At 36.0% G+C, this 72,089-nt stretch overlaps 3 protein-coding genes and 1 pseudogene across 3 annotated transcripts; 2 read left to right on the top strand and 2 right to left on the bottom strand.

Annotated features, from left to right (window-relative positions):
- Positions 1-22,738: 22,738 nt before the first annotated feature.
- LOC130745839 (root phototropism protein 3-like) lies at positions 22,739-26,187 on the bottom strand. Its single transcript, XM_057598245.1, has 3 exons — positions 25,249-26,187; positions 24,739-25,065; positions 22,739-23,419 (listed from the first exon to the last, which is right to left on the bottom strand). The coding sequence occupies exons 1-3, from the start codon at positions 25,705-25,707 to the stop codon at positions 22,868-22,870; spliced, it is 1,338 nt and encodes a 445-aa protein (XP_057454228.1). The 5' UTR covers positions 25,708-26,187; the 3' UTR covers positions 22,739-22,867.
- A 1,194-nt stretch (positions 26,188-27,381) lies between these two features.
- Positions 27,382-31,921, bottom strand: LOC130745838 (plastidic ATP/ADP-transporter). The gene is made up of 5 exons (XM_057598244.1): positions 30,901-31,921; positions 29,417-29,671; positions 29,011-29,154; positions 28,560-28,907; positions 27,382-28,040 (listed from the first exon to the last, which is right to left on the bottom strand). Exons 1-5 carry the CDS (start codon positions 31,666-31,668, stop codon positions 27,672-27,674), a joined length of 1,884 nt encoding a protein of 627 aa, XP_057454227.1. The 5' UTR covers positions 31,669-31,921; the 3' UTR covers positions 27,382-27,671.
- Positions 31,922-50,203: 18,282 nt separating this feature from the next.
- Positions 50,204-55,984, top strand: LOC130744705 (uncharacterized; annotated as a pseudogene).
- Positions 55,985-59,052: 3,068 nt separating this feature from the next.
- Positions 59,053-64,064, top strand: LOC130745837 (uncharacterized). Its single transcript, XM_057598243.1, has 7 exons — positions 59,053-59,725; positions 59,825-60,132; positions 60,417-61,142; positions 61,734-61,862; positions 61,956-62,159; positions 62,620-62,820; positions 63,592-64,064. The coding sequence occupies exons 1-7, from the start codon at positions 59,458-59,460 to the stop codon at positions 63,712-63,714; spliced, it is 1,959 nt and encodes a 652-aa protein (XP_057454226.1). The 5' UTR covers positions 59,053-59,457; the 3' UTR covers positions 63,715-64,064.
- Positions 64,065-72,089: the final 8,025 nt, after the last annotated feature.

Here is a 72,089-nt window from a genome sequence, read left to right as displayed (position 1 = left end):
AAGAGACCAGCAGGAGCATAAGCAACATAAGCAAGAGCTTGAGCAGGTCAAGCTAGAGGATCCAAACAACAATGCCTATTGTAGAACAATTCAGTAAATAAACACTTTTAAGCAGAAGAGTTGAAGAACACACATGTAGATGAAGAAGAGGTATAAAAGGAAAAGAATAAATTACTCACACAACATCTCAAAAGTCTAACTCAAGTTCAAGATCTAAATCATGTTCAGGATCGCAGCTCCTCAAAATTACCATTGTTTGCAATGCAAACAGGTTCAATGAGTCATCTGTAAGTTATGCAATATACATGAACTCCAAAAAGCCACAAAATCATATCTACATGAAAAGTAACAGATGATTGGTTAACTTAAAAACTATATGATAGAATATTATCTTTGTGTCATTTGTTAACTCAAAAAAATCAGATCTTACACTTCAATAAGTCATTCAAATCACAGCGCATTGGTTGTGATTGAGATGGTTGACCATTATCTCCAGTTGTAGTACCTGCACCAGCTACTGTTCCATCATTCTTTCTCAATTCTTGGAAACAAGACACAGCATAAAACACAAAAGTGAGTCCAAAGTGATTTGCAAAAAATGATAAACAATGAATTATAATGTAAAACGCTACCAGCCACAATTTGTTCAGATTTTTCTAATTCGTCACTCAAGTTGAGGTGTTAGAATTGGAAGCAACAAGGCCTCAACCAATTCTGAGTACAAATTAGTCATATGGTCATTTCTGCGGAAAGACAACTCTGAAACATGTCAAGAACCCTACCCTCAGTGCTAAAAGCATTCTCTGATGCCACAATGGAAACAAGTGTGGCTAAAACATCCTTGGCCATCAAGGATAATATGGAGAATCGAGGGCTATTTTGTTTCCACCACACAAGTAAATTAAAATCGTCATTTGGGGTTCAATAGGACCAGCCAAGTACTTTTCCAACTCATTTCTTTGCTCTATTGAATTTTTTTTCCTTCAAATGTTTCATAAAAGCTACCCTCCTTGCCAAATATGACGACATTTGAGCAGGAACAAATCTGTCTACACCTAAATTCCCCTCATGAGCTTGCTCACCGACCATACTAGACTGCTCATTAGCTGCCTTGTACCGAAAGTAAATTATGTCCAGATTTTGCTCGACATTTTGGGACACGGTACTCAACAAGGTTGAGTCACCGGGATACATTTCTTTAAAAGACCACTCCACATATGAAAACTTGAAACGTGTGTCAAGAATCACCCTAAAATATAGAAGCTGATTAATATTTCCGACACTACCCCAATATTTATCATACTTTTTCTTCATTACAACACCCATTTTAGTCAACAAATGATTTTGACTCACAATACACTTTAATTAGGATTTCAATGTAAATGAAAGCAAGTTAATGGAAGGCGGTGTGGATACTTAATTTAACAGATGTAGAAAATATTTTGGCGGCCTCAAAGAAAATCTTAAGAAACTTGACAAATGCCCTAGCACTTTCCCAATCTCCACTAGTAGGTGAGGGGACTATCCTCAAAGTACCCCGAATAGTTAGGGTCCTCAAACTCTATCTTTTCAAATGCAAATTGAAACTTTTCAGCAGCATCCAACATAAGGTATGTAGAGTTCCATCTAGTTGGAACATCAAGGCACAACGATTTTTTGGATGAAATATTTGAAAACTGAATGCACTCTTTAAACTTAGCTTTTCTTTGAGATGAAAACCTCACAAACCTAATAGCATCGCGGATGCTAGCTATGGAGGAACTAAGATCCTTCAACCCATCATTTACTACTAAGTTCAATATATGAGCACAACATCTCATATGAAGAAAATGCCCATCTAGAACCAACCCTTGAAATCTTTTGAATTTCTCTTTTAAATGAGTCACAACACCGTCATTTGATGAGGCATTATCAACTGTGATTGTGGAAATGTTACTTAGTCCTCACTCCCTCAAAACCACCTCTACTTGTTTACCTGTGGTCTCCCCTTTATGGTTTTCAACTTCACAAAAGCTAATTATTCTCTTTTGATATTTCCACTCATTGTCAATAAAATGAGCTATTAGAGTCATATAATCAGTGTTTTGACACGAAGTCCACCAATCAATGGTTAGGGAAACTCTTCTACAATCACATCTAAAGCAGTTTCTTAACTTGATTTTTTGATCGAGATAATGTTGAAGCAGTCCCTAGCAATTGTTTGCCTTGAAGGGACCGTAAATTGTGGTATTGTTGTTCTCATTAAATTTCTAAGCTCATCACCCTCAACTGAAGAAAATGGCTAATCATATAAGACACAGAAAATGGTCACTGCCTTCTTACATGCTTCTTTACTGTACTTATGACTCGCAACAACCATGTCACTACTCCCTCCCGGCATAAAAGTTAGGACTATTTGACTACGGTCATTGTTACCAACATACGAGTATTTATGACGTAATGAGATATGAGCCCTAAGGTTTGAAGTACTAAACAACTTACTATCACAAAGATACTTCTTACCACAATGGTTACATACAACAGTGGTATACTCAACTTCATTGTCAGGCAATCTAGTGAAATTGTTCCATGCAATTGATGATTTCTTAGGTCCACTTGCATTTGGTTTCCTCTTCTTCCTTTTTTTCGAAAAAGGAGGAGGAAGTTCAACTCTAGCAGCTTCGGTTGCAATGGTTGGCTGGTTAATTGGCTAATCTCCATCACCTCTTGGTATTGCAGCTTCAAATTGCTCCATGATTGTTTCATTAAAAGAGTCAATTATTAGCAAACACAAAAAGAGAACTAAAATATTAAATAAAAATTATTTCCCATATACATTCTCAATCTTGACCATGTACACATTTAACAAAGCCCAAAAAGTAAAGAACAAAAATCCAAAGGGGAAAAACTACATAGAGTACAACAACAAAGGAGAGCACATGGTTTGAAGTGAAGTAATTGTCCTCGTATCGTAATTTACAAGATACGTTGTAGAATCCTATATGAAGGAATCAATAGCTATTTCGTAATTCTTTTGGCTTGAGGTAAGGCAAGTAGTGTGTAGGAAATTTGTATGTCCAAAATCGGAATGGAGCTCATGCCGATGTAGCTTTGCATAGGGCTGTCCAGGGTGAACCAACCCGAATCAGACACGATAAAATCGAGATTTTTTTGCACAAACAGGCTGTTCGGGTCGAAAAACAGGTTTTAGGGGTGTTAAAATCGGTTTTTGGTGGTTTGGTTCAGTTGGTTCCCAAATTGAGCTATGGTCCAACCGAACTGACCAAGGCAGATTTAGAAAGAAAAAAAAGCCCAATTTATGTCTGTATGAGAAAGAGTGAGAGCATAGCCCATTAAAGTGAGACTTTGATTTTTCTAACCCAAGCAGCCTCCACTCTTGTCTCTCAATCTTCTTTCTCATTCACCACTCACCAGCGCCGCATCTCCTTTTCCAACCCTAGCCTCGCCTGCTTTATTGCAACTGTCTCTTCTCTCCCTCTCTATCACCCTTTCTAACCCGAACATGCTGTTGAGATAGTGTTTCCTTCCTTTTTCACTCCCTCACGTGTTGTTTCATTCGATGATTATAGGGTCCATCCACCGAACGGATCGTAGAGGGAGTTGAAATCTCAAAGGATTAAGTAACATATGACATATTTTATAAACAAATTCAATATTTGTGCCTCTTTCATGCCAAAAATGTTATTTTCTCTCCCAATTGTTCTTCCTTTTCGTTTTTTCTTTGAAATTAATCCAGATTTTTTACTCATTTGCATCTTCTCTTGTACCTGATGCATGTATCGAAGGCCATCATTTTAAGAATGTGAGAAAATTGTCGAGGGAAGCCGAAGACGTCAACGATTGAGAGCGAATGATGAATTGGAATATGAGCAATTTTTATTTTTTTTTCTTGATTCTCACTCTCATCTCTTTATTATGTTGCTTAATTTCTAGATCTATTATGTTGCTTAATTTCTAGATCTGTAAGTTGTAATTTTATTTTCAAATATCCAAATTTTCTAGATCTATGTATCGGAATGGATGGTTCCTATTTTACTTCACATCTCTTTTTGCAATTTTTTTTGGATAAACAACCTAGGTAACCGACCAATTGGAATTGTCACCACACTAACCGAACCCGAGCAACCCGTTGCCTCTGAACGGTCGGTGTTGGGCCTGTTTGGTGTTTTTCACCCGACGAAAACGATATTCTTGGCCTGAAACCAACTGTAGTTGTCCAATGGATAGCCCTAGCTTTTCTTGTCTTTCTACGTTTATGAATATAATTAATTTGCCATTTGATTGTGATGGAAGAGACTAGTTGATTTCTACTACTTCACATTAGTAGTCTCCACTTGTTAGAATAGCTAGTTACTCTCTCCGTTCCACAAAGATTGTTGTTTAAAGTTTTGGCACAAAGAGTAAGATGACAATTATAGATAGTATAATGTTACTAAAGTGCCCTTATTTAATTTTACTGGTACCATGTGCAACTATTAATTATACTTAGATAGAGAAAAATGTAGTTTATAGAGAATAGTTATGGTTTGTTAATATGAAAGATGAAAAGTGAGAGAAAATGTATTAAATGAGTATAGGGGGAAAATTAGCAAAAAATGCATTGGTTTTATAAAATAACAAACATTTTGGAATATTGAAACAATGTACAAAACAAGAATCTTGGTGGAACAGTGGGAATACATGTTTATTTAACTCTATGGTAGTCAGCACGAAATAGTTTATGAACCCGCGTCCGGATCTAGCAGTTAAACACAGTCAATAACGTGTAGATGTATGATTTAACGAGGGCCTCAACATGTTCTTGTATTTTGTTGATGTATGATTTTGCTATGGTGAACTCTATGCTCAGGAGCATCTTGAGTTTTTTAGCGATCATCTTAATCATGATGATGTAAGCTTATGGTTTATATACACTAAAGGTTTGAAGGTCCCTGAAAATATATGCGTCAACATCGAACAACCTCATGATTTTGTTTTGGCACTTGTGGTTTCTGAAGCCAATTATAGGAGGCTTTTAAATGCAATGATCTTCGGTAACATTTTCTATGGAGCGATCAACAAGATCAGACATCCCAAAGCATGGTCTCCTCCAGAGTAGATGGACTCATATATATAGCTGAACTTATATTACATATGACTATTTTAGCTTGAATTTTTTTGGAATGTTGTGATGTTTGACCTCTCTGTTGTTCTTTGTGTTGCTCGATTGTGCTAGATTTATCTTGGATTAAATACCTTGCTTCAAAGGCTGAGATGAAAATCTGCTCATCCTTTTTTATGAGCTTCTAGTGAGTCACTTGGTTAATTCAAAGTTGACTTTGCAAAAAAAAAGCGTGTATAGTTTTATTTTTTAGTACAAAGAACAAAAAACAGAAAAGATCTACTTCTAAGAGTTCGCACCCTCGCGTAATCAACGAACAAAAGCAGGCCTAACCCCCGAGGAGGCTCCAGAAAAATATGCAATCCCTTTTCTGTAGAGGAACGAAGCTTAGCCATAAAATCAGCGGTCGCGTTCCCCTCTAGAATGGTGTAGATGTATGATTTAACGAGGGCCTCATCATGTTCTTGTATTTTGTTGATGTATGATTTTGCTATGGTGAGCTCTATGCTCAGGAGCATCTTGAGTTTTTTAGCGATCATCTTAATCATGATGATGTAAGCTTATGGTTTATATCATGGTCATGAAAACCGGACCGGACCGGTCGGTTTAACTGATTGAACCGGGAACCGTACTAGTGGCCGGTCCAATATGCTCATAAAACCGGATGGAAAAAGAACCGGTCAAAGACCGCAAAAACCGGTCAAAAACCGGAAAAACCTGGAAAACCGGCGGTGCTCCGGTTAAAGCCGGTTGAACAAAAACGTGAATATGGAGCCAATGGAAACCCGAAGAGATGAAGTGAAAAATTCAGAAATAGAGTGAGAGAAGACAGAGGCATCCTTCAGTGAAGGTTAGAAGAGATCAGAGATGAGCTGCAGTTGTTGGAAGAACTGTGATTGGGTCAGTTCATCACTTCATCACGTCATTGAATTGTTGGGGTGTGCTTCTCTCCATCTGAAAACAGTTGTGCGGCTACTGGTAGAAGAAAAAGTTTAGCCAAAATGTTTTGATATATGGTGAGGTGGAACCCTAAAATCAGATTTGGGCCTTCAAGCCCAAGCTTTACATGGTCATGGCCCTTTTTCATTTTACGTTATTTATGCTAAAAACAATGCCCCCTAATCTTCCGATGAGAAAAAAGATTGCCCAAAAGACAAATTGTCTTTTTTTTTTTTGAAATTCACAAATTGTCACTTACGTAAGTTTTTTTTTTGAAACTTACGTCAGTTTTATTTTTGGAACAAACTTACTAAAGAAAATTTCTCAAATTATATATATATATATATACTTTTTTTGAAAGGAATTTCTCAAATTATATTAGAACATTTAAAATATCACTTACGTATTAGGCTAAAATAGTGATGGATTTGATTTTTTTTTATACATTTACCTTCCATATATATATTTTAAAATAATCATATTTAAATTATAGCGGTAAAACCGGTTGGACCACGATTCAACTACGGTTAAACCAGTGAACCTTAAACCAGTACCTTTACCGGTTTGATCACCGGTCCGGTTTTAATAACCTTGGTTTATATACACTAAAGGTTTGAAGGTCCCTGAAAATATATGCGTCAACATCGAACAACCTCATGATTTTGTTTTGGCACTTGTGGTTTCTGAAGCCAATTATAGGAGGCTTTTAAATGCAATGATCTTCGGTAACATTTTCTATAGAGCGATCAACAAGATCAGACATCTCAGAGCATGGTCTCCTCCAGAGTAGATGGATTCATATATATAGCTGAACTTATATTACATATGACAATTTATCTTGAATTTTTTTGGAATGTTGTGATGTTTGACCTCTCTGTTGTTCTTTGTGTTGCTCGATTGTGCTAGATTTATCTTGGATTAAATACCTTGCTTCAAAGGCTGAGATGAAAACCTGCTCATCCTTTTTTATGAGCTTCTAGTGAGTCACTTGGTTAATTCAAAGTTGACTTTGTCAAAAAAAAAAACGTGTATAGTTTTATTTTTTAGTACAAAGAACAAAAAACAGAAAAGATCTACTTCTAAGAGTTCGCACCCTCGCGTAATCAACGAACAAAAGCAGGCCTAACCCCCGAGGAGGCTCCAGAAAAATATGCAATCCCTTTTCTGTAGAGGAACGAAGCCTAGCCATAAAATCAGCGGTCGCGTTCCCCTTTAGAATGGTGTAGATGTATGATTTAACGAGGGCCTCATCATGTTCTTGTATTTTGTTGATGTATGATTTTGCTATGGTGAGCTCTATGCTCAGGAGCATCTTGAGTTTTTTAGCGATCAACTTAATCATGATGATGTAAGCTTACACTAAAGGTTTGAAGGTCCCTGAAAATATATGCATCAACATCGAACAACCTCATGATTTTGATTTGGTACTTGTGGTTTCTGAAGCCAATTATAGGAGGCTTTTAAATGCAATGATCTTCGGTAACATTTTCTATGGAGCGATCAACAAGATCAGACATCCCAGAGCATGGTCTCCTCCAGAGTAGATGGATTCATATATATAGCTGAACTTATATTACATATGACAATTTATCTTGAATTTTTTTGGAATGTTGTGATGTTTGACCTCTCTGTTGTTCTTTGTGTTGCTCGATTGTGCTAGATTTATCTTGGATTAAATACCTTGCTTCAAAGGCTGAGATGAAAATCTGCTCATCCTTTTTATGAGCTTCTAGTGAGTCACTTGGTTAATTCAAAATTGACTTTGTCACAAAAAAAACGTGTATAGTTTTATTTTTTAGTACAAAGAACAAAAAACAGAAAAGATCTAATTCTAAGAGTTCGCACCCTCGCGTAATCAACGAACAAAAGCAGGCCTAACCCCCGAGGAGGCTCCAGAAAAATATGCAATCCCTTTTCTGTAGAGGAATGAAGCGTAGCCATAAAATCAGCGGTCGCGTTCCCCTCTAGAATGGTGTAGATGTTTGATTTAACGAGGGCCTCATCATGTTCTTGTATTTTGTTTATGTATGATTTTGCTATGGTGAGCTCTATGCTCAACAACATCTTGAGTTTTTAGCGATCATCTTAATCATGATGATGTAAGCTTATGGTTTATATACACTAAAGGTTTAAAGGTCCCTGAAAATATATGCGTCAACATCGAACAACCTCATGATTTTGTTTTGCCACTTGTGGTTTCTGAAGCCAATTATAGGAGGCTTTTAAATGCAATGATCTTCGGTAACATTTTCTATGAAGCGATCAACAAGATCAGACATCCCAGAGCATGGTCTCCTCCAGAGTAGATGGATTCATATATATAGCTGAACTTATATTACATATGACTATTTTAGCTTGAATTTTTTTGGAATGTTGTGATGTTTGACCTCTCTATTGTTCTTTATGTTGCTCGATTGTGCTAGATTTATCTTGGATTAAATACCTTGCTTCAAAGGCTGAGATGAAAATCTGCTCATCCTTTTTTATGAGCTTCTAGTGAGTCACTTGGTTAATTCAAAGTTGACTTTGTCAAAAAAAAACGTGTATAGTTTTATTTTTTAGTACAAAGAACAAAAAACAGAAAAGATCTACTTCTAAGAGTTCGCACCCTCGCGTAATCAACGAACAAAAGCAGGCCTAACCCCCGAGGAGGCTCCAGAAAAATATGCAATCCCTTTTCTGTAGAGGAACGAACCCTAGCCATAAAATCAGCGGTCGCGTTCCCCTCTAGAACGGTGTAGATGTATGATTTAACGAGGCCCTCATCATGTTCTTGTATTTGTTTGATTTATGATTTTGCTATGGTGAACTCTATGCTCAGGAGCATCTTGAGTTTTTTAGCGATCAACTTAATCATGATGATGTAAGCTTATGGTTTATATACACTAAAGGTTTGAAGGTCCCTGAAAATATATGCGTCAACATCGAACAACCTCATGATTTTGTTTTGACACTTGTGGTTTCTGAAGCCAATATTAGGAGGTTTTTTAATGCAATGATCTTCGGTAACATTTTCTATGGAGCGATCAACAAGATCAGACATCCCAAAGCATGGTCTCCTCCAGAGTAGATGGATTCATATATATAGCTGAACTTATATTACATATGACTATTTTAGCTTGAATTTTTTTGGAATGTTGTGATGTTTGATCTCTCTGTTGTTCTTTGTGTTGCTCGATTGTGCTAGATTTATCTTGGATTAAATACCTGGCTTCAAAGGCTGAGATGAAAATCTGCTCATCCTTTTTTATGAGCTTCTAGTGAGTCACTTGGTTAATTCAAAGTTGACTTTGTAAAAAAAAAACGTGTATAGTTTTATTTTTTAGTACAAAGAACAAATAACAGAAAAGATCTACTTCTAAGAGTTCACACCCTCGCGTAATCAACGAACAAAAGCAATCCTAACCCCCGAGGAGGCTCCAGAAAAATATGCAATCCCTTTTCTGTAGAGGAACGAAGCCTAGCCATAAAATCAGCGGTCGCGTTCCCCTCTAGAATGGTGTAGATGTATGATTTAACGAGGGCCTCATCATGTTCTTGTATTTTGTTGATGTATGATTTTGCTATGGTGAGCTCTATGCTCAGGAGCATCTTGAGTTTTTTAGCGATCAACTTAATCATGATGATGTAAGCTTATCGTTTATATACACTAAAGGTTTGAAGGTCCCTGAAAATATATGCGTCAACATCGAACAACCTCATGATTTTGTTTTGGCACTTGTGGTTTCTGAAGCCAATTATAGGAGGCTTTTAAATACAATGATCTTCGGTAACTATTTCTATGGAGCGATCAACAAGATCAGACATCCCAGAGCATGGTCTCCTCCAGAGTATATGGATTCATATATATAGCTGAACTTATATTACATATGACTATGTTAGCTTGAATTTTTTTGGAATGTTGTGATGTTTGACCTCTCTGTTGTTCTTTGTGTTGCTCGATTGTGCTAGATTTATCTTGGATTAAATACTTGGCTTCAAAGGCTGAGATGAAAATCTGCTCATCCTTTTTTATGAGCTTCTAGTGAGTCACTTGGTTAATTCAAAGTTGACTTTGTCAAAAAAAAAACGTGTATAGTTTTATTTTTTAGTACAAAGAACAAAAAACAGAAAAGATCTACTTCTAAGAGTTCACACCCTCGCGTATTCAACGAACAAAAGCAGGCCTAACCCCCGAGGAGGCTCCAGAAAAATATGTAATCCCTTTTCTGTAGAGGAACGAAGCCTAGCCTTAAAATCAGCGGTCGCGTTCCCTTCTAGAATGGTGTAGATTTATGATTTAACAAGGGCCTCATCATGTTCTTGTATTTTGTTGATGTATGATTTTGCTATGGTGAACTCTATGCTCAGAAGCATCTTGAGTTTTTTAGCGATCATCTTAATCATGATGATGTAAGCTTATGGTTTATATACACTAAAGGTGAGAAGGTCCCTGAAAATATATGCGTCAACATCGAACAACCTCATGATTTTGTTTTGGCACTTGTGGTTTCTGAAGCCAATTATAGGAGGCTTTTAAATGCAATGATCTTCGGTAACATTTTCTATGGAGCGATCAACAAGATAAGACATCCCAGAGCATGGTCTCCTCCAGAGTAGATGGATTCATATATATAGCTGAACTTATATTACATATGACTATTTTAGCTTGAATTTTTTTTGGAATGTTGTGATGTTTGACCTTTCTGTTTTTCTTTGTGTTGCTCGATTGTGCTAGATTTATCTTAGATTAAATACCTGGCTTCAAAGGCTGAGATGAAAATCTGCTCATCCTTTTTTATGAGCTTCTAGTGAGTCACTTGGTTAATTCAAAGTTGACTTTGTAAAAAAAAAAACGTGTATAGTTTTATTTTTTAGTACAAAGAACAAAAAACAGAAAAGATCTACTTCTAAGAGTTCGCACCCTCGCGTAATCAACGAACAAAAGCAGGCCTAACCCCCGAGGAGGCTCCAGAAAAATATGCAATCCCTTTTCTGTAGAGGAACGAACCCTAGCCATAAAATCAGCGGTCGCGTTCCCCTCTAGAACGGTGTAGATGTATGATTTAACGAGGCCCTCATCATGTTCTTGTATTTGTTTGATTTATGATTTTGCTATGGTGAACTCTATGCTCAGGAGCATCTTGAGTTTTTTAGCGATCAACTTAATCATGATGATGTAAGCTTATGGTTTATATACACTAAAGGTTTGAAGGTCCCTGAAAATATATGCGTCAACATCGAACAACCTCATGATTTTGTTTTGACACTTGTGGTTTCTGAAGCCAATATTAGGAGGTTTTTTAATGCAATGATCTTCGGTAACATTTTCTATGGAGCGATCAACAAGATCAGACATCCCAAAGCATGGTCTCCTCCAGAGTAGATGGATTCATATATATAGCTGAACTTATATTACATATGACTATTTTAGCTTGAATTTTTTTGGAATGTTGTGATGTTTGATCTCTCTGTTGTTCTTTGTGTTGCTCGATTGTGCTAGATTTATCTTGGATTAAATACCTGGCTTCAAAGGCTGAGATGAAAATCTGCTCATCCTTTTTTATGAGCTTCTAGTGAGTCACTTGGTTAATTCAAAGTTGACTTTGTAAAAAAAAAACGTGTATAGTTTTATTTTTTAGTACAAAGAACAAATAACAGAAAAGATCTACTTCTAAGAGTTCACACCCTCGCGTAATCAACGAACAAAAGCAATCCTAACCCCCGAGGAGGCTCCAGAAAAATATGCAATCCCTTTTCTGTAGAGGAACGAAGCCTAGCCATAAAATCAGCGGTCGCGTTCCCCTCTAGAATGGTGTAGATGTATGATTTAACGAGGGCCTCATCATGTTCTTGTATTTTGTTGATGTATGATTTTGCTATGGTGAGCTCTATGCTCAGGAGCATCTTGAGTTTTTTAGCGATCAACTTAATCATGATGATGTAAGCTTATCGTTTATATACACTAAAGGTTTGAAGGTCCCTGAAAATATATGCGTCAACATCGAACAACCTCATGATTTTGTTTTGGCACTTGTGGTTTCTGAAGCCAATTATAGGAGGCTTTTAAATACAATGATCTTCGGTAACTATTTCTATGGAGCGATCAACAAGATCAGACATCCCAGAGCATGGTCTCCTCCAGAGTATATGGATTCATATATATAGCTGAACTTATATTACATATGACTATTTTAGCTTGAATTTTTTTGGAATGTTGTGATGTTTGACCTCTCTGTTGTTCTTTGTGTTGCTCGATTGTGCTAGATTTATCTTGGATTAAATACTTGGCTTCAAAGGCTGAGATGAAAATCTGCTCATCCTTTTTTATGAGCTTCTAGTGAGTCACTTGGTTAATTCAAAGTTGACTTTGTCAAAAAAAAAACGTGTATAGTTTTATTTTTTAGTACAAAGAACAAAAAACAGAAAAGATCTACTTCTAAGAGTTCACACCCTCGCGTATTCAACGAACAAAAGCAGGCCTAACCCCCGAGGAGGCTCCAGAAAAATATGTAATCCCTTTTCTGTAGAGGAACGAAGCCTAGCCTTAAAATCAGCGGTCGCGTTCCCTTCTAGAATGGTGTAGATTTATGATTTAACAAGGGCCTCATCATGTTCTTGTATTTTGTTGATGTATGATTTTGCTATGGTGAACTCTATGCTCAGAAGCATCTTGAGTTTTTTAGCGATCATCTTAATCATGATGATGTAAGCTTATGGTTTATATACACTAAAGGTGAGAAGGTCCCTGAAAATATATGCGTCAACATCGAACAACCTCATGATTTTGTTTTGGCACTTGTGGTTTCTGAAGCCAATTATAGGAGGCTTTTAAATGCAATGATCTTCGGTAACATTTTCTATGGAGCGATCAACAAGATAAGACATCCCAGAGCATGGTCTCCTCCAGAGTAGATGGATTCATATATATAGCTGAACTTATATTACATATGACTATTTTAGCTTGAATTTTTTTTGGAATGTTGTGATGTTTGACCTTTCTGTTTTTCTTTGTGTTGCTCGATTGTGCTAGATTTATCTTAGATTAAATACCTGGCTTCAAAGGCTGAGATGAAAATCTGCTCATCCTTTTTTATGAGCTTCTAGTGAGTCACTTGGTTAATTCAAAGTTGACTTTGTAAAAAAAAAAACGTGTATAGTTTTATTTTTTAGTACAAAGAACAAAAAACAGAAAAGATCTACTTCTAAGAGTTCGCACCCTCGCGTAATCAACGAACAAAAGCAGGCCTAACCCCCGAGGAGGCTCCAGAAAAATATGCAATCCCTTTTCTGTAGAGGAACGAAGCCTAGCCATAAAATCAGCGGTCGCGTTCCCCTCTAGAATGGTGTAGATGTATGATTTAACGAGGGCCTCATCATGTTCTTGTATTTTGTTGATGTATGATTTTGCTATGGTGAACTCTATGCTCAGGAGCATCTTGAGTTTTTTAGCGATCATCTTAATCATGATGATGTAAGCTTATGGTTTATATATACTAAAGGTTTGAAGGTCCCTGAAAATATATGCGTCAACATCGAACAACCTCATGATTTTGTTTTGGCACTTGTGGTTTCTGAAGCCAATTATAGGAGGCTTTTAAATGCAATGATCTTCGGTAACATTTTCTATGGAGCGATCAACAAGATAAGACATCCCAGAGCATGGTCTCCTCCAGAGTAGATGGATTCATATATATAGCTGAACTTATATTACATATGACTATTTTAGCTTGAATTTTTTTTGGAATGTTGTGATGTTTGACCTTTCTGTTTTTCTTTGTGTTGCTCGATTGTGCTAGATTTATCTTGGATTAAATACCTTGCTTCAAAGGCTGAGATGAAAATCTGCTCATCCTTTTTTATGAGCTTCTAGTGAGTCACTTGGTTAATTCAAAGTTGACTTTGTCAACAAAAAAAAACGTGTATAGTTTTATTTTTTAGTACAACGAACAAAAAACAGAAAAGATCTACTTCTAAGAGTTCGCACCCTCGCGTAATCAACGAACAAAAGCAGGCCTAACCCCCGAGGAGGCTCCAGAAAAATATGCAATCCCTTTTCTGTAGAGGAACGAAGCCTAGCCATAAAATCAGCGGTCGCGTTCCCCTCTAGAATGGTGTGGCAAACAACAACCGACCAAGGCAACTATAGCATAGACCAGATGGAACTCACCATCGCTTCATAAACATTGATACCCGGCCCAAGACCATTTAGAAGATGCGACGCCAAGGTAGAGTCGAAAAAACAAGACAACTTGCTTGTACACAAGCTCCCAACACAACGACATACCATGAAAAATCGCCTAAAACTCAACCTGTAACACCTCTGAATGTCTAAAGAATGTTGTAAACAAATGACCCCCATCAACACAAACCATTCCACCATCCCCACTAGGGACAAGGTTGCCATGTGAGCTCCCATCAACGTTCAATGTCACCCAACCCGCCGGAGGGAACTCCCACGCAACCCACTGCTCCGGCCACACACTCAAATCACGTTGTCCCACCAGAGTCCCTAGCACTTGCAAAGGACTCAAAGAAGTCAAGCGCACTGCCACGGACGAAACACGACCTTGACCAAACAATGCCTCACACTATTGCTTCCATAACAGCCACATAATAACCAAAACCTCCACCACCTCGCCACGAGGGAAAGCCTCCAAAAACATTGTAAAAGAAACCGCTGCCAAGGCAGCCGGAGGGAGCCTACGCACACCCAATCATACCTCATAGGAAATATTGTTGTCCTGCACACAGTGCAGAATGGTCTCTGTGGCTACCCAGCAAAGACAACACCTAGGGTTGATGGGGATATAACGCGCTGCCAAAACCGCAGCACTCGGGAGGGCGTTCGACCAAGCAAGGCAAGCAAATAAATCGACATCATCTGGAACCGCGAGCCGCCAAACCCAAGCTCAGGGAATTGTAGCCAACGACGTCTTAGATGAAATCCAATCATAGGAAGATTTTGTTGAGTACACACCGTCCAAACTCCCCTTTCAAACACGAACATCAGGCACATCTGAAGCAATCACCACATGAGACGCACGAATAACTTCCTGAACCTCCGTGGGCACCATGGTATAAAGCCTCTCCAAGTCAAAATTCTCATCTTAGTCACACACGTCGCCAACTCGCAGCTCAGTGTCATGAATGTCCACAAACGGAACCACCTCACACAGCGGACCAATACCCAACCAGTGTCATACCAGAAAGATAGGGTGCCCTGACCCACCCTCCAAACAAACCCCTCCCTCAAATGATAAAGCACCTTACAAATCGACCTCCACACAAAAGAGCCCCCTAACACCGGTTGCTCAACACATCACCACCCCGCACATACTTCGCCAAGATGAGTCGCACCCAAAGCTTCCCTAGATCATGGAGGAGACTCCAAAGCAACTTACCCAAAAGAGAGGAGTTGAACCATATCGCTTGCTTGATATTCAACCCACCCTTACTTTTAGGAAGAGTAAATGTGTCCCAAGCCACATAAGAGTGACCACTCGCCTCACCACACCCCCATAAGAATTGCCAAGAATCATATCCAATCTCTTGCATGTACATTGAGGAAGACAATAAATCTTCATCGGATGCATCGATATGATTGCATTACAGACCTCACAAGCATGGCTCTCCTGGGCTTAGACAACATATTTCGCTTCCACGAAGACAGCCTCCGCATAACTCGATCAAAAAGTGGATCAAAGGCCGCCTACCATACCTATGCACAAATGGAAAGCCCAAGTAAGACTCAATCTTGGAAGTGAAATCAATCCCAGTTATAGCAGAAATGCGCCTTTGCTTGTCCCTCGGAATACAAGCAGCAAATGCCTTGGACTTCACAATATTAACCTTACGACAAGACTCTAGGAAAAAAGTAGAAATGACCTCCTGGACGACCCGAACCTGGGATAGCTTGTTTTTCGGAAAAGCAAGACATCGTCCGTGAAATACAGACGAGACACCGGAGGACCGCCAGTCACAATATACATCGGATGCAAGAGACCAGAACCCAATCGACTATGAATCATGTGGGAAAGTCTCTCTATGCAGAGGACAAAGAGATAAGGAGACAAGGGATCCCCCTGTCAGAGACCACGAGAAGGAGAAAACAACTCTAATCGGATCCCAATCGAAAGAAGGGTAAGCCGAGAAGAAGTAACGCAACTCATGATCAGGCCTCTAATCCCCGGAGGAAAGCCACAACACTGAAGGGGATCATCCAGGAAACGCCAATCAACCCATTCATAAGCCTTCTCAAGGTCCAACTTAAAGAAACATCCTTGCTTCTCCGCTTCTTCAGGTTCATGTGGTAAATGGCCTCCTGAAGAACAATGGCATTATCATTCGTACACCTACCAAGAATGAAGCTTCTCTAAAGAGGACACACGATCCTATCCATGAACAGCCGAAGACGATTCACAAGGACTTTAGGAACAACTTAAAAGAGCACATGATAAAGACTAATTGGCCAGAGGTCCTTGATGGTATGAGGGTCATCTACCTTTAGGATAAGCACAATGAGGGTCTCTGCAATAATATGGTCAATGGTCCCCTCAGCAAACGCTTGTCGAACCACGCCCCATACTGCATCTCCAACAATATGCTAGAATTTCTTGTAAAAGAAGATTTAAAAGCCATCTGGACCCAGCGACTTAAAAGATCCCATGGCTACTACCTCCCTCTACACCTTCTCCTTAGAAACCGGCGCTAGAAGGGAATTCACCGCCTCAACAGATAAGGAGGGACAGTCCACCCCACTAAGCAAGGGGGGTTTCACCTGATTAGGAGAACAGAAGAGGCCACGGAAAAAGAAAATAGCCTCACGCTGAAGAACCCCATCATCATCACAAGTGTCACCATTGGGCAAGGTGAGCCTCACAGTCTGATTCGTCTTCCTTCTCACCAAAGCCTGAGTATGAAAGAACTTCGTGTTCTGATTCCTTAGGGAAACATCCCACTCCCAAGATTTCTGGAACCAAAGCATCTCTTCCTGCTGCAAGGTAAGATCGAGGTCTCGTTGAAGCTGATTATGGAGCAAAGTTAGAACCGTCGAGTCCACCACCTCAAGCCTCAACTGGATTCCTCTGATGCGTGCCCCAAGCTCCCTCTACGAAGCAAAGATACTACCAAACACAATCCTATTAAACGAGAGAAGTTAAAAAATCGCAATTGAGAACTAATTTTGGAATGTATATATTAAAATTTCATTTCAGATTTTAGTTCCTAGTAGTTGTTTTTATAGCAATGCATATTATTGAATGTCTAAAACCTTTAGAAATGCCAATATGTCCATTGAAGATAGTTCACAACCTTGACAAAGCAGCTTATGATTGTGTACGTTGCGCATCATGGTTGATTCAGCTTCTACTTCATCAGATGCAACTACTGCCACTACAACATTTTAGTCCTACAGCAACGCCCGAAAACCGTTGCATAAAGTCAAAAAACCGTTTCCTTTTCTTTCTGAAACGCTTTTGAACGTGTGGTAGTCTAAGGCGTTGCCTTATGATTGTGCAACGCTTTTCGGTAAAATTCGCAACAGCATTCCAAAACCGTTTTTCTTGACTAAATGCGCAACGCTTTTATTGGTTTTCTTTGGCAACGGATACCCAAGGGTTTCCATATGTGACAGGAGTAAAACGTTGTATTATCACTTTAAAGGGATACAATTATAAAACCGTCTTCGTAGGATTGTCGAAAACGTTCTCGAAGGCTTTACAAAAGCCGTTGTCTAATATTTATGAGCACGGTTTCCTAACCGTTGTCAAATGTTTCCAAATAATTACACAACTGTTCGATTATGATTGAATTTCTTACAACATTTTGTGTAATTAAACAAGAAAATATCCAGCAAACTAAAATACACAACTATTACTATACTTAATCATAAAACCAGTGCACTCATTTTGTTTGTGAGTGACATGCCCAAGGAGACAACAATGCAAATAGATGATAAGGAGTTTTAAGCTTCCACCTCAGACAAACACTGAAGCTGCAAACATAATGAGATCATTTTAATCAGTTCAGAGTTGGCATATGAAAACAGTTTTTATCTTCTTCAATTCCTAGCAAATGGTATGCATGATCATAAATTTCCTTAAACATAGAGCATAAGCAACCCAGAAGGTATTTCCATTTACCAAGCATCGGTATGGACTATGGATGATCCTTTTTAAGATGTTGAAATTATTCAAACAAGAATTAGTAAAAAAAATCAAGTTTCTTTATTCATGTATACTCATTTGGCTTAAATTCCTCATCTAAGTGTTACAAATCTGACCTGAGACACCTTCCTTGCTAGAATGGTCAATGACAGGGCCTGTAGTGAAGGAATTGCGTGAATGACTGCATCATAAACAAGTCATCATAATTAATCAAGTGTAGAATGGCTTCGAGTTTGCCAACTTCCATGTTAATGGCATCTGTTACCAAGTTAAAAAGTAGCAGATCATAGCAAAGAAGCTCCTCAGCTTCAAACTGCAAATAACTAAGCACATATCTACCTCTAATGTAATTGTAAACTTCTCCAAACCAAGAAGTAGAACACCAGTACAAATGGCGAAGACACTCAATCTACAACTCCTCCAAGTAGTACTATGGAGGAAAGGATTCAGCTGAACAGAAATTAACAATAGATATAGTAAAAAAGCTATTTCTTAGTAAAAAAAGATATAGAAAGTTAAACTTTCCAGCTTATAATAGTTTTTATTTGCAAATCAAATGCAACAGAACCACTTACAATATTGGTTAAGGCCACACAAGTGACACAACAAATATGGGAGGGACAAATCAATAGCATGAATATTTTTCCTCACCAGGTTTTATGAAATCAGACAAATCAAAATCGGTAGCCTTTAAAGGTGAATCTTATCTGTTTGATTTGAAAAGAAAATTCTGCATACAAAGATATTTTCATGTATACTTGCATAACTACATATTGCTTATATATGTCAGCGGACTGGACCACACCTCTGGTTTCATGTCCTGTTGTACCAACCTTAAGCATTTGCCCTACAACCACTGCTGCATCTTTTTCAGTATAACGACTGTCCTTCCTGTTAAAAGCAAAAGTAGACAAAGTAAGTTTAGGCCAACACCAAACAGACTTACTTGGCCAATATCCAATCTAGCAGTTCTCTACGCTCACATTATCTAAGGTAAATTGTCAACAAGTTCACCTTAATAGGTATATATAAAGGAAAAATGGAAAATAAACGCAACAGAAACGATTTAATAAATTATTTCCCAAAAGGTATATACTGAGTAAATTTTAGTCAAGTGCTGCTCAAGATCACATGAACTTAGTGAAACAACCAAAGAAAAAGACTAAAAACACGAGTAACTTACTCCATAACTATGTAGACATATGAATCAGAACTACATGGAATTTGACAAAAATAATCTAAATACTTTTAGAGGCAAGCATAACAAGAAATAAGAAATCTAAACCCTCAGATGGAGAGATAAAGTGTAGCAAAATTACCTCACAAAGTATGAATGCAGCAAACTACACATGATCCTTGACAAAGGTTCTGCATAAAAGAGAAAAGTGACAACACAAAGGTTATAGAAATAAAATCAAAGAGCGAATTTCAAGTACACCACCTTCAAACTGCTGTAATGGCCTACAATGAGCAAAAAGAAAATTGAAGACATAGCATCAGCTATGAGTAATGCAAAGACAAAGGAGAAGAAGAAAATTGAAAAGCATCAGCTATGAGTAATGTAATCATGTATAAAGCCAAAATCAAATCTGACAGAACGTGAGTAGCTTCTATGCATGAGAATTTATTTTGAGAGAGAGAAACTGGTCCCAATATGCTCTTAATCATAAACCAGCAAATTCTGTAATATGGTCACTTAAAAAGAAAACTACATTGTTTAACAGAAAGTTGTCACCAGAATAATGAACCAAAAGTATATCATACTCCCTTCATTTTTCACTTAGTAAAACTTAGGCTAATGTATAAGGCTCATAAATGCCCAAGTGTTCCAAATTCAATGGTTGCTTTATATTGGACATGAGAGCAGCAAGAGAAAAAGCTGTTTCTTTCTCAGAGGGGCTTGTGTTTTTAGACATGATGTCCGTAAAATTAACAAACTGCACAGAAGGGAAACATGCTTCAAACAGATCTAGTGATGGAAAAGAAAGCATTTAAGGCATGTATGCCTCCTAAGGACTGAGTCTCCATCTTCAATGGCGACACTTCTTGTTCTAACCTTAGAAAACAAATTTATCAGAACAAGATTAAGACACATGCTGAATTACATTAAGGTGATTGATTGTCGAAAGATAGATCAGGTTAACATGTCGCAACGAACCTTTCAGACACTTCCAATCCAACAGGAACAAACCTGGAATGGGATGGTGGTGCGTTTCAGTTGACCAAATTCACTTCTTAGTTCCCAATCTTGTTCTTTGTTCGTGCACTCAAGAGACGACAGAACCGCTCTCTATCTTCCTCGTTAGCAAAATCATCAATGTGCAAGCTCCGAGGAGAAAACCATCATCAGTCGATTTCACCTAAAACCCTAGTGCGCGGAGAAGGAAATCGCGACCACACTCGCGCGCGGAGGAGGTGGTCTCATTCCAAAACATGGCAAAGTCCAATAACATAAGTTGCCATTGAACAAGATTATAGCAGTATTAAGTATTCCAGAGCTTTGAGTAGCATGATCTAACAATGTCCAAATACTCTCATTCCAAAACAACAAATTAAAATTTAAAATGAAATAACACAACTCAAGTAATCCTAATCCTTTCATCAATAGGCAATTGAAACAAAAAATCAACAATGAAGCATGACAAATTGCTGCAAAGTGTAGGAAAGCATTTCTGGATAAAGAGCAAAGAAAAAATTAACCTCATGCATGAGTTTTCATCGCCTTCATGCAATTGAACCAAAAAGCAGTTATGAATTGGAATAGAACTAGGTTGATATATGTAACAGAAATTATAGGGAATTGAAGACATAAAAAGACGAGAGAACTAGGGATTCCATTTTACCTCGAGCAATTTGCAGCAATAGTCTTCTTTGTTCCCAATCTTGTTCTTCGTTCGTGCGCTGAAGAGACGACAGAACCGCCAATGTACAAGCTCCAACGAAAAAGCCATCATCTACCGATTCACCTCGACTTCCAATCACCTAAAACCTTAGCGCAGGGAGAATCACGACCACGCTCGCACGTAGAGAAGGAAATCGCGAACACGCTTGCACGCCGAGAAGGAAATCGTGAACACGCTCGCGCGCGGAGAAGGAAATTGCGAACACGATCGCGCACAAAGAAGGAAATTGTGAACCCTAGTGATGGAGAGGGTCGAGAAATCAACGAACCCTCTGTGTTGATGGAGAAGGAAGGGGAAAGAAAATCGCGAAGATGAACGCGCGATAATGAAAATTTTAGCGGTGGAATTATGTTTTAATGAATTGTATTCAGAAACGCTTTATCGTAGGGATATTAGGAAACGGCTTTAATACGTAGGTGAAAACTAATGAGAACGTTTTCGTGATGGTTTCTAAAAGGCAGTGGGGAAAAAGCGTTTCCCATTATTTAAGATATAAGTTTTTACCAGTTCAGGTAACAGTACAGTAAACCGTTGTCTTAGATCCTCTACAGATACAGTTATTCAGCCGTAACAGTGCCAGGTGTTGCGAAATGACCAAAATGTTGTAGTGTGCTATTGATAGTGGTTTTTATTCCTCTTTCATGTTTTCCCAGATGACTACGACGATAATGATAATGTATAGGGTGTTAGAGATATCGTGTATTTTATTTATAATTTAGAAATTTTAAAATTTACCAACATTATTTTCCATCGGTAGTATCTCAGCACATCGACGACACGAGTCATCAACAATTACTAACAGTAGGTTAGTACATTATTGATAGAAACCGCCTTCAGAAAAAATTTCGACGAGCCCACTACCGATGGATCACAAACCCGTTGTCATTACCAACGATTTTTAGTTGTCGATAAAAGACAAGTTTCTTGTAATGAAGTTGGGTCATAATTACTTGGGGTCCATATGAGCTACTTTTTTATCGACCCACTGGTGAGCCTTAATAGGTCAGGTTAGCTTACCGGTTATGACCGATATTGACAGCTCTAGTAGAAAGTTCCATGAAAAAAATTGTTTTGGTCCATGAAATAACTCATTCGACAAAAAATTAATTGTCCAATCCTTTCTCAAAAACCCTAGCACGGTTGCAACTCCCCCCCCCCCCCCGAACGATGTCACGAAGACTTCTCCTCAGTGGAAGCTTTCATACTCACTCTATGATGGGGAAGTGAGGGTTCTTCTATCCTCTATAGGCAAGACCTCTCCTCCACCGGGAATTACCCCTTCTTGTGTCTTGCTTTCTCATTTTAGATGAGGAGAGAGAAGATAAAAGGAGAAGTTTGATAAATTAGATAAGAAAATGATAGGGAAAAAAGTTGGATTAGGTTTTCACACTCCATTGGAGAGGAGGTGAAGAGAAGAGAGAGAAAATAAGAAATGTGATTGTTTTAATTTCAGTTGAACTCAACGAGAGGCCCACATTAATTGGACATGACAAAGTGGGGCTTCTCTTATCCACAAAAATCTTAACATGACAAATTATGATTTCTCTGTTGATATTTGAGATAAGTGAAATCACATTTGTGTTTAAATCAACGTCAAATCAAACCTACATGAATAAAAATAATAGGTAAAAATGAGATTGAAGACAAAATTGATTAATATTGTTATTTTATTTCTTATTCCTCACACTTATAATTTGCTCAATATAACAAACACAAACAAGGAAACTAGGTGAACTACCTATGTAATCTTGATTTCATCAGTTGTTGTTGCTGCTGTTTCAGGACATGGATTTCCTCCACTTCTGAGGAGTCTTCCCTTTGACAGTCACTAACCTGGTTTTCATGTCCACATTAGTGGCAGCACCAGGTGTTTGCCTTTCAAACTCAACTCCATCTTGTTCCGTTTTCTCCAACACTGCACTCTCCCCTTTGCTGAATGGGAACTTCTTCCACTTGAAGAAACCTTTCTTCTTCTCCACCATCTTCTCCATCTGCACCTGCATGGCGCTGCACTGCCCTTGCAGCCTCTGCACGTCCTCCTTCAGCTTCCTTATCTCCACATGCTGAGCGTTTATCTCGCGCTTCGACAGGCACCGCGCCGTGTCAAACCAGCCGCCACCATTTGGGCTCGGGCCGCCACTCATGATGGAGCCGCTCCACTCCGTGTGGCGGTTCAGTTTGGTTTGCTCGGAGAGGAGAACCTGAATCACCGCCCTCACAGGGAAGCGTTCGTTTTGAGCTGCGTGAAGTGAAGCCTCTTGTGTCAGTTTCCGGCAATCAATAAGCCTGCACAGACCCTTCCTTTCTTGCTTTGACACACTTGGATGTGCCTACAAAGCCAGAGTTAAATTTTCAACATGCCCAAATTAACATACTACTTTAGTGCTTAATCGCATTTCCATACATTCCTCTATTTTTTTTTTGCCTGTTATGTCATGGTAGTTCTATCATGCACATAAAGATAATTTAAGATAATCTGACACCTAATAATTTTAGATCGTATCATGTCAATTAAAAATAACTCATATAAGATTATGAATATCATATGTCATGACTTCTAATTAACAAGACATAATATCACTGGATGAAAGGATAATGAATCTGGATCCCTCTCATTCTTAATCACTAAAATGTTAATTTTAAAATTTATTATTATTTATCATAACATTATCTATGAGTTGGACATGAAAAAGTTTTCCAAATCACATTTCTTTATACAAATCATAGGCGGTACTTATAATACGTAGACACTAAACAGTACAAACATTTTACATACACCACATTTTTTCATCTATTTTTCACTTTTTATCACATTATATTACATATCACATCTATTACTTATCACTTGTCTACCCACATGACTATCATATATCAGTTATGTTTGGGTGTCTATAATTTTCCAAACATAACTCTCTTTTCAGAAGAATATTCTCATGCTGGTGACAAGTGACAACACAGGAAAATTCTCCATATATCCAAATGAGCCTATTGATTCACATGCAGTCCACTGTTTGTTTCTCTCATCATCAATTGAGTTAGTGTATATAGAACCCTGAAGGTGTAAGTCAATATCACCATGCCACTTGCAGAATTGAAAGTCAAGAAAATTGGCATGGGTAAAAAAGGACGGTGCAGCACTTGTTGAAAATGATGGTATGCATACACACATAATGCATATGCATTGGCTTGGCATCAGCTCCTATAAATGTCATAGCAACCTGTAGGAAATTATCAATCCCAGCAATTGTGTCCCATGGTAGAGAGCAAATCCAGCAAGATGTAGTTTCTCAAGCTTTAAGCTTTTATCTGTTGTTTTTCCTATACTCTTGTTTTAGAGTGTTGTGATATGTTATTCAGATAATAGCTTTGGAGAGTGTTGAGTGTACTAGGAGATTGAGGGGTGGTTGAGAGAAAGAGTCTATGTGTTGTAACAATTTTCACATAGTGTTTATTCTCTGGTTGTCGGTTTTAACAACGGTCGTGGTTTTTCTCCGGTTTTGGAGTTTCCACGTTAAATCCTTGTGTTGTGATTGTGTCACCGTTTTTATTTCTCTATTACGATTTCCTAACAGAAGGCCTGAGCTAAAAAAAGTTTAACTCTAGTAACCAATTTGAAACTAATTCCAAGATAAAAAAAAGACATACATACTTTTAGATAAGTGTCAATGGCTCTGTACAATCCATCATCTATTGCTCTTGCATGACTTGGAAGAGCACCCGCAAGAGTAACAAACTCAGACAAGCTCAAATTGGCATCCATAGCAGCTTCAGCAAGATACGAATCAACCAACTTCGCCACTTTAAGCAAAGCAGCACCGCTCTTAGCCCCTTCACTATCCAAGCTCACGAACCTCTTCACCAGCCTAATCACCAATTCAACATCCAACAGAGTCCCACAAGTGTGACTGAAAGAAGGTATCACAAGCTCCTTCAACGAAGCCTGGTCTAACTGCCACGAAATGCGCTTCTCCAGCTCCTGCCTGTAACGAATAATACTTATTCACACTCTTATTTCCCTCACAGGTCACAGCAAGTGACATAGGAAGAGAAGAAAGAAATGAATGATATGCATGCGATGTGATAGGAAATGCAGAGAAATATATGAAGAAAAAGTTAGTGGAATGAGATGGAAAAGAAGTTGGTGTGAATGAATCATTACTCGCCTGTAACTGCCCTCAACGCCAACCATGTTGGCGGTTCTGAGGAGGCGGAGGAGGAAGTTGCAGGGGACGGCGTCCTTCTCAGGAGGCAGAACACCAACCAAGGTTTCCATGAAGAACCTCTTCTTCATCCATGAAGTGGTGACACTCTCAGTCGATTCCTCGAACTGTGTGAGACCCTTTTCGGCCATGTCGTCGGAAGAGAGGTCAGGGAGCCATTTGGAGGCGTAGTGCGTGATGATGGAGCCGATGAGGTCTGCGCGGACGCCTTTGGCCTTGATGCCGGAGAGGGTCTTCACAAAGTAATCCATGTCGAGGATGCATGCGTCGTCGAACCAGCATTCAGAGGGGAATTGGGATGGTGATTTTGGGTGGAAAGTGAGTACTTCTGGGTAGGATTGCTTCTTCATTTCCATGAGAAGCTCAAGTAGAGTAGATGTTGTAGCTGTCTTTGACATATTTGTATTGTGGAGTATATGTTAAAAATATCACATTCTTTTTGTGGAGATGAGGTTTTACTAAGCTAGGAATGAAGAGGATGGATAAGGCTATTACTGAGATAGGAGTAGGACCTCTCATATAATAAGTGTTTATTCTCTCCCTATAGGCTATAGCAGACAACAGACTTTGCTGGTCACATACTGACATGCCTTAAATGGAGAACAAAATTAATTATGGCGCACTTAAAACTTGAAAGGCACTTGAAGGGGACCCTTCTGTTCATTCTCTATCTCATCTCATGTTTTGCGTAAGGAATTTGGACTTTGTCCCCATATACATTTGCAGAATGCCATTATAAGGAATCCAATAGGGATAAGCAGAAAAGCAGTGTAACTTGTTTGTTTTCTTTTGTACATGGCCATGATTATATTAGATACATGTAGTCATGGGTTTGTGACAGTTGTTTTGGAGAGAATGAGGACCTACACTGCATAAAATTTGGGAAGGTAGATGGCAACATATGCATCCTCTCAAGATAGTTGTAGTTGTTAATTTGGAGATTGTATTTGTAATAGTTTGTTTTAAATTACTTGTGATTTTAAGACTAACTTTATTGTCTTCTTTCTGATACATCTATTAAGTTGAATAGAAAAAGATTAATGCAATAGAGTAATATAATCATGTGGCTATTTTTTAAAACAATTCCAAGTATTTAATGATTTGTTAAAACTTCTTCATTGCCTTAAGTGATAACTGATAACCATATCGAAATAGTGTAAAAACAATCTGAAAAATAAATCTCTGCTGCATTTGTCAATGATATCAATGCCTAGAATTACATTTTTTAGGAAAAAGTATAGTAGGGCAGCAAGTACCCCACTCCGTATATGAAGAGGGTATTACTGAAAGTGTGTTTTAAATAGTCTGTTGCTGTGTGCTAACATTCTTTGTCAAATTGTTTTTACTGGCTGGACCTAACGGCACAAGTTGCAAGATTTTAAATAGTCTGTTGCTGGAGTACTTTTTTAGAAGAAGAAAAGTTTGGGTGGGTTTGCCTCCGGTCATCATAACGGGGCAGGGCATGTCTCCGGGACCATATGCCGCTTACAGAGGTTTACAAAGCACCTACCAACACAGCCCTCACATTGGTAACAGGAATCGAACACACAACATTCTAAAGGGAAGTGTTATGTTCTTAGCAACTGAGCCATTTTACCTTAAGATTAAGACAAACTATCAATTTCAATGTTGTTTTATACAAACATTACCAATAGGGTAATGATAAAAAGATCTCGAGATTTTTTTGATGCAGACTCGTACAACTGTCATGAACTGAAGGTTGAATCATGTAAACTGCCCTTATTAGCCGCACATTCCCATTTACATTGTGGAATGCGATAGAATGCCTCATGCGTCACAAAGTAGCACACAGGCTCGTGAGCAACTGAACATTTTTTTAGTTTGTCATCTTTGATTCAGACAAGTAAAGCTCTTAGCAAAACGGTCCACGGCATTTATTACTTTGTTTGATCCATTGAAGCCCATCATGGTTTAACAGACAATCAATATTTGCAAGCATGCTTTGTATTAATGTTTAATTTTGTGGCATTGTGATATTGCTTATTCATACTTGCAAGCATGCTTATTCATACTTGACCTTCTCTGGGACCAGGATCTCATGAAGCTCAAAATCGACCCGAAAGTTCTGATCAACCCATTCAAGAGAAGTAGAAATACAGATTACAAACAAGTACAAATGTGGTTCACCAAATCAGTAAACCTTGCTAGTATAAAGAAGTAAATGAACTCATCTTATCTATGGGGGCCAAAAAATTATGGGACTTGAGAAAAGCAAGTATCATACTTATTCTATCAGCTTTAGCAATAACCTAAATCAAATAGTTTCACCTAACACTGCTCTCAACAGTTGCTGTTTATTCTCTCTGTCAGGACATTGTTCACAGAAAGAAGCATGCTTCTTCTAAGTATTGCGAGGAGATGAGGCTTCTGATGGACTACTTGAGGAGTCACCTGATGATGGATTTAAGGGTGAACTGCTTGCAAGAGAACCATTTCCACCCTCGTTCTCGGACACTACTGGAATTTTAACAGCAGCTGCTTTTTCCATCTCTTTCTCGAGTTCTTCTTCCTGTCGCAATGCGGTAAACTGGGTATCCAAGGACTTCGCCGCTGCCAGCCAGGCAAGGACAATCACCAGAAGCACACCGCCCAGGTATGGGGTTGAATTAGCGAGTGAACCGAAAGTTAAGATCATAAATTGCTGAATAAGGGCACCTCCAGACTTTCCTAATGGGTTGCACACGACATCAATGGCTGCCTTCCCCTTAACCTGCACCAAGGATTTCAAAGCTAATTCAATAAAAGTGGATAAAACAGCAAGATTTCTATAGGACAAAAAGAAGTTGAAAGAAAGAGTTATAAAACAACTCCGAACAAATTTCAGGTCTTCAAAATATTCATGCCTGTTTAGTGTAAGTGTGTGTTTGGATCATCATTGTAACAATTGATTTTAGATAAAATTGATTTTGGCAAAAATTGATTGTAGTAAAAGTGAGTTGAAAATGAAGTGGTTTATACAGGGATACATTTATGAAAAACAGAAGTTTTTGTAGGGTAATGTTGTGAAATCTAATTATAAGACTCATAATTGATTATGTTCAACGCAGAGGCTACTCTTTCTAGATTCTAGCAGAATTGATTTTGGGGCTGAAATCAATTATCCAAAATGACTCTCAAACACCTATATTGTCATCCAGAATTGATTTTACTCTTCTAAAATTGATTCTCAAGTTCCCAATGGGGAACCAAACACACAAAATATGATGGAGAAGCATAAAAGAATCCAAACCTTGGTATCCTCATCCAAGGGTATGTATGCCATTTCTTTGCAAGGATCAAATAAGCTGTACTTAGCACTCTTGCTAAATATGTTCTGCAAAGCACCCACATATACGGCTGCTAGTAGAGGAGTCATTCCAATACTTGCGAGACCAGGTGCAAGTGGGCCTCCAAACAATATAAGAGAGAAGAAACCAACTCCTGTCAGAAGCAGGACCGTTGGCGTAATCTTGGCAGCAACTCCCCACCCATATTTGTCAAATATATATTGGCTCAGAAGCATCATTGTAAATGTCGCAATTCCAGTTGCAGTCGAGAAGTCGCCCATAAAAGATGAGTACTCATTAGGGCTAGGAAACTGCAGTTTGCAGAGGTTTGTGAGAAATATAAAAGGTGCAAAGTGAAAAAAGCAAGTCATTATAAAACTAAAATTAAGACTTCTTTATAGTTTGTATGTTTACCTGAGCCTTGAGCTTAGACTTCCATGTAACCTCAACAAGATTGATGCTAATTCCATAAGCAACCACTAAAGTAGCAAGATCTCTTATGTACCTTGAAGACACCAAGAACTTCAAGCTCTCCATGGTTCCCATTTTGGGCTTCTCCTGTAAAAATGTATAGCAAGGTAAAATATCAGTTTATTTAGTTTAAACACTAAAAAAAATGTTGTAGAGTTGCCATGTGTGAAATAAAAAGAGCAAAGGGAAATAGACAATGTCTTATACACATGTAAGTAAACCAACCTTACTACAGAGATTGTGCCTCATGTAAATATTAGATAAAAATCCAATCAAATCAAATTAAAACAACTTCAAAAATATATAGGCAGTAAAAAAGGACTGGTATAGCTTCCTTTCAAGAAATTACCTTCTTCTTCTTGCTACGAGTAGGAAGAGGAACATAGTTATTCACCCACCAGTACAGGAAACAGATTGCTAGCCCCATACCGACAACTATGCTCATCATTGCTTTTAGAGAGAGGGCCCAACCATCAACTCCAGGACCTAAATTCATCCTCATATTAGAAAAGTATTTCACTGTTCGACCAGAGAATATAAGGGCTACATTGGCCCCAAGTCCAAACAGTGGGTAGAACCGTTTTGCTTCATCAACAGTGGTTATCTGCAGGGGGGAAAAATAAACAGGGGTTTTAGATTTAGCAAGAAGAAGAAACTCAAAATCATGTACAACTTTCTGCTTTTCATTCATTGCAATTTCTCTACAAGAATCATTTTACCATGTTGAATGGACCAAGTAGTTTAAAACTGGAAAGCATAAAAATGGATGCAAAACATTGTACCCGACCATCACATGACGGCGTTCTAATGCAGAATTGATGTGAAGTATATAGCAAAGAAAACACGCATCTAGCAATTGTCATTAATGCTATACATCAAACAAGGACTTCACAAGTCACAACTATTGTGTCAATTCTGAATTTATTATTATTCCAGATTATTATACATCTAACATGACAACCGAATTCAAAAGAGAAAGAAAGAGTGATTAAATCACACCAGTATAATACACACTACAAACAGAATTAGCTTCCTAACCAAATTAAAATCATCTGACAACTGCTTCTCATTCAGCAAAAGAATTCATTAATTCAATAGATGTGAGTGTGACCCAATAAAAAGAGAAAACAATCATGGATTTACTCTCATCGTTCTATTTATTGATGTGCAATCAAATTAATTAATTCACCAATTATTTCAAATGGCACAACATTGGCCAATGAGTAACTATAGTACTAAGAGGAATACTAGCATCACACTCTTCAACACACCAAGAGTGTGTTGCTAGCGTTTCCCGTAGGCCTAAACACCTTGTTGAAGGGGGAAATGAATGATGCCAAAAGTAAACTAACGAGTCATTCTAAGAACATTAGTATTAATTTCCCAACAAACAAACAAAACAAAAGATTAAAAATACATACTAATAACATGACATACTCAGATTGAGTATACTATAAAGCACGAAATTAATAGAGGCCAAATTAAGCGTATGTATGTCCATGTTTTCACCCATCACTTATCCCAAGTCTCAACAATTAATGGACTTACACCGCTACGTTAGAACAGGAAGCAAGCAAATCACAAGAAAAATAAATCAAAACCAACATACAAATTACCAATAGCCGATCATCAAGATCAATAAATAACCATATCTAACTTCTATTTACCTAGGTTCAAGCAGTATATGGAATATGCTTATGTAGGAATACCAGGATATCCAAATAAGATGCTATGTTTAGGAGACCAGAATTAAAAAATCATAACCTGATACCAACATAAATTGTCACAGAATCAAACCAAAAGGCAATTAACAAAGTCAGAAAATTAAATGACCTGATTAGCAAACCCCCAGAACAGCACAGAGATGACCACACTCCCCCACAATTCAGCCATGACATAGAACAAACAGAAGCTCCATATTCTCATAATTGCCAGCGGACCAAGAAACCGAGGTCCAAGGATGCCGAGAAGCTTGTCTGCAAATGCCTCAGGGTGGATATAGTTGCTAAGAGGATACAAAACAAACCCAAAAGCCCCAAAGAAAGCAATGAAAGGAACAATCACAGAGTAAAACAAAGCTTGCTTGGACAAAACATTAGACAACTTGGTGTACCACAGCATAAACCCAACAGCCATAGGAAGATTCACCCATGTTTTGAGAAATGGTATAATCTCAGCACTGCTTCCTTTAGCTGTCACAACCAGAACATCCTTGGTGTCTCTGAGAATTGTATAGTTAAAGAGAATACAAAAAAACATCATCCCCAAAGGTATAATCTTCTTGAGTGTGTCAATCTCAATACCCAAAACCTTTGGTTTCTCAACCTCAATTTCCCCAAGTTGCCCATCAGAAGCAGCAGCAGCAGCTTCAGCCCTGCACATGAACAAAGTCTTGTCCTTTTGGCCAAAGGTGTTGGCTTTTGATGCCATGCTATGGAGTTTGGGGAATCCATTGGTGGTTAGAGAAAACCCACCAAGGGTTTGGGGTTTTAGTGAGAAAAATCTATGCTTTAAGCCATGTGATGGGTTCAAATTCAAAACCCTGTTTCTGGGGTTTGTGGGGAGAGAGAGAAGACCTCTGGTTTGGACAACAGCTTCCATGTATGTCCCTCCCTCTTTGATTCTAACCAAACAATAAAGAGGGAGAGACAGAAACAACAGAGGCAGGTGACAGAGTGATAAGGTGATTGGAGATTGGTGGAAGAACAAAGCACAATTGCACAATCAAATATCAGTCACTTCAGAGAAGCAAAATCAAAAGGGTTGAGGTTGAAGAAGACAAGACAGTATAAAATATAAGCACTATTCTTTAATGTGAAACAAAAAAACAAAAAGTGGGACTTAGAATTAATAAGAACCAAGATTTAAGGAGGTAGTTTGGAGTAGGAAGCATGTATCGCTTTAGGCCGAGTAATTGATTAGTCTCACAACTACGATAATTAATTAACTGTTGGTATTAGATTAGGTTCACAACTACGATGATTAACTAACTGTTAACATTAGAAACAATGAAATCTTACGCATCCCATGATGCGAAAGCTAGCAAGCAACACTTATAGACATGGCCGGTCTCGACATTTTGGAGACCCTGTCATTAATAACATCTTGAACATTAATTATTATAACTAAATTTTATTTTAGGAGAAAGTATAATGAGATTTTTTTTTGGGCCCCTTCTTTTTTGAGGCCCTGGGCTGTGGGCCTGCTTGCACAGGCTCAGGGCCGGCCCTACTTATAGATACGATTGTATTAGAAGTTGATTTGATTTGAAAGTCCTTTCAAGTTTCAATGCGTGCTAATGGGTTGTAATTCTATCCAAACACATTGGTTTATTTGAAAAAAAATTAATTTAATTATTTACAAAATAAATTATTTGTTGGAAATGAATTAATAATAAAATATAGAAAAAAATGGGTTGATAAAGATTCGTGATTAAACCATCCGAATCCCACAAACAAAAAGGGAGTGTGGGAATGAAATGGACAGGCAAAAGTACGGCCAAAAAGAGCATATATGTAGGATCTAAATTGTTCACACTGAAGGTAGATTGAAGTTGCTCAGTTTAAACATACCATGCATATAAAAATATGTTAGCTTAATTACTTAGTAAAGATGAATTATTTTCCCTCCGGAGATTGTATGTTCAATTCTCATTATTGATGTAAGAGATGTGTTAGTGGATAATCTGAAAATATCTCTATAAATAACATGTGGTTCTAAAAGCTGTCTAACTTGTCGTGGTGATTGAAACCGAACTTACTCAAACTTATTTTTTCTTAAAAAAAGAAAACAGAGCAAGTTTGAGTCCTATGATACAATTGTGTTAAATACTTGGGAAATCTTTGTCGCCCATAAACACGGTTTAAATATAATTGTGTTTTAGTACTGATATGTTTGTTCCAAACAAAACAATTCTTTGATTTTCCAAAATATATCTATTTTATGAATTATGAAATGACTAAAATGGCTTGAGATAATTTTCACATTGATTCATGAATCACAAGTCACAAGGCAAATGCATAGGTTTTGAAAGTTACATGTGCGGTTCAAAATTAATCTTTGAACGTGAACACTACAGTGATCAAATCAAAGAGAACAAGAATTATGAGTGGCCCGACGAAAAGGCACTTGCCAATTGCACCTGCAATCTGTGTTCTTCAAATAGCCTCCCTTGCAAGTTGTTACAAAATGAAACTATGCAATCTCCATTATGAAGTACGTACTTAATTATTAAAACATTTATCTATTTAAAACTTAATGAACAGTGGAGTTTTTGACGGTCAATAAATGGAGATTATTAAAATAAGAATTTTTATTATGGTGGGAAATTACAATTTGGTGGGTGACTCTGCATGCGTTTGTTGATAGTATTTGATAGACATAAGTCATAACCTAGTCATAGTTTGTTGTCCTTGATTGCCTCGCATGAAGAAGTTTCATCTTAGTGGCGGGTCCAACGCCACGGTAGGTACAACCTAATTGTGTTGATGATAACCACGTGCTATATGTTAATCAAAATGCGCTACTTACAATGGTATTTTTTTTTTTTTTTTGAACTAACTATCAATGGTAGTCTATTGTTGACTATTATTTATTATCAACAAAATAAATTACTACATTTGACATGACTCCAATATGTTGGGAATTTTTTCTTATCTCATGATGTTTCATTGTGTCGAGGTTTCTCACATAGAGTTGAAGACCCTCATCTTGAGGGATTCTTTGTTTGATGTTTAGTTTTTTTTTTTTTTGGTTATAACTGAAAACTTAACAAATAAAATGAAAAAGATTACGTCAAGGCATAACAACTCAGTGATAAATAAGGTGGAAGTTTCCAAACAACATGGTGTGCACCATCCCGAGACGTTTGTCGAGCTTGGCAATTTGGAATTTATTCTTTTTCCCTCGGCACATGATTTACAACAACCTTCCAATCCTAAGAAAGCATGGTTCAGAATATCCCTTTTCCAAAACGAAGAGACATCTACATTGTTTTACCCGGACCTGCACGACGTTCTCACAACTATAGAAGCATAAGATATCATGATGACCAAGATCCCAAGCAATTTAGCTAGGTAGGCACACCCATGACTGAAGCTAAGGGAAGACCCAACGAGCCACAAACCATGGATGACCTAGATAACCATACCGCTTCTCACCCCATACGGTGTGGCCCTAGCAACCAGCTTACATCCACTGCGACCATCATGTGCGATGTCAGTCGAATCAGAGCAGCTGGGGTGTAATGGTTTCAATTTTTCAATTTATAATTTTTAAAATAATTTATTAAATAAAAACGTTTTTGACTAGATTATAAATAAATTGATTTTTTTTTTGGTCGAAATAATAATAAATTGATTTTAGATTTCAAAAATCTTTTATCTTTTTATTAAAAAACAGTAGCTTTTATTTTTTCAAAAAAAAAATAGCTTTTAGTTTTAGAAAACTAAATTGATGGTATTTTTGCTTTAGTAAGTTGGGCTTTGTTGAAATAGAAGAGAGCCCAATGGATGTGCAATGACAGGACAGGAAGTGACGGCTTAGTATGCTACTCCATGTATCATCTATTTTCCTTTTGACATAAAAGAATAATAAGAGATAGTTTATTTAGGTTGTTGGGCTCGTGCCTATGTTTATTGGGCTTTTTGCCTGTCTTTCATATTAATATATGAACATTATACCCAAACAAAATGAATGAGAGATCACATAGGACTGTTATGCTGCATTTTTTCAACTTGTTTTTAATCCTTTGAAAATGTAACGATAACATTATCAAAATAAACCAAATTGCAAAGATTGAAATGAATATCCTTTCAAAAAAAAATTAATAAAGGATAAAATTTTGAAAATATCAAAGTGCATAAATTCTTTTTTTTTAATGCAATCAAAGTGCACAAATTCTTATATTGTTTTACACTTTAAAATTTTTGAATGATTGATTAAAGTAGTGTGCTCATAAATGACAAATAACAATATTGGCCCAACGTCTTATCAAGGTCTACAAGGCAGCCTCATTGTCACACTCACACCTCCCTCCATACAGCATACTCCACATTCGAGTATATGTAATCTCAGGAAATTCACATTATCTCTTGCTGACATACAACTTCGGACGATGGTAAATTCAAATAGAGATGGGGATGAAGTTTGTTAGCCAAGACGACCACTTTAGTAGATTTGAGGTAGACGAGATGTAAAGGTATGGTTGGATGAAGCTTCCCGCCTGAATAAACCTCGTTAATTGTTTTGGACTTGTGATCAATGGGGACATCCTTGCTATATGCAACAATAATCACCTTGTGGTCTCAATGCATGGACAATCACCATTAATACATATTGGACGAGAATTTATGTATCTGCTGCTTCGGGTAGAAAACTAATAATCTATATCTATATATATATATTAGAAAACAACAACTTCTAGCATGATGTGTCGCTCTCACAGGCTAAGTTAGTGACGTGTCGCTCCCAGATTAATTCTCACATAATATTTTACATGTAAACTCTTTCTTCTTGGCCCCACTTGCCACATGTGCCCTGATTTTTCCTTACCTTATTTCTCCTTAGTAAAAAAATACATTTTTAAATTTTAGATTTGATTAGGATTTAAGTTTTTTATTTCTTGATTTTATCTTAATTTATTTTTGATTTATTTTTACAGTATTATTTAATTTTTATGGTATTTTTATTGAATTTTTGGATTTTTAATTATTTCCGGATTTTATGAGTTTTTATTGTGATTTGCTAGATTTTGAAAGTTTTAATCTATTTTTATTTAGTACATTTTTAAATTTTAGATTTGATTAGGATTTATGTTGTTTATTTCTGTATTTTATCTTAATTTATATTATTATTTATCTTTAGAGTATTAATTATTTTTTATGGTATTTTTATTGAATTTTCGGATTTTTAATTAATTCCGGATTTTATGAGTTTTTATTATGATTTGCTAGATTTTGATAGTTTTTATCTATATTTATTTAGTACATTTTTAAATTTTATATATATTAGAAAAGAACAATCTATCTATATATATTAGAAAAGAACAACTTCTAGCATGATGTGTCGCTCCCACAGGCCAAGTTAGTGACGTGTCGCTCTCAGATTAATTCTCATAAAAATTATTCCACGTGTCAATTTGTTCGAGGATATAATTTTCAATTGATATATGTTTTAATTTTATATATTCTAAAATAATTGATTGATATTATTTTAAAAGATAAGATTTGGTCTTTTAATTTATTTATAGATTTTACTTCGAAGAAATATTTTATTTTATTTTACATTTATTTATAGAGTATAATAATTAATTTTTATTGAATTTTCGAATTTTTAATTAATGCAGGATTTTATGAGTTTTTATTGTGATTTGCTAGATTTTGACAGTTTTTATCTATCTTTATTTAATACCATTTTTAATATTAGATTTGATTGGGATTTAGGTTGTTAATTTCTTAATTTTATTTTAATTTATCTTATCATTTATTTTAAATCCAGAAAATACTTTATTTTATTTTAGATTCACTTTTAGAGTATATTAATTAATTAATTAAATTTTCTTAAATTTTCAGATTTTTAATTAATTCAGGATTTTATGAGTTTTTATTGTGATTTGCTAGACTTGGTAGTTTTTATCTATCTTTATTTAGTACCTTTTTAAATTTTAGATTTGATTAGAATTTATGTTGTTTATTTCTTAATTTTATCTTATTATTTATTTAATTTTACTTCCAGAAAATATTTTATTTTATTTTACATTTATTTATAGAGTATAATAATTAATTTTTATTGAATTTTCGAATTTTTAATTAATGCAGGATTTTATGAGTTTTTATTGTGATTTGCTAGATTTTGATAGTTTTTATCTATCCTTATTTATTATTTATTTAATTTTAATTTCATGAAATATTTTATTTTTGAGTTACATTTATAGTATAAATGAATTTTTATGGTATTTTTATTGAATTTTCATATTTTTATTTAATTCAGGATTTTATGAGTTTTTTATTGTGATTTGCTAGATTTTGGTAGTTTTTATCTATCTTTATTTAGTACCTTTTTAAAGTTTAGATTTGATTAAGATTTAGGTTGTTTATTTCTTGATTTTATCTTAATTTATCTTATTATTTATTTAATGCTAATTCTAAGAAAATGGAGTTGATTTGGTGTTGAGGGTCCACAAAGCTACCATGGACACGCAGAGATTTGATAGCTGCTATTTCTACCTCTGCCACATGTCACGATCACGACAGAGGTATGCCGTAAGATGATGTTACGTGAAGAAGAGTTTATCATGTTGTGATTGATGGTTTGTGCTATTTCAGTTTATCCTTTGTTCGTAATTCAATCCTGGATTCTTAAATTTCACATATTTTGTGTGTTTTGATCCAAAAGTTTACAAATTTTTGCATAGACCCTTTAACGAATCATTGTTGAAGACGTAATGTTTTTTCTATTGTTCTACTTCCGCTTTTGTATTTTTTTAAACAAGATTTTAGTATAGTTTGTAGAAATCCATGCGTTTGAAGCCATTCTAAACCAGATTTTGGTATAATTTATAGAAATTTACGAAACTTATGATAGCCTGAATTTATATTCATTTCTATCATGTTTTAGCTGTGTGTATAAGCATACTATTTGCACTGTATGTGAATGATGCACAACTTACTAATTTTTTTTTAATGATGCACAAGTCAGTCAAATTGATGAAAACATATGAAGAGCTCACATTTAATCTTCATGAGTATGGTTAGCTCATTCTTAAGGTTGGTTCATGTTTTCCTCAAACTCATTAGTTTTGCATATACTTATGTTTTAGTATGCCAATTGGGTGACTTATCTTACTTTACTCTATATATTTCCTTAAGTTCAATTTAAATTGATTGTTAGTATAAGTTTATTAGTGAAGTAACCACAATTATTTTGGGTGAGAGAATTATTTTGTTTTTTTCTTACATATATAGATATTTTGCTGGGGTGCGCACATATGGGGAAATACATCATTTTTTGTTTCTCTTTACTGAAATGTTCCTTTGATTTTTTGTTTCACAAGGGCTCTACATCAAGATTCACAAATAAACTAAATACAATTCTTTCACCACAGTCCTTTCAAATTGGTGAAAGAGGGTATTTTGTTCTTCAAGACTTCATTTTGGGTTTCTGTTTCAATCTTATTCATGAATTGATTTTGTTCTTCAACTAATTGTAAGATGTCATATGCTTTAAGGATTCCTGCTTTTATCTTCTTAATCAAAAGCAAAAGGATTGAGGAAAAGAAAATCTTCTAGGGTGTAGAATATTCACTAATTGGAAAAAAAAATAACACGTGTCATTCTCAGATTAATTATCATAAAAAAATACATTTTAAAATTTTAGATTTGATTAGGATTTATGTTGTTTATTTCTTGATTTTATCTTAATTTATTTTTTATTTATTTTTAGAGTAAAAAAATACATTTTTAAATTTTAGATTTGATTAGGATTTAGGTGGTTTATTTCTTGATTTTATCGGAATTTATTTATTATTTATTTTTAGAGTATTAATTAATATATCCCAAACTTTTTTTTTAAAAAGAGTGAGTTTGAAAGCTATAGCTTAAATTAATTTGTTAATATATTCCCAAATAATAATAATAATAATAATAATAATAATAATAATAATAATAATAATAATAATAATAATAATGATAACATGTGTGTGCGGATATGGGCCGGTTGGGTACTATAGTTCCCATACCCGCACCCATACCCTCTATTTTTTGCGGGTAATTATCTATACTCAACCTCATACCCATTTAGCGGTTTTTTACCCTACACATAGTGGATATTTTTTGCGGGTACCCTATGATTTTGAGACCCATTGTCATCCATAGATTTAGATTTTGGCAAAGATTAATAACTTCCTATAATGACATTGAATTGTCTAAAGGTGGAGAGCTTCGAGTTGCTACCCACGTGAGTATGGAGACGGGTAAATGTAATTTTTAAAAACGCGGGTATGGAGATGGTACTATAGTACCTACCCATTGTCATCCCTACTTAGTTGGAATAAACACAATAATGTTATACTTTATGATATATCTTACACAATCCTGATTTGTGCTACTATCACATTAATTTTTTTTTAAGATTAATATGTTGATAATTCCTTATATCTATGATTTGTGTTATCGTCTTCATATTTATAAAGAATGTGAAATGAGTTCCTCTTGGTCTCAATCGGGCTTAAAAGAGAAGTCTTTATGTCCACTTTACTCATCAATTCTGACTTTTCTATTTCATTTGTTGTTTAATATATTTTTAATAATCAAAGTATTAATTAATGTATCAAATACAATAGACATATTTCCCGTGCAACGCGCGGGTAAAAAACACTAGTTTCTAGCATGACGTGTCGCTCTCACAGGCCAAGTTAGTGACGTGTCGCTCCCAGATTAATTCTCACCTAATATTTTACATGTAAGCTCTTTCTCCTTGGCCCCACCTGCTACATGTGCCCTGATTTTTCCTTACCTTATTTCTCCTTAATAAAAAAATACATTTTTAAATTTAAGATTTGATTAGGATTTAGGTTTTTTATTTCTTGATTTTATCTTAATTTATTTTTGATTTATTTTTACAGTATTAATTAATTTTTATGGTATTTTTATTTAATTTTCGGATTTTTAATTAATTCCAAATTTTATGAGTTTTTATTGTGATTTGCTAGATTTTGATAGTTTTTATCTATTTTTATTTAGTACATTTTTAAATTTTAGATTTGATTAGGATTTATGTTGTTTATTTCTGTATTTTATCTTAATTTATATTATTATTTATTTTTAGAGTATTAATTATTTTTTATGGTATTTTTATTGAATTTTCGGATTTTTAATTAATTCCGGATTTTATGAGTTTTTATTGTGATTTGCTAGATTTTGATAGTTTTTATCTATATTTATTTAGTACATTTTTAAATTTTAGATTTGATTAGGATTTATGTTTTTTATTTCATGATTTTATCTTAATATAAAATCTGTGATAAGTGATTTAAATCAATAATACATCCCATCAGCAAATATCCTCTTAAAACCCTGCTTACCTCCACTATCTCCTCCATGCAATTTTCATCTCATCTCTCCACTGAATGGAACCACCCCCACAAAATCGTCTCATCTCTCAACGGAACCACTTTGCCATCGACTTGCAATCGTATCCCTCCGATTTGCTGCCTTGGACTGATTGGGAAGGTTGCATATGGAGGTTTCAAATTATTTTCTTCCTTTGCTTGCATAATATGTTTTGGTTTTTTTCAATTTTATTTTACTTTACCTTTAACTTTCATTCACTCATGTTTGACTTCAAGGTCAATTTCGTTCATCACTTGCCATGCTAATTTCAAATTATTTTCTTCAGGTTTTATTTTATAGATATTCCACCAAAAGAGATTCTTTGGAAGCCATGGATGGTGAGTCCATTTTATATTCTATATGGAATTTTGCAATATTTTGATTTCTTTTTTTATGTTTTCTGATTCTCCTTTGTATGTGATTCTATTTTATTCGTTTTTCTTAATTTGCATCTAAAATTTGTGTCCTATGTTATAGGAGGTGAAACATTGATCTGTATATGTTTTGATTAACCTAATCATTGTCAGTGAAGTGGATTGAGGGAGTGAAAGAATTAAGGGGAGAGAAAGGAGAAGTTGTAGATTTTTTTCCTTGCAACTTTTTTATTTGGTAATTTTTTCTTTTTGCCTGCTTCTTGCACCGAGGAAATTAATTATTATTGTTGGTGCTTGCCGTTACAACTACAGAACTACATATTATGGATGAGATTTTACTGCTTATCTTTATTCGCTCAAGCTATACTATTGAGGTTAGACTTTTAAAACTGGTGCTATCCTTTCTAATATGCTAAACGCCTAAACCAATGTTCTAACAATAAATTGAATTCCTTGGCTTCCCTGGAAACATTTGACATGAATTTATCCGTAGGTACAGAACGACAATGAGGTGCATACCTCTTTCTGACTACACGATTCTCAGCTAGCTGAAGATGAAACATGATTGATGACTCAAGATCTTATCTTGCTCTCATTTCAAGTAAGCCACGAAACATGTGAGACCAGTACTCATGGAGGTTTTTCTCAGTCCATTATATGTATATATTCACCAGATAAGAGATAAAGATGTGTGTTTGGTGTTGCACTACTGTGATGCATATATAGTTTTACTGACTTAGTTCATCAATTCTACATCTATCTATCATCATTACATATATTAAAAGTCACTTTTCGAAGGCAATATTAGATTTTATAATTAATCATTGTTCTACTATGGTTCAATTAATCAAACTTTAGTGTGATTGGAAGTCTTGCTTGCATGAGTGTGTAATTATCACATTACGATTTAGTATCAGCATATGTTTTTGATTTGGTTATTGTACTTTCAACAACAATGCTACATAAAGCAAAGAGTTGTTTTAGTCGTTCAACAAATATAAGGGTCTAAAATTTCTAGAGGGGTTTTCTTCCATTCATCTTCTTTAGTAGCATGTGATTAGTTTCCCCTTACAAATAGATCTGATTGGTTATGGAAACCACTAGAAGGCCATAGCCAAAAAGTGGCTTCAATTCATTCTTTGGCTTTCATATCTGTCTGCAAATTTGATTGCTATCTTTGCACTATCATAGCTAGATTGATGTTGCACATATTGCTATTATGTTTGGTGGTCTTTAGTCTATCCTACTCTAACATGTCTATCAATCTCACTTCATGAGTTCTTGATTTTCTGTTACTTAGAATGCAGATACGACTGGAAGCTGCTGATTTGGAAGCAAGTTTCATTTGAATTAGCATGAATTCATATTAATTCATGTTAAAGTTGGACAACAATCAAGAATAGCACCTAGGATTGCTGCTGATTTGGAAGCAAGTTTCATTTGATTTTTTAATTAGAAATAAATATTTTAATGATTTAAATTCAACATGTGATATCTTCTTACTTTATGAAGTGTTTTTTTATGCCAGAGAACAGACTCTGGTTGCAGTGAAAACAAAATTTGCATATGATGTTAGGTACTGTGTGGAATTTGTGAGTGTGTTTGTGGATAATTTATAAGAAAAATGGTGGTGATAGTGAGGTAGAGAAATCTGAGAGAGATTTTGATGTAAATGTAGATTTTTCTTTCTTATGAGATTGGACTTTTAACCCTTATCCACACCATTCGAAATTTCCATTACTATTATTTTCGACACTTATGTCACTGACAAATAATAATAGGTTTTGATGTAATGTATATTCTTTGTAATGGAGAATTAAGTAGTTGTTTTTAATAGTCTTTTATATATAATTCAGATGCAAACAGTATGCACTCAGCTATCACTTGAGCACTAGAGCAAGTAAAGGGAGCATACTACGACTGCTTTACTATTCTGAATTTTTTTATCGCAGAAATGCTCCGGTAAGTACAACAAGCTCAAAAGCAGAATAGCATGATGAAACTACTAGATATTATTAATGAACCAAACCTTTCAGTTCCAAACTGTCAAGACCTTCGCTAGAAATTTGTTCTAAAGTACGCCCATTAGTACTACTATAAGAGCAAAGCAACATGGTTCTTATATTGGGAGATAGACAAAAGCAGAGGTTGCCTTAGTAAGCTTTCTCACCTGGATCAACAGAAAAAGCAACTGAAACTCGATCGATGAAAGTTGGAATGACAAGATTTACTCTTAAAGTCTTCGGCAGGAGGAGGATACAAGAGATCGACCTTGAAGCAAGCAAGGTATGGTGGGTGTCATCATCTTCATCGATATTACCCACCAGATAGACTTGAGAAAAGACTTTCAGGCATCCTGAGAGTAAGGAGAAGCTGGATCTAAATGTATTAGAAAGAGCCTAAAAGCTTTTATATATAGGAAGAATATTTTACATGAAAATACTTCTACATAAAAATAAATGTTAATAAGATTTCATCGGAATTTTTTTTGTTACAAGAAAAACATAATATAATATACTTTGATGTTAATTTTTTACTACATAATAATATTGTCCACTTTAATTTTTTTGTACAAATTATTATAGGAGTTAAATTCTCCTACGGGAAGAAATATATTTTAACAAGAAAGTACCTTCATTAAGTATTAATTAATGTATCAAATATAATAACAAATTTCGCGGTACATTCTTTTTTTTTCTAAGATTAAAATGTGTTCTGAATGCTTTATTGGTGATTCTTCATATCTATAATTTGTGTTATTGTCTTTAGGCTCATGAAGAATGTGAAACGACTTCATGTTGATATGGGTCAAGCTTAGTTTATTTTATTGTGTAAAAAATAAACTCGCATAATCACGTACATAAAGAATCTTTTTTCTTTTTTTCATTGTAGATTAAATCAGTTATTGCTTATTAGCCATCATTAAACCACATCCCCTAATATGTTTTGCATAATTTGAGATTTGGTTAACCAATTTTTTTATTAGTTATTCAATTGTACGAAGTTCAATCTATGCAACAAGGGTTTTAATTTAAGATTTTTTGTCCACTTTTCTCATCATTTCATACTTTTCTATTTCATCAGTTGTTTATTATATTTTTAATGATCAAGGTATTAATTGACCTATCAAATATAATAGATGTATTCCCCGTGCAACGCGCGGGTAAAAAACACTAGCATACTATGAATTAATTTACCTAACTCATCATTTTATTTTTGGGCCAATCATAGAAAACTCATCATATTTTTTTTGGTCAATCATAGAAAACTCATCATTGTCAGAACAACCTTAAATACTACGTGACTTTAAAAAAAATCCTTAAATACTACATGCGCCTATTTGCTTTATCCAAAAATATACAATGACATATGGACAAAGCCTATGATATGAGCTCCAGTTGATCTTTTACAATATTTGATGACATTTAACCCAAACATGTTTTTTGGTCTAACTCTAACCTGGATCAATCCAGTCAGCTATAATCTAAAAGGTATCGACCTGGTAGACATTAATTTATGCAAAGTGGCCATGAGATTACAACTTGAACAATTATAAGCTCAAAATGGTGCAGGCCTTTATGACGAAGACAACGCAGAACATGCGTTGCAACATTCATTATTGTTCCATAAATCCATGCACAAACAGAGAAGCTGGACTTCTATTTGGAATTATTTTGTTGCATGTGTCTTCTTACTAAGAATAATTTCAACAATATATTCGGTCCAAAAAGCAAAATCCAAACAGGTAAGAGGAGTGCCTTAGATTGGAGACCTGTTGTGGTGGAGTGGGGATACATCATAGCAGTTGGCGGTTGTAAAGCCTGACAAAAGGGACCACGCCGGACATGGATATACCAAGAAACTGGTTGCTTTCATACCAGCTCTCCTGCATGCCTTGAGAAGAGAAGATGTAACAGATATTAATTAATGAATGGCTTAAAGTTTAGGGTCCCCATGGTTTCCACTTTTGTTTGAACACTTGAAAGGAGATTTATATATGTTTTTATCATAATCTCCATGACTAAGCGGTCTAGAATTTTATTAGTATTGCTCTCATGATTCTAATTAAAAAGTTAAGTTTTAATGCAAGATAAGTAAATTAATTTGTGCGCTGTCTAGAATTCAACCTCTCGGGCTCTTAATTAGATCGATGAGATGTTAGTGTTAGATACTTGGAAGGGACAATGTGTGTGTAAAGAACACTAAGTGTTCCAACTAATCCAATTGCCTTAAGATTTTTCGACCACACACCACACCCTCATTTATGAATCCATTACATTAACTCAAACCTATAGAAACATTTTGGGCACACACACCTCCAATTTCAACAAGTGATATTAGACGCTAAATGTCTCATGAGCAAGTATAAAAAAAAAGTCTCTAAAAAAAGATAACAAAAAATTTAAGAGAACGAAATCAATGAAAAAACTATCAATTAATATTAACGGTCAACTAGCATATATTGTGTGTAACAAGCCTCTAAAACTTAGGTAAGACGAATGAGCACAAGTTCACATCTAATAAGTGGTATTCGAGTCTATATATCCATACCTAAATAAAAATAGTCTTAAAAATTAAAAAAAAAATAGTCTCAATAAAAAAAACTATCAATTAATACCAACTAATGTGTTAATTAAGTAATGGGCCTCTAAAACTTGGGTTAAAACGAAGGTTACAACCTTCATGGCATGATGCCAACCCACAAGGGTTCAATGCAGAGATGATTCATTATTGCATAGGCATACATTTTACCCAATAGTCATATATGATATACCTACTCAGCTAACCCATAGTGTCAAGTGACCTCAATAGAGGAAAGTCACGAAAATGGTTTTTGGATTGATTGAGGGGAATTCAAATTTGTACCTTTCTTTAGGAGGTGAAGTTCCAAGTTGGCATCCTAATCTGCATTGATTACAATGTAGCCACCACTAAAACTGTATCTGTAATCAACTTTTCAAAAGGTAATTAGATTACACTTTACATGAGTGGTGGCTAGCAAAAGAACAATTTGAATTCATCAGAGTCCGTTTGGTTATCACCATAAAATTTGACCTTTCAATTTATATCGCCCAATATGGTCTAGAAAACAATAAATCCACGAGAGAATCTAAGCACTTATCATTAACCTCCGATGAATAGAAGAAGGAAACAAAATATCAACTTGTTAGAGATAAAGTTTCCACACGATTGCTGAAATGACACCATTCAATAAAATATAAGAAATTAAATGTATGTTAATCTCACACTATACCACTCCCTAATTCAATTAAATAATAAATTTAGTAATCATTCAAATTATCAATTGAAATAGTGATCTCATGTTTGAGTCTTTATAAACAGTGACGATCCAAGCGTTTCATTTTATAGAGACAGTATATACATATGAATTCAGAGAAATAAAAATAGCACATTAATTATTATTAAAATTTTAAATACATGTCATAATTGTTTTTCATGTTTGGAAACATTGCATAAATTTTTCGTACTCAGAAATTCACATAGTAAAATTTTGCTATGGAGCATATAGTAATACATAACATGTGAACATTAACAATTGACTATGAGTAATAATTCATTCACGGTTCATTTTCTATTCTATCTCATTTCTGCTTATTTTTTTTTACTTTCTATTACATCACATATCATATTACTCTTTTTTTTTCATTTATCTTATTATTTATTTCAAAAAAAAGTGGAAAAAAAAAAGTGTTAACAAAACATCAGTGTTATTAATTGATCAAGCTGTGGGGGCATTTATTAAATGTGTGGTGGCAAGTTATTATATTTTACAAGGAAAATAATGTGGGGCACGAGGTGGGGTCTCGTGCACCAAGCACGAGGCAATTTCTGGCGGTTTCAAACCGCCAGAAATGTGTACCGTATACGGTTATTAAAGCACCGCATTTTAGTAGCGGTTTTAAACCGCTAGAAATGCATTAAATTTGAATTTTTTCCTAGCACCGCAAGTTAGTGACGGTTTAAAACCGCCACTAATTGCTCCTCGTGCACTCTCGTGCCTTAGACCTTCGTACCAAATAGCACTGCTCATTTTACAATACATCAATACACTATTCTATTAATCACAAATCAAAATGATGTGGGGGCATTTGCCCTCCTCCCAACTAAGGTGCATCCGTCCCTGTTTATAAATGCAGTTCCATTAATATTTTATAGGAAATTTTTTGTTGCCGCATAAATATTGCATAGTCCTTATAGAATTGACTCACTAGAGAATTCTTGTATTTTTTTAAAATATTGGATTTATTTATAATTTGTCACAGATTTTGTTTCTGTTCTGGAAATTTAGCCTCTAATTAAGTTACCATTATGTCATTGGCTCCATTACACAACAGGAAAAAAGGTTGATTCGTTATTCCAGATTTGCAACTGTTCTGTTAATGCAGAAAGAGATTCTTCAGTTGTTGCTTGTTCCAACTGAAAAACTGTATATCATTACTCTTTAGACCATCTTGATATGCATGTACAAACAAAGATCCCTGTCACTGTCATAGAACAGTGTAAAGAAAGAAACAGAGCGGGACCCAGTGGCAGTGCTTCATCAGAACTCAGGAGCATGCCATGCAGCATGGCCTCAAATATGAAAATTATTTAATGTCAAGTGTATATTTTTTAGTATCATTACTAATTACTAACTATATAATAATAATAAAAATGTCAACATTAAAGCTAATTTACACATATTAAATAATATAAACTAATGATTTTAATTTCTTTATTTAAAGCATAAAGAATCTCAAATGTAATATCACTATCACAGTATCACTTCATCATTATCACTCTCCTTTTAACTTACTTATCTCATTCTCTTCATCATAATTAAGGCTGGAGATTTGATTCTCAACTATAAAAGTCGAACACATTTTCTAGTTAATCGTGAGTCACTTAGTGTAAAATGTTGCAATAAAGCAATCAGTTATTATTGTTGTCAATTGACAATGAAAAGAAAAACATCACCCACCTTTTTAGTTGCACAAATAATATTCACATGCAAACCAGTATAGTATAGAGCATCCCTTCTGTCTCAAACAGTGTTCTATGAGACAAGTGGGTAATTTGTTTGGACTTTGGGGGTCTTGAAAGTTCAAACAATGAGCACATGGGTGAGACATAAGGGCAGAAGAAGAAGAGTCACCCGTGATGTTGATATGGGCAAGCCAATGCCCATGTTTTCTTCCATTTCAGTGAATAGACCTAAAATTCATTATATCCAAAGGAAAAGAATTCATTGACAAGGCTGTTCTGGGAACCTTGGTACTTGCTACAGCCAATGTGATGTGCCTTTCTCAATGCATTCAATAATTCTTCTGCCAGGATCAGTTGGATATTTCTCTAAGGTTGGTATCTAAGGTGGACTAGCTAAAATAGTGGTTTATGGTGCACCACTAGGTAAAAATAAAAATTCAAATTAAATAGCACTCAAGTAATAATTGGAATGTCTCTTTCTTCCACATTTAGTTTTTAAACCCTAAATCTATGCTCACCACTGTCACAAACCAACCATCCTTAGACCCCAATGCGGTGACGTCGCCAATGCCATAACCACAACCATTATGCATTTCATAATCTAATTTTCTTCTTGGGATCTAGAGTTATAGAGGAAGACGATGATCTGAAGAACTGGTCGTCAGAAACCGAAGAGGAAGACAAAGAACTGAAGAGGAAGACGACAATTTGAGATCCAAAACTTAAGACAAAGACGGAGAATTGGTTGCCAGAAACCGCCGCATCGGCTAAGAACCACCATCACCTCCCACAACCTCTTTGAACCTACACTATCATCTTAATCCCATATATGAACCACAAAGACCCTTCTCCTCAGTCCCAAATCAACCCCCCCTTAGTCACATATCATAACCACCACCAGAACACTAAAACTAGGTAAATACTTGTAAGGATAGCCACCACGCATTGATCTATCACGTTGTCTAACTTCGAATTGGTGTTCTATGGCCAAGGCCAAACCGTGATTTTCGTATTGTACCTATTAATTTTTTCTTTTCAATGAAATAAAAAATAGAGAAGAGAATAACTTAAACTATAAAAATTGAGAATAATCATATGTCTAAAAATGAAATAAAAAGGGAAGATGTGAAATGACTTCAAATGTTTATAAGCTTATTTGGTCTCCATTTATAAATTTCATCTCAAATGAATTGCACAAGTTCCTTCAAAAGGAATACTATGTCGTTTTAGTATTTCAGGTGTATATTACATTATAAAAATGATTTTTAGGTGATATTTATCTTGTTGGAATACTAAAGCAAATTTCTACAAATCTTAAAGAACAATCCAAGAGATAAATTAGATGTCTACTAAATCATTTTCAAGTTCTTGGAAGACAAAGTCAATTAGATGTTCAACATGTTCATGAAGGAGTACAAGAACTTATATTGTAATAAAGTTAAGGTTTCGGTGCCTCTGCTATGGTAGCTACGACTCTACTTATAATTAAATAAATGTTCTAGTTTCTTACAACGATTATCGATATTTATGGAAATGCATCATGGGAGAAATGATTTCATTGTGAGAACAATAGGAGTAACTAAGTTATAATCGTCAAATTTAATTATAAATATTCAAGATTAAAGAATGTGTTTGGGAAAACTGTTAGATTCAATGAAAAAAATTGAGAAAAAAACACATTCAACTTCAATCCAACAATTAGTTGTTCTCTTTTTCGATGGAGGCTCTCTCTCCAATGGTGGCATGCAGAGGTGTTGTGTCTTCGATGGACGCTCTCTATAGCTTCAGAGTTAGATTTTCGGGCAGTCTGTTTTGAAATTGATTGTCTTCAGTTTGTTCGAGGTGGAAGAGATCTTCTCGAGGTGCTTCCTACCTATACTCTATTAGTGATTGTTGTTTGCTTTCTTTCTATTTTACATTGTTGTATTTTTATTTATTTATGAGAATATTGTTGCAAGTTTCTTGGCAAAACAATCTCTCTATGTTGGTTTCAGAGTCTAAATGGAGGAGGTCCTAGATGAGGCTCTTCATTTAGTTCACCATGATGTAATGGTCTTTGTGCCCATATCTATTTAATATTGTTGATTGTCAAAAAAACAATCAGTTGTTATATGAAACTTTGTTTTTCATATATACACATGGTAGTTAAAATCGTGCTCCTACATGTGAGATCGCACGTTCTTATGTGCCGGCCGGCCGCCGCCGTGCTCAATCTCGCCCTCCGACGCAGAAATATGGGATCGCTTAGAAGCGCTTGAATCGACGGGCCGTTTCGAACCCGGATTTGCGTTGTTTGGATGGAAATTGACCTGTTCGCGACCCGGGTAAGTTAAACACTTCAAATTCCATAATTTTCGGGATTCATCCTTCCACCTTCTCCTTGATTCACCCATGATTACGCTCGTTCTGTTTCCATTTAGCCTCGAATCCTTGATTCAGCCATTAATTCCTTAAATCTCTCAACTTCCAAATTCAATTTCAATTAAGCACGTTCTGTTTTGCGTTCTCTGTTATGTTCCCGTTCTTTCTATTTAATTGCGTTATTCTCCTCTTCTCTTCTCACTTCTTAGTCTCTCACCATCAGAACAAGGGTTCTCAACTTCTCCCTTGCTCTAAGTTGCGCACCATCTTCTTAGTCTCTCACCCCTGCTTTAAGTTGCGCACACCATGTCTAGAACAAGGGCTTTAAACCCTGGAGTTGGAGGCTCATCCTCTGGTGTTGGTGTTGCACCTGCTGCCACAAGTGTGGCTGCTACTGCTGCGCCTCCTGTGGTGTTTAGGTCGATGGCTAGGAATGCAAAGGGAAACATAAGCGATGTAGCGTGGAAGCATGGGATTGTAGTGGATGGTTCAAGAAAAATCCAGTGCAAATACTGTCAGAAGGTTATTATAGGAGGAGCTTATAGGTTGAAACATCACCTAGCCTGCACTAACAAGGATGTTGAGCCTTGCATTTTTGTGATTGATCAGGTCAAGATGGAAATGCTTCTGATAATTGTTGGTTTGCAAAAAAAATTGATCAAATTAAAAAGTCCATGTATGAGGAAGAGGAGGAGGAGCAGCTCGAAGTCCAGCCGCTAGTTGGTGAAAAGAGGAAAGACATCGAAACCATGTTCAAGAGGAAGGGAGTTAGCACTCAAGCCACCATCAACAACATTTTCAAGAAGGGGATTAGAGGTGAAGCACACCAAGCAATTTCAAGGTTCTTTTACAACAATGCCATCCCATTTAATGTGCCAAGGAGTGAAGAGTACCTTGAGATGTTTGATTTGGTTGCTAAATATGGCCAGAGGTTCAAGCCTCCATCCTACCATGAAGTTAGGGTCAAATACTTGAAGGAGGAGATTAAGTTGACCCATGCTAAGCTAGAAGAACACAAGGCTGAATGGAAGAAAGTGGGTTGTACCATAATGACGAATGTCTGGACCGACACAAGGAGAAGGACCATAATAATTTTTTTAGTGAACAGCCCCAAGGGAACAATATTCTTGAAGTCCATTGATGCGTCTCATATTACCAAAACAGCTGAAAGGATCTATAAGATGATTGATGATGTAGTTGAGGAGGTTGGGGAGGACAACGTTGTTCAAGTGGTGATGGACAATGCAACCAACTACAAGGCTGCATCCGAGATGTTAATGAAGACCAGAAAGAAGATATATTGGACACCTTGTGCAGCGCATTGTATAGATTTAATGTTGGAGGACTTTGAGAAGAAAATTCTCATCCATACCGAAGCAATTTATAAAGGTAGAAAAATTACAACTTTTATCTATGGGAGACATGCTCTAGTTTCTTTATTGCAGCAACGCACAAAGGGGAGAAACTTAGTGAGATTGGGGCTTACTCGTTTTGCAACTTCATATTTGACATTGGGTTGCCTTAATGATAATAGAGACGGTATGATAAGGATGTTTACCTCAGCAGAATGGAAAACGACCAAGTATGCTAGTCACAAGAAGGGAGATTTATTGAGGATGCTATGTTGGATAAGGAATTTTGGAAGAATGTTGTTTTTGTTTTGAAAGATGCATTTCCATTAATGAAAGTTCTTCGATTGGTTGATTCCGATGATTATGAAAATCCACCAATGGAAAGAATCTATGAAGCAATGGACCAAGCCAAGGAGAAGATGTAAAAGGCTTACAAAGGTGTTGAGGAAAGATAACATTCATCTAATATCTAAGTTCAATTGATTCATGTAACTGTTTAGTTCTGTTGTCTTGAAACTAATTCCATTCTTTATGCTCTTTAGTTATATGTGTAACACCCCGGTTTCTCAACTGAGGAGTCACATTAGTTACCTAACAAAATCTAAGGACTATTTCGTAATCCTAAGAAAACACAATATATTTTTTTCCTTTTCGAAACAGCTGAACATAATTGAATATATAACATAGACTTTATTCAACAACCCGTTCCCGGCATATAATAATAGTGTCTTACAATATCGTAAGCAGGTTTCCAAAATAAGTACGCTCACTGAAACAGTGGCGAAGATAAGGTTTAAACAACAGAGTTTTCAGATGGAGAAAGAAACTCAGACATAGTCCACCAAAAGGAAGAAGCAACTGCTTCATCCACCTTTACACGACCGCCCACGGTCACGGTCTCCAACTCGAACGGCTAAGCTTCAGCAGAAGGCTCACCATCGCCTAATAGCGTTAAGCGCCCAAACAACAAATAGCAAACAGAAAGGGTTAACTCCATGCAACTACCATGTACAAAAGAGAAAATCATGCTATTCGATTTTAATTACCTAGCATGGTAAATAAACTAGCAACATAACTAAACTCATAAATCAACAACTTAACATATAACATCAAATCAGATATCAAAAACTTCAACAGTATAATATCAATTCAGATATCAATAAACCAATAACTAAAATCCAACAACATAGGGTCAGGTGTTAGTTCCCTATAATGCAACTATATGCTACTACCAAAATGGATCGATCAGCAACGTCTCTCAAGACGGGACGATCACGTGGGACAATCACCACCACACCGCCACTTAACGCCACTACGGACGGGACAATCACGTGGGACAATCATCACCACACTGCCACTTTAGGACATCTCGAAAGATGGGACGATCACGTGGGACAATCACCACCACACCGCCACTTTATAACGCCTTAAAAGACGGGACAATCACGTGGGACAATCACCACCACACTGCCACTTTAGGACCAAGCCTTATATGCCAAGTCAATCAACAACAATGCCCAAACCAATGACTTATTCGGAGTAACCACATGTTATTCCTATTATCAACGAACATATCTCAATTCAATTGCATACCAACTCAGTTCAATGACAGAAACCAGTAAACGGCCGAAGCCTCTCAGAAATCGGAGACACACGTCTCAATAAGTTCACTCGGCCGAAGCCTCCAGAAAACATTTGGCACAAGCCTCAGAAACAATCAATATAAGCAAGCATACAACATTGCAAGCATAATAATCATAATCCAATGCCAATCAATATAAACATCTTCATCTCAAACGCATGCAGTGCGATAAAAGCAGGCAAGACTCAAATACGCGCTAAAACAAGGAAACACAATCATCAACACAAGCCCTACTAGAAGTAACACTATCTAATAACGCTAATCGAAACCGGAAAGAAAGCTTTTAAAGCTTCAGAGTTCCTCTTAAGGCACGAATTGACAACAGAACTTCGTTCGCTAAAACGAGCATAACTCGAGCTACAGAACTCGGAATGACACGAAACCAGCGCCAAAATTTCGACAATCGAAAGAGCTACGCAATGACTCAGGTCATAGAGACCCAAAAATGATTTTTTGGACACGGTACCCTAAGCAATAAGTTTCGGCCACTATGTAAAATAGGGTTTCCGAACTTTTTCTTCGATCTAAATCGATTCCTAGGTATTCTTAGGCGATATCTAAGCCAGGGAAACTCTCAGAAAAATTATCGAATCGAAAACTGTCGCAGGGGTATCTTGGCCAATATTTTTAGCTCGGAAACTCAAAATCAGAATTTCGAAAAACAAATTAGATGGGGTTGATACCAACGACGATTATGACGACTAATCTTACTAACGCTAAGCTCAGTCGAGGGTTTTAAGCCCAAAGGACGGAACTTTAGCCAAAAATGGGTATTATGAGCAGAATTGAAACTCGGCGGCAATTCGGCAAGAATCAGCGAAATGTAATCCGCTAAACATGCTCTTGGGCACGCAGGGAATAAGTTTAGATAGAGAGATGAAGTTATTTGGATAGTTTTGCAAAAAGCTCAAAACTTAGAGCACAGAAAAGCATAGAGAAAAGCGACAGAACTTACGATCAGAAGTAAGGATTAGCATCAGTACCTCGATGTCGATCCCACGCAACTGGAATCAGGACGATTGAACAAGAAACGAGAAATCGGCTCGGAATCCTCTTGCTCCTCCTTGCTCTCGGCCAACTTGGGGAAAAAGTGAGGAATTGTGGACTGATGATGATTTTGAAGGAGAAATGGTGGTGATTAGTATATTTATGTCTTGTGTTGTCAACATATATATAGGTGAATGAAATGGAAAGATATGTACCAAGGATCAGATAAGGTTGGATTTGTGGAGGGATAAGGATGGATAGATATTTTGTAAAGATATTTTGAGAAGATATTTTGTAAAGATATTTTGTAAAGATATTTTGAGAAGATATTTTGTAAACCGGTACAGATTTGTTTAGATATCGGAGGATTTAACTCATAGAGTTAAGATAAAAATATAAGAGTAATATATTATTATATCAAAAATTATGGGGAACTCTATGAAATGATAAAATATAAATCTGAATCACTTTGAGCAAAATAAAATGATCTATGAGCCAAGAAATGAGTAGAAACTGAGCTAAAGAATAATTGTGAAACAATTAGAGCAAATATGACGTCGTCATATTATGCGTCTGAGCTAAGTACAATTTATAGGAAATGGAAAACGCGGAAAAATGAAAATTTCGCGATTCCGATTTTTTCTGCACATTCCTCCGTGAATCCTAAGATAGGTTATGGCGGCAGAATTCCAAAACTCAAAAGAGGTTTCTTGGAATTAAGGTAGACAATCCAAAGTCGGTGTAAATCTATTTTACCCGAAAAACTACTTTTTACAGTGAATGTCGGATGGGAAAACTTCTTTCTGAAGAAAGATTGGAAGCATCGAAAGAAATGGGTGTACGTGTGTGGAATCTTCGTTTGAAGCTCCGAATAGAAAAAGTCTTCATCAACCGTCTATTCTAGGTTTCTTGAGCTATCAGGGTTTTAGTTTCGGCAAACCTCCGAGAATTAGAATCGGACGTTCGTACATCTCAGGGTTTCGTATCGAAACGCTTGTCATGGAAGGATTTAGAGAATTTCTAACATTTCTCTGAAGATTTTTGGAATTAGTTTCCATCGTGTCTTTAAGTGCGAATTAGTCGTTTACTGACGCTCTCGTCCTAGGTATAATCGAATACTACTTGTGCTATAAACTATATCGACTATAATACTATTCTTAGTCATTTCCTGAACTTTCTTCTTCATAATATTACTCCAACCATCAAACGAAAGTCAAGTTCCTCTCACGCTGACACAAAATCCTATGCGTGAGTTGGAAATTAATTATTTATTTAATTCTAAAATCCCGGGTCTTACAATATGCCTCTGCGGAACATCATTGATGATAGATGGGATAAACAACTCCACAGACCTTTGCATGCTGTTGGTTATTTTCTTAATCCTCAATTACACTATACACCTGGATTTACTATTCATCTTGAGGTTAGAGATGGGTTGTTTGATGCCATAGCAAGGATGTTGCCTGACATTCAAGATCAAGTCAAGATTGCTGTTCAAATGGCTTGTTTCACTAATAAACATGGCCATTTTGGCAAACCGCTTAAGCAACAGTTATGCAGAAGAGTCCAATAGATTGTGGACGATTTTTTGGGGATGAAACTCCATAGCTTAAAAAGTTTGTTCTTCGTGTCTTAAGCTTGACATGTAGCTCTTCCGGGTGTGAGCGTAACTGGAGTGCTTTCGAAATGGTAAGATCTCAATTAGAATTTGAATTGACTATGTATTACATATTCTGTACTTAGCTTATTTGTGCTTGGGTTGAATGTTTGTCTAGGTCCACACAAAGAGAAGGACTAGATTGAAGCAAACAAACAATGAATGATGTCATCTTTGTTGTGGCTAACTCCAAATTGGGTAAGAAGAAGCAAGCTAGGAGGAGTGATGAACTAACTATTGATGACATCTCATCTGATGATGACTGGATTGTGGAGCAAAACAATAATGAAGATGGTACAAATGAGGCTGAGGATGATTTGATTCGAGAAATACTTGGAGAAGATGTTGGTGAACATCCTCTAGATGATGTGGATGGTGAAGAAAATGAAGATGAAGCTTCATTTGAAGATGATTCTCAAGATTTTAATGTGAATGTTTTGCTAGATTAGATTTTGATGCCTTAAGACTTTTGGATATGGAGACTTTGAGTTGTTAATTTGTTATGTTGTCTTTGGATTTGGAGTTATTTTGTGTTTTGATGTCTTATGTTTTGAGTTTGGATTTGAAGTTATTTTGAGTTTGATGTCTTATGTTATGAGTTAGTATTTTACATATATATGAATTTTTACGCATATATATATATATATATTTATCAATAAGTAGGATCTTACGAGTCGTGTTATGATCTTCCTTTTACGATATTTTACTCCCCACTCAATTCCAAGTAGAATCTCGATTTTCACTACCATGTATTTACATGTTCACACAGCTCATGTATGAAATAACACACAGTTCACACACAGGACATGTTCAACACGATGCCCGCAATTTTCATCTAATTTAATTTTTTATAGCTGAGAATCAAAGAAATCAGAGGAAAGTTATTTTAATCAACCAATCATAGCTAGCTTCAGAACCTATGCAAACAATACAACTCTGAAAATAAAGCTTGGATTTATTGAGTTCTGGTAAAATGTTTTGACAAAAAGAAGAGAAAAGTATGTTTTGACAAAAAGAAGAGAAAGGAGACAATGATAACGACAACGATAACCTAACTAAAGCCAATTGCTGCTAGTTTATTCAATCAAATTAAATTTAGACCGTTACTTGGCTCAAGAATATCTTCACCATTAAAACCTGTTTTTCTAATTGTACTTTTCTAGCCGTTTCAACATTGTTGGTTGATTAATTTCCTTCACGTGTTTTTTCAATTTTATCGCTAGATCTATATGTCAATATACAAAATTGACTAAAATCTCAACTCATATAACACCAACAATGTCCAACATATTACTCAAAAAAAAAAAAACAATGTCCAACATAATCCATAGATATCTAAATTATTTAAGTATTTAGTTGAAAGTTCTATCTTTAAACAGTGTAGTATGTATATATAATATTTTATTGATAGAAATATTTATACTCACTTAATATAATATCAGAATCTATTTTTCGATGAAGCAAAAAAAAATATGATATCAGAATCTTAAGATAATTAGTCTAATCGTTGATCGCTATGATAGGTTAGGGAAAAAAAACAACTCTTCAAAATATTACTACTTAAAATATTTGGTTCAAATTTTGTTCCCCAAGAAAGAAAGTGTGTTATAACTTATAATCTTGTAGCTAATTTTCCAACCCAAAAAAAAGAAAGAAAGTTTGTTATAGATTTATGGTTTATGACTTATTAAAAACATTTTTTTTTCCAATTGAAGAACATGATTTTTTTTCAAAGGAACATGAATTTTTCATTTTTTGCATGAAGTCATTATATTTGTTTGTAAATTTTACAAGGCTATTAATTAATTTGAATGGATATAATCAAATTATTAACTAACCCAAAAAAAGTTCTCTAAATGATCCATGTGAGTTACTAACCCACAACCCAATGGACCAATAAGATTTTTTATAAATAAATAAATAAATAAATAAAATATATAAATTTCAACTTACTTATCTTCAATGTGATTGGATCATGCGTTATTTAACCCAAATTTTTTCATGAGTCATTGTAGAACCCAAAAAATATAAATTTGAGAATGAGATAATCTTCTATAAATTAATTTGAATGGATATAATCTTTTTTTTGTGATTTGGAAAATTGATACAATCAAATTATTAACTATAAATTAAACATTACTTTTGAGATTATATTTATTCAAATTCAGACTCCATGATTCTATCTTTGTGTAGTCAGTTTAGTTGGGTTTTATATCTTTCTTGGCAGAAAAACAGATTTTCTTATTACATTTAAAATGAATTATACTAAATTCTATTTATTCTATTAGCTTGGCTAATATTCGTACACCAAAAGAAGATTTCTTTAAGCCTTTTTTAAAGAAAAAAATAATCCGCAATATGAACACTTGAACTTGTATCATTGACTCTTCGTTCAGAAGTTAATTTAAAATTAAAAATACAATTCCGCATAGTAAAAAGTCATAATAATATTGCAACATGAAAGGCTAATTCGGTGTATTTTTTCAAATATCAAGGTAGCCGCCAGGTGTCGCAAAATAAAAAGTAAATGTTGCCAGGTATGTCTCACTACCTGGCTAAAACAAGAGTATCACATACATCATTCAAATTTAATTTAATAATGGATTCCCTATCTGCCAATGACTCTTCATTAGCCACCAAACCCCAACAAATGGTCACAAATTTGAAATTCCATCCATATACTAGTATTATTTAATTTTAGTATGTACAACTATACAAAACATATTTCATTCAACATTTTTTTTTACAAGAGGAATGCTTACATTCAACATTTAAATGACAAATGTTTCAAAATAAAAATAAAAATAAAAGTTAAAGCCAACACATTCATTAGGGTTGCATTAGTAAGAACATATCACCTTTCATCAAAATATTGTGTGTTGATTTTTTTTATTAAGTGTGTTGAATTTTTGTTGCTGATCTAAGAATTGTATTAGTAGCCTATAATTTTAGAGGCGTGCTCTAAACTATGGTGATGTTTAAAGTCAAATTTACTATTAAAAATTAAAACAAAACATTTAAATGAGGAAACTATGAAAAGTTGAATTTACTTACTAGGTAAATGTATAGCAGATAGCATTGAGCCTATTCATTTACTTAGATAGCATAGTATAAAAGATTTATTAATGAGTTTTTTTTTTTCCTTTTCATTCTTTAGATTTAATTGTCCAACCATTTATTTACGGGATAGAATCACCGTGTCATCCCATTTAATTTTTTTTATATAGAAAAGATAAATTGTAAAATCTGGAATTGATTCTTGGATCTTTCCCACCTAACCTATATGTCACATAGTAGTTCTTATCAAATGAGTTATCATTCGGAGACATCCAATTCTACATCGGAAAGATAAATTGCACTCGCCATAAATCGATCTCTGAATCACCCCTACGCAACTCATATATCATGTAGCTCCTATTACTTAAGCTATCCGACGGGCACCATTTAGTTTGAAAACTTGATATTTGAAAAGCCAATTTAAAAAAAAAATTTATTTTAGTTTTTAAATAAAGAGAGTGAGGAAGAAAAACAGGAAGAAGAGAAGAGAGGAGAAGGGAGAAGAAAAAGGGAAGAGAAGATGGGAAGAAGCACAAGCCATGATTCACACATTCAAACCGTTTGAATAATAACCCATCGGAGACTGAGAGGACCTTTTCTTCTCACCGGAACCCTAACCAACCACCACCGTAATCCATGGCACTCTCCTCCGCCACCGCCACACAATCCCTCCGGCGACACTAAACTTCCTCTCCCGCCGCCGCCGGTAATGGCTCACGCGCCACCGGCCGAGAACCCAATGCAACACCGTCTCGGCTGGATACACGATTCACACCCCTGTCTCTCTCTGTTCTAACCAACTGACAGATTTGTTCGGGCGATCGCAACTAACTGCCCGTCCCGGAGAGATTCTTCGGTGGCGGTTATGGCGAAGGGAGGGCAGTTTTTCTTCGAGAAGCTTCGGAGATGCGTTCGAACGGTTTTCTTCGTGGTGGCATTGGTGACGTCGCTGGTGGTTACGTCGCTGCCGGTGGTGGTGGCCGTTGTCGACGTTCTGGTTCCATGCGTTTTGATCTCGAATTTCACTTGCATCAGATGCTACGGAGTGACGGAGCATTTTCGTCGCTACGCTTTCAAGAGCTCCTTGACCGATATTCCTCTGGTTTCACTCATGAGATCTCTCATCATTCTCTGTATGCTTCAATCTTCATTCCCTCCTTTTTCTCTCTGATTGTCAATTTGTGTTGTTGTTCTCAATTGGGTTGTTTTTCTGTGTTGAATTGATTTTGCAGGTGTTTATTCAATTTGTGATGCTCCTGCACTATCACATGGTCCTTACCTGGGTACTGTGACTCTGTGTTCCATTCTCTCAACTGTTCTCCTTTCAGTGAAGACTTGTGTTTTCACTGTGAATTCTCAGATTGAAGCAGAAGCTTCAGCTTCCCTCAAGAGGCAGAGGCTCCATTTGAAGAAGTCATGGGGGATGCCTGTGTTATTTCTTTCATCAGTTGTGTTTGCCCTTGGCCACATTGTGGTTGCTTACAGAACCAGCTGCAGGGCACGGCGAAAGCTCTTGTTTCACCGAGTTGACCCTGAAGCTGTAAGCTTAGAATAGCTCTATAGTCTCTTTGTGATTTCTCAGGCTACTGCTTATGGTGCTTCTGTTGTGTAACTTCATTTTGAATTTCTGAAATTGACAAGAATTTTTTTGGTGGATAATAGCATGTTTGGTTTCATGATCTAGACAGAATCCAAGGTACAATAAACCAGAAGTTAGGACTTATAGCTTCTAACCAGTGATTCTTGATGATTTCGGATTTTACCATGGAACCAAACATGCTATCATGCATGTATGATTATATTAACTTGTTTATGCTTAAACAGGTCCTATCATGCAAAAATGTTTTCTCTAGCTATCAGAAGGTCCCGCGGTCTCCTACTCCTTCTGAGGGGAGGACCCCAAAAAGTGACGGTGAAATGAGGCGGAGACCTTTTGGGGCAGCTCGCAATGAAGAATTGCTGGTCAGATTACTTGCAGACTCAGACAGCATATTCATTACACGCCAAGGACTTACTCTCCATTACAAGCTCAAGTTACCGGGTTCATCTCTGCATCCTCTGTCCTCAACTTCCTGCGCTGAATCGAGTTCAAGTTGCAGCGCTTCATCCATGGCTGAAGTGTTGGCAAAATCTGATAGACAGTCGCTAAGTATGCCTCCGAAAATGCAGCCAAAGCTGTGCCGGAGCTATAGCAATCAACTCAATGTCTCTTCTTTATATGATCCTCTATTAGATAGTCACAGTCATAAAACTTCTGAAGATATCCCTGTTTTTCGTCTAGATGGTATTTGTGAAGAAAATGAAATTAGTAAATTGGATTCTTCGTCTCCGGAGAAACCTTTTGAAAGTATTAGCCAATTAGGTATTGTTTTAATACATGGTTTTGGTGGAGGAGTCTTCTCTTGGAGGCATGTAATGGAATCTCTAGCTCTGCAGAGTAATTGCAGAGTTGCTGCATTCGATAGACCTGGTTGGGGATTAAGTTCAAGGCCACGCCGAGAGGACTGGGAGGAAAAAGAATTGCCTAATCCTTATAAGCTTGAAAGTCAGGTGATTATTATTTACCATTGGTGCAAGCAGTATTAAAAGACATTTTGTTATTTTAATCATCCCAGTATTGAACTCTTGATCAAACAAGTATTAAAGGCAAATGTCATGCTTGTTATCTTTTAAATAGAGAGTCAACTTCTGGCTTCCAATCCTAGATCTTGTTCAATGTTGCATATCTGATATTCTTATTAATTTTTCTTTAGTGGACTCAAGGTTTATCTAAGTTAGATGTCATGGATTACTGAACCTTGTAAAGTAGAGGGGAAAAATCAAATAGAAAGGAGACAGGAAGCATGGACATTTGATAGGGTAGCCCTTTTTCTATTTCTTTATGGTGTTTGTGTTCAATGCCATAAATTTCGCAAAAATACTAGTAACACTAAAAAGCGAATTTGGTTTTTTTGTGAAGACTTAATAATAGTGTGTTGGAAACAGCATATTTAAAAGTGCCATTCTTCTAATTTTTATATATTATGTTATATTATATTATATACACAAATATATATTAAGTCAATAATATATATTGTATATTAAATTTTCATTTTTTTGATCCAGGTTTCATCTGATATCTGATAGATTTGGTTTTTTCAGGTTGATCTGCTTTTATCATTCTGTTCTGAGATTGGATTTTCCTCAGTGGTTTTAATCGGTCATGATGACGGAGGCTTGCTTGCTCTTATGGCTGCACAAAGAGCTCAAACGTCAATGAATTATTTCAATGTGAATATTTTTTTCTTCCTTGTTTTTGGGTTAGTAGATGACTTGTTACTTTGATAATTTATTTTCTTAATCTATTTTTCCACCCCAATTCAGGTTACTGTAAAAGGGGTTGTATTGCTAAATGTCAGCTTGTCAAAGGAAGTGGTTCCTTCCTTCGCAAGAATCCTGCTGCATACCTCACTTGGAAAGAAGCATTTGGTTCGCCCTCTACTAAGGACGGAAATTACTCAAGTGGTGAATCGGCGTGCTTGGTACAATGCCACCAAACTAACAACAGAAGTTTTGACTCTCTATAAGGTATGTTTGTCGCTTAAGCTATATATGTACATAATCTAAAAGAACTGCTCATTTCTTTGTAAGTTTCAATCTGTGTACTGAAGGTATTAAATTGTATGGTATGAACTCAATAGTAAACGATACTTGGTAGTTGCCTTAGTTAATAATCAAACCTAGAGCTAAATTTCGTATAGTGTGCTTTGACAAATTGATAGCGCCAAACAAGTAACAACTCTCATGATTTGGTTCTGCTTTGATCAGGTGTTTAGATGGTGAGTAAATCTACAATTTTCTTGTGGGAGCATGGCTGAAATTTTTCAAATCAATTTTTGTTTCCAAACATTGCAATTTAGGCTGCAAAAGTTTTACATGAACTTTTTGTCTGTCTTCAACTTTCCTTTGTAACTTTAACAGAGCATCATTTCTGGATTCATATTTTTATTGGCTTGTTTTATATATGACCATCCTTATGTGTTTTCAGGCTCCACTATCTGTTGAAGGATGGGATGAAGCACTTCATGAGATTGGTAAGTTATCATCTGAAACCATCCTTTCAGCAAAAATTGCAGAATCATTGCTGCAAGCTGTAGAAAACATTCCAGTGTTAGTTATTGCTGGTGCCGAAGATTTGCTCGTCTCCTTAAAAACTAGTCAAGCTATGGCCTCAAAATTTAAAAATTCTGTAAGTGTTATTCTTTTCACCATCTTCTTATACATTCTTGAGGAAGCTTGTAAATTCTGCATGTAGTTGTATGAATGAAACACCTATACTTGTATTCTCTTTACGTATTGTATTGGATACATATCCAACTCCGATACTTATGGATATGTCACCAATACTTGTTTGTGGCCTATCTCATTTCTTTTTAAAATGTCTAACTATGATACTAATCGTGGTTGTATGTATTTTAGCTGTATTGATTTTTGTAGCCCATTTCAATCCATGATTTTTTCATATTCACATGACTTCATGTGTGATTGACTTCATGTGTGATTTTAAAACTTGCAGCATAATTCCGTTCTTTCATAGATATGTTTACTGATTAATTGTAATTTCCTTTAATTATTTTTTTTATTCCAAAGTTCAAACTTCAAACACATTATTATCCAACTGAAATCATATACTAGTTTTGTAAATAATTATGTTGTCTGTTTGAACTTTTGGAAATGAAATTATATACTTATTATGTTTTATGAAAATTTATTGTACATATCTATATAGATATCCTAGTTACGTCGTGTCACATATTTTTCAAGAATAGTTGTGTACTTGCATCGCTGTATAGGTATCCGAAACCTGTATCATATCAGTGCATTATTGTATCTAAATACTTTGAGCAATCCAAATCCATTTATCCAGTTTGCTACCCTCTGTTTTTAGTTTCCCAGGCATTAGTATAATCTTTGAAGTATAATCAAGTTTCTAAAGCTTCTCTTCTCATTTTATATGCAGAGACTGGTTGCAATATCTGAATGCGGCCATTTGCCCCATGAAGAGTGTCCAAAGGCATTGCTTGCAGCTATATCACCCTTCATTAGTAGACTCCTGCTTGCATCTGACTTGCAAAGCCAATAGATCCATTTCTTTTAAAGGATTTTAGATAGTTTTCTTTTTGTAGACTCTGGTCTTCCTTCTTCTTTTGCCGTCTTTTGATTTCTTTCTTTCTTCTGTTTCTTTCTATGCAATATTACTTCAAGAGAAAGAGGCCAAAGGGTCATCTATTCTCTGGGGGTGTTTTTGACATGGTAGGTCTAGGGGGTTTTAAGCTGTATTTTCTTCACTTTTTCCACCCTGTTTAGCTGTTACCATCATGTTTGTTTCTGATGCTTGTAGTTGTCATTTCCCACGAAAAGAAAGCTAGGCTTGTATACATTTGTAAATTAATAATCAGACTGAGAATGGCTTGCTGAACGAAATTTATTCAACTCCAAACTTTTTTGAGCGCATTTTCATCATACTCATTACAGTCTTAACTCTTAAGACATGGTAGTCACACATACAATAATAAGCCCTGGTCAGGACATACAGAAAACTACCATGATTGTTGCCATGTTGGTTACATAGGCTTAAAAATTATTAATAGAAATGATACCTGGTGCTCGATTATAGAACTATCATATGGAACATCTATACTTTTCTGTAGCCTCTGTAAGCTTTCCTCATGAGGTTTGGAAATTTTCAATATTGTTGTTGCATAATTATAAAAATAGTGATTGGTATAAAAAATAAGTAAAGGTGTTCCATAATTGGATATGGAGTTCAAGTATCTTGGCAACCCAAAACATGGTTAGACAACAATTTATTAGCTATACGACAAAACCCCTGACTTTGTGGGGATAGAGGAGGAACATTTGCAGGACAAACCAACCATTTGAAAGGTTTATTGCACCAGAAGTAATCACAAAGCCAATGGAACCGTAAGACCATTCACAATGGTTAAACAACAAAAGTTTTGTTTACCCCTTTTCTACCCCACTTTTTCTCTTCCCAACACTCCACATCATCTTCTCTCTCCTCTTCAACAAACTCTCAACAATTACCCACTCCAATGGTTTTCTCTCTCAACACCCTACCCCACCACTCACCCTATCCCACCACTTTTTTATTTCATATTTTTATTTAATTTAATTTTTTTGTTTTTATTATTTACATAAAATTACAATTATTGTTTTAAATTAAATTAAATAATAAACACTTAACAATTTTTTTTTTAATATAGACAATAATTTATTTTATTTCCTTAACTAAAAAATGGAAGACGACAAACGAAGCACACAATAATTTATTTTATTTTCTTAACTTAAAATGCAAGACAACAAACTAAGCACACAACACACAAATAACCGGAGCTAGCACGATACAAATCATCTTCCATCACGAAGCATTTGCAAACTTTGTCCATATGTGCTTCACTAGATCTGCTTGCAGTTCGTGATGAACGTTCGAATCACGCAACTCGGATCTAGCACGCACATGATTTGCAAAAGCGGGTAACACCTCGGTCGAGTATGGTTGCGGTGTACTAGATCCACCTTCCCCAGATTGCTCAAAATCGGTCCAACATTGAGCATATGTATCTCGTTCATCCTCAACAATCATATTATGTAATATGATGCATGACCTCATAATGATACCCAAATCAGCTATGTCCCACAAACGAGCTGGTTCACGGATGATTTTAAAACGAGCTTGAAGAACTCCAAATGCACGTTCGATGTCCTTTCGACATCCCTCCTGAACTTGTGCAAACAACTTGTCGGGTTCACTTTGAGGAAGTCTAATCGATTTGACGAAAGTTGGATAAGAAGGGTAGATACCATCAGCTAGATAGTATGCCATATTATAGGGACGTTGATTCACAAAGAAATTCACATTTGGAGCCTTTCCCTGTTCCACGTCATCAAACACTGGTGACCGATCTAGAACGTTTATGTCGTTCAACGTTCCCGGACATCCAAAAAAGGCATGCCAGATCCATAGATCATGAGATGCAACTGCCTCAAGAATAACCGTTGTGGTTCCCTTATCCCCTCTAGTAAATTGACCTTCCCATGCTTTCGGACAATTTTTCCACTCCCAGTGCATGCAGTCAATACTCCCGATCATGCCTGGGAACCCCCGCATTTCACTAACATGTAGTATTTTTTGCAGGTCAGCTTCGGTTGGTGCTCTAAGGTACTCGTGCTCATACAATCGTATGATTCCTTTACATAATCTACGTAAACACTCCAGTGCTGTAGTACCTCCGATTTTGATGTACTCATCGACTGCATCTGCTGCCACACCATATGCTAACATTCGCATTGCTGTTGTACATTTTGCCAAGGGTGATATTCCTTCTTTATAGGCTGCATCAACTCGCTGGGTGAAGTAGTTATCACTACTTGAAAGGTCTGCAACGATTCGAAGGAAAACATGTTTTTGCATCCGATACCGACGACGAAACATTGTATCGTCGTATGTAGGCTCATTGGCAAAGTAGTCCTCAATTAGCCTTCGGTTTGCCGCTGCATGATCTCTACGGACATATTTTCTGCTACGAGGTGCCCTATCTTCCAATAATTTGTTTTGATGCTCCCTAACTTGGTTGCGTATAAAAGCTTCTTCAAATTCAGAATTTTGAAGGTATGCTGCAAAATCAAAAGGATTTGGAACTGGATTTTCAAAAGGATCAGGATCCATTTGTTTTGAAATTGGAAGAGATTTGGGATATTGGTTCTTGTTACAATCACAATAATTCGAAGTAGACTGGAAGAGATTTGGGATATTGGTACATCAATGAAACACAATAATCCATATATATAAGTACATTGAATGGTGGACACTGGTGGATTCGAAATAAGTTATCAACTAGAGTTAATAATCGGAAAAGGACAAGATTCGAATTGAGTGGAACATATTCAAAGACATTAAAGCCAAGCACTACAGACTTGACACCACTGGTGGATTCGAAATAAGTTATCAACTAGAGTTAATAATCGGAAAAGGACAAGATTCGAATTGAGTGGAACATATTCAAAGACATTAAAGCCAAGCACTACAGACTTGACACCACTGGTGGATTCGAAATAAGTTATCAACTAGAGTTAATAATCGGAAAAGGACAAGATTCGAATTGAGTGGAACATATTCAAAGACATTAAAGCCAAGCACTACAGACTTGACAACACTGGTGGATTCGAAATAAGTTATCAACTAGAGTTAATAATCGGAAAAGGACAAGATTCGAATTGAGTGGAACATATTCAAAGACATTAAAGCCAAGCACTACATACTTGACACCACTGGTGGATTCGAAATAAGTTATCAACTAGAGTTAATAATCGGAAAAGGACAAGATTCGAATTGAGTGGAACATATTCAAAGACATTAAAGCCATACATTAAAGCCAAGCACTACAGACTTGACACCACTGACAAATTATTAAAGCAAACACGACAGACTTGACACCACTGACAAATTATTAAAGCAAACACTACAGAATTGATACCACTGACAAATTTGACCGAATACAAACAAATATTCGATTGAAATTAATTCCCAAATAGCTCTTGGGACAACTTCTTCAACAGCTCTTTCTTATGGTCATTGAGGTTCTCTTCGGAAGCTAGCTTTAGATACAAATTGGTTTTCATCAATTGGTTAGTCTCTGCTTGCACCGATGCTATCTTCTCCAATCGTTCAAGCTCTTTCTCCTTCACACGATCGAATTTATCCCAACCCCAACCTTTGTCCTCCTCCAAGGGAGCTTCTTTACTTTTCTTTTTATTCTTTCTTTTAGATGCCTCCCTACCGATTGGACGAGGAATTGATCCTATAGAGGTTGAGTCACATGCATCACTATCGTGAGCTCTCTTAGTTCCACTACTTGCGGAGCCACTATTTCCTCCTACTTGACTACAAAAACGTGGCAGATCACGGAGTTGCTTCCATTCTTCCATCAAAGTAAATTGAACATTCTTCCCACAGGCGAATAATTCATGCGCTTTTGCCAAAACATCATTATCCGACCAACCGCTTGCTTGCTGACGCTTAGCGGCATCATAAGCGCCAATCCACTTACCCAGTATTTTGTTCATATAATTCCAGCGGTTTCGACATGCATTTCCATCACGCGGAGGATCGAATGAGCAATGCTCATTACAATACTCAGCAATATCTCTCCAAAATGTTTCTCCTCTCTGGTTTTTCCCCACAACACTACTTGTTCCACAGTTAATCCACCCACTAATTAACACCAAATTTTGTGTAGTGTTCCATGCTGGTGACTGAGTTTTCTTGCTCTTAGGAGTTGTATCCTCTTGATTTGGAGTGGTATGATCAGCAGCTGTCATGCCACCAAAACTCATTTGTGTTGAAAATTCGGGAAATTCGGGTGCATCAACACCTGGAAAATTTTCATTCACCATTGGCATATGACCACTAGACGGGGGTGTTTGAGATGGATATCTCATAGAGGGATGAAAGGATGACTGGTTGGAATTTGTTGCAAAATTGTTGAGATTTTGAGGACATGGGTAGGAAAATTGATTCGAATGTTGATAATTGTTGAGATTTTGAGGACGTGGGTAGGAAAATTGATTTGGATCTTCATAATTGTTGCGATTTTGAGGACGTGGGTAGTAAAATTGATTTGGATCTTCATAATTGTTGGGATGCTGAGGACGTTGGTTAGACCAATATTGATTTGGATCTTGATAAATGTTGGGATTTTGATGACGTTGGTTGGGAAAATGATTTGGATCTGGATAATTGTTGAGATTTTGGTTGTTAGATGGGTAGTTAGATGAATTCTGGGTGTTGAAATGGTGATTGTTGTGATCCATTTCAAAAGAAAAGCTAATAGAAAGATAGTAAGATGGTGAGAGAGTGAAAAAACTTGGTTTTTTTTCTATGTCCAAATCAAACGAACCAAGTCTCTATTTATAGAGAAAAAAAATCATGAATTTTGGTATATTTTTTTTTTCAGAAAATATTTTTTTTGATGAAATAATTGAGTTCAAAAGATAAGGATAAAAGAAATCCGGACAGCCAACAGATGCTCGACACGTGGCGGCTGCAGGAAAAAAAATAATTTTCCTCTCTCCTCCCAGGCGCGTCACGCGCCTTGTCTGGCCGTGTGGCCCACGCGCCTGGGAGGGGCCATTCCGCGTCTGACGCGTGGCACGCCCGGCAGGTCTCAACAATGTTGAGGATGCTCAACATTTTGGACGTCTCTCTCCTCCTCAACAACCCATTCAACATTTCTCAACAGCCATTGCACCCATTCAACAAAGCTCAACAAGAATCCTCAACGGCCATTGCACTTGGTCTAATGTAGGGCAGTTATTGTGTGAAGGGGAATTAAATAACACAGGTTATAGTCAGAAGGGATGTCAGTATGCTGGTGGTGCTGTTTTGGATTGTACAGATGTCTTTACTACTAAGCAGCAGGTTCATACAAATTCTCAGGTAACAGTGTTAAAATTACTAATGCTAATTAATGTTCATTTATGTTTATGGAGTATTTTCGTGAAATTAATTGGGCTAAAATTGTTATGTGCTACTCACAACAATGAAAGAGCAAGACATTACTTGGTTACACGTACATTTTGGTTGATTAAAGAGATTAAGAAAGGATTTTTGTTGAAGATATGACTGACAACATGGTCAAACCTTACTGTGGCCTTATTGGTGGTGGCATCTTATTTAAGATTCTCTTAAGAGCTAGTAGCCTAGTAACAATTTAAGCCCAATGTTGTGTTACCTAACATTGTGGAGAACATTGAAAGGCCCTAAATAAGTTTTGTATTGACTATGCATTCGCCTCGTGGGCACTGATTAGACAAATAAAATTTGACGTGCAATATTCATAGATTCCATAACTTTTCCTTCTTGGATCTCACTTCTTAGATTCCATATGAAAACAATTTTTACTCTTATTTAATTTGAACAACACCATCCCAAACCCAATTTTCCTTTAACTTGCATTTTAAATACCACAATTTTGTATGTTTAAGGTTTGACAATCAATCCCTCTAATCAAGATCTGGCGCAACAAAGAAAATACACATGAAACAGATTATAATCATTACTCCCTCCGTTCCTTTTTAAGTGTCATTCTAGCAAAAAACTCTCCAACCAAGATAGTGACTTATTAGAGTTTTTTTTTTCCATTCTACCCTCTCACATCCTAATCATGAAGTTATAAAGTTTTCCAACCAAGATAGTGAATAATTAAAGGGCCTGTTTGGTTTGGCCATTTTCTTTTCTGTTTTCATTTTCAAAGAAAACAGAAAATAGTTGTGAAAACGTGTTTGATTAAAAATTTGAAAATATTTTCAGAGAAAATATTTCCGAAAATGGGTCAACTTTTGAAAATAAAAAAAAAAAGTCGTTTTCACTTTTTCAATGAAAACGGAAACGAAATGATGAAAACACGCGGTGGCAGGGTTGTAATTATAATGAAATTGGTTTCTTTCTTTTCTTTTCGTTCTGAAGGAAGAACGTGTGTGTCGGCCCTAACCTCGTTCTGCAAGTTCTTCTCTGCTACCTCCTTCATCCCACAACCAAGGTTCTTCTCCTTCTCTTTTGTCTTCTTTTTTTTTTGAATTTTTGAAACGTGAAACTGGGTTCTGACCATGTTGCACTGTGAACCCTATTTTATGTCTTTTTTGGGTGTTATCTGTTATGAACCCTATTTCTTGGTTACTCTATTTTGGGTGCTTCACTTGATGGGTTTTGGTTGATTTTGGAGCTAGTTTTTTCGGTTTGGTGTTTCAATCCATGTTTAAACCCTCTATACTGCCTTCAAAATCTGTAAAACCCATGTTTTTTTGTTGATTCTGAACTCTATTCCTTGGCTGGTTTGCGTTTTATGCTGGGCTCCACTGGTCTTTTAAGATGTCCAGGCAAATTGCTCCACTTTGACTGCTGATATTAGGGTTCCTTCAACAATTAACATACAACACAGAATCCATAGATTAACCAACTGGACATATATTTTGTCATAGTAATACATGTCATATGTGCTATGCAAAAACACGTGATGCTGAGGAAATTGAAACCTTGGGTTTGCCATAGAACCTAGTGGCTTTGTGTGGAGACTTGGCTGGTTGCATATTTTTCCTGTTTCTGTAAGGGCCCGTGGCTGCTATTTTTAAATTAGTAGGGGAAATGAATTGTTTTTGGTATGGTGTTATGTTTCCTTTGTACAGTACCAGTACTAGATAGAAGTAGCTTTAGTATTCTTCCTTCTTTCTTGTTTTTGCTTTGTACATGGATTAAAATACTCCTAGTATTTCCATTAATTAAACTTTGGCTTACAAAAAAAAAGTTTACTTGTAGTAGAAACAGCTTTGATGTAGGAATGCTTGCATCTTGGTTGCTTGTAGTTGGCTTTCCAATAATATGTGCTGGTTCTTTTTCAGTTTTTTGGGAATGCCTCCACCATGGTAAATTTGGTGGGGCTTTTGGTTTTGGGACTAGTAGGGGTGTGATTAATTATCTTTCCTTTTGTTTTGTTGGGGATTTAAGCTATTGGCTGCATTTGGTTATTAACTTTTTCCAGTTGCTGTACCAATAATCTGAATGTTATGGCATCCATATATATATTGTCTCTTGTGCTTCTTTTAATTGTGCTCTGCAGGGTCTGTTTTTTTTTACTTGCCTTGTAAGAGTCTCTTGTGCCCTTTATTAGTTTACTTGCTTAATATGAAATTATTTGCATAAGATGGGAGGAAAAACTGAGAAGGGGGGGAGAGCATGGAATGGACAACCCAAAACACAAAGATATTCATTGATATTATATATGATCGAGTGAAAAAAGGGCAGTTGCAAGGGTCTACATTTAAGAAAACAATATGGGAAGAAATAAACATTGAGTTGCAAAAGACAAGTGGATCACCCCTACCTGATGGTGTAGAAAGCCTGAAGGGAAAGTTTAATCGGCTACGCCTTCAACATCGTGAATTTTCAACTTTGATATCTCGCACATGAGTTACATGGGATCCTGAGGCTAACAAAGTGAATGCTCCTGAAGAAGTATGGGAAGAGATGTACAGGGTAAGTTTAACTAATAGAATATCATTATCATTGTTAAATTATCTTCTTCAATTATCAATGGCTTTATTGTGAAGATAAATCAGAGATGAATTTCTTAAAAAAGGGAAAAGAAATTGCTCCTGTATTGTAATATATATATGCATAGGCTAGTAGGCTACACAATTATCTTGAACCGAATGAAATTTTGTTAATTATAAAATAAAAATGATATGGACTTGTAGCTGTGGTATATACTGCAAGTATATGTACAATTTTAGTAAAAACTTATCATTGGATTTAGTAGTATATAATTAATATATGTATATGGACTTGTTTTAGTAGTTATTTCTTTTAACAAGTGAGCATGTAATTATAATCTCAACTACTATTGCTTTTCTTATGTATTTGGACAAAAGTACACATGTTGG

This window comes from Lotus japonicus, chromosome 3, assembly GCF_012489685.1.
Source record: "Lotus japonicus ecotype B-129 chromosome 3, LjGifu_v1.2".
NCBI classification, from domain to species: domain Eukaryota; kingdom Viridiplantae; phylum Streptophyta; class Magnoliopsida; order Fabales; family Fabaceae; genus Lotus; species Lotus japonicus.
The sequence above is the reverse complement of the archived record's forward strand: the minus strand, read 5'-3'. Positions and strand labels throughout refer to the sequence as shown.

Bases quoted from the DNA above. Each gene is read 5' to 3' on its own strand.
- LOC130745837 (XM_057598243.1), top strand. From the start codon at position 59,458: ATGGCGAAGGGAGGGCAGTTTTTCTTCGAGAAGCTTCGGAGATGCGTT. The intron at 62,160-62,619 runs GTATGTTTGTCG...ATGTGTTTTCAG, and splicing joins AAGTTTTGACTCTCTATAAG to GCTCCACTATCTGTTGAAGG. The intron at 62,821-63,591 runs GTAAGTGTTATT...TTTTATATGCAG, and splicing joins CCTCAAAATTTAAAAATTCT to AGACTGGTTGCAATATCTGA.
- LOC130745839 (XM_057598245.1), bottom strand. From the start codon at position 25,707: ATGTCAAAGACAGCTACAACATCTACTCTACTTGAGCTTCTCATGGAA. The intron at 25,066-25,248 runs GTAATGATTCAT...CGTTACAGGCAG, and splicing joins TTGAGGGCAGTTACAGGCGA to GAGCTGGAGAAGCGCATTTC. The intron at 23,420-24,738 runs GTATGTATGTCT...CTGGCTTTGTAG, and splicing joins CCATTGACACTTATCTAAAA to GCACATCCAAGTGTGTCAAA.
- LOC130745838 (XM_057598244.1), bottom strand. From the start codon at position 31,668: ATGGAAGCTGTTGTCCAAACCAGAGGTCTTCTCTCTCTCCCCACAAAC. The intron at 29,155-29,416 runs GTAATTTCTTGA...ACATTTTTACAG, and splicing joins CTCGTAGCAAGAAGAAGAAG to GAGAAGCCCAAAATGGGAAC. The intron at 28,908-29,010 runs GTAAACATACAA...TGCAAACTGCAG, and splicing joins AGTCTAAGCTCAAGGCTCAG to TTTCCTAGCCCTAATGAGTA.